Source organism: Elaeis guineensis, chromosome 12 (assembly GCF_000442705.2).
Source record: "Elaeis guineensis isolate ETL-2024a chromosome 12, EG11, whole genome shotgun sequence".
Lineage (NCBI taxonomy): Eukaryota > Viridiplantae > Streptophyta > Magnoliopsida > Arecales > Arecaceae > Elaeis > Elaeis guineensis.
The window spans coordinates 785,471-846,418 of record NC_026004.2 but is presented as its reverse complement, the minus strand read 5'-3'; the positions used below and the strand labels follow the sequence as shown (position 1 = coordinate 846,418).

Genomic DNA, 60,948 nt, shown 5'->3' with positions numbered 1-60,948 from the left:
CAAAGATATTGATTGTTCTCGAAAAATATGCATGAATCATATTATTGAATATCATGTTCTACATTTGTGACACGGAGCTCAATTAGTAGTTACCATTATAGGGCGTGATCAAATCTTGTTTCCTTATCTGGTCCTCTATGATCACGAGAAGGATCGCCCATCCAAATAGCTAACTTACCAATTTTGGATGATCCGATAAATTAGTACCATACTTTTTGGATTACATCCAATCAGCCGTAGCCAATTCTTGTACATCTTGATTCAAACTGAGGATTAGGTCCGCCTAGGCTGGGATGAAGACCCCAGAATCAACTACAAACTTTTATTTTTGGCGGAAAAATGCCACTACATATTTCAAATCTATAAAACAACTACCAGTTTGGCCATGAAAAGATCTTAGCCGTACGTGTTGCGGGGGTGGTAAAATTCTTAAAGGCCTTAAGGTTTTTAATTTTTATTTTATTTTTTAATTTTTACCGAAAAAACAAAGAAAAGATGCCATGAGAACCGCGTGACCCTAACCCGGGAAGTCAATCTTTTAATAAGGGATCAGAAATCATAAAGCAGCAAAGAATCTGAGAAAGGTAGGCCATCAGAGATCATACGAACGGTTGTGATTGAATAGCAGTCAAGACATGTTCCCAAATCCGAATCTTAAAAGCCCCGTTATGATAAGCGACAAGCGTTCATAAATAGCCCTCGTCAGTGTGTTATTAACCTCTGCGGCCTGTAAAGAAATACGTCAGATTCCCTCCTTGGTTTCCAAGGCGCTTGCCGCACTCCCTCCCCTCTCCTCGCGCCCCTTCCCGCCAGCCGCGTCGCGAGATCCAGACCGAAGTTCTCTCTATCGTAAGAACCCTAATTCCTTTCATCTTCTGTATCTTTACTCGCCAAATTTCTGTACTTTTTTCGAGAATGTTTCTTTTTCGTAGTTTAGTTTTTCTTTTTCTCCCTTTCCAATTATTCTTGGTCGACGTCGATGGTTTCTTTCCATTTCGATTTTGTCATTCTTTTTCGTTCCATGGTTCGTCCAACTATAGATTTTACCGAAACTTCTTCATGCTTTTCTCCATTAGATGAAGAGCACTTGTTCCGGGTTATTGATTTGCCTGACGCGGTCTTTTCCCGTCTTTGTTTCTTTCTAGGGATTTTAGTGGCTAAAGGAGGGTTTGGGAAGCAAAACTCCGGTTGCATACGAGATTTCCGACAACCAGGGTCCTTTGTCTTGTTAATAGCTGTAGTTTGATTACGGTGACGGCCCTGGGACTTGTGTAATCCACGCTTTTGTTGGAATATAGTTTGTTGCAGTTCAAGATCAGTGCTTTTTCCTTACAATCTATCGTCATGGAGTTAAAAGCAGTCTCGTCTTAGGTCCTTGATATGCGGGCTTTAGATTATTCTCTCTCTCTTTTTTCCCCCTCAAAGTAGTCACCTGACATTCTGAATTTAGGGTTCACTGCTTTCTCTCTGCATATTTTAGTTCTGGTCATGGTTGATATTAATTTGGCTGACTGGGAGTAGGGTGTAGATTTTCATGTTGCATGTCTTGGATGTATTTCTGAACCAGTATGAACGAACTCTGATGAGGGTAATCCATGGTTGGAAAGTGGAGTGCATGCCTTTTTTATCGGATTCTTAAGTTTCTTGTTGGAGTAATCGTTGTTAACGTTTTGAATGAATTAGCAATAAAAAACATTGTATAGTTATTAAGGTAGAAAAGATGAATAGCATACATATGGGGATGCATAGCAAACTCCTATGTATCAGAAATCGTAAGCAATTTACAGGCCTAAGGCATAAATGCTATGTTTACTGAATAGCTTTCAAAGGAAAACCATCAGTTTGTTCCTGATTTAAGTTAGAGTTGACTTTTATTTATGACCATGTAGTTTTATTTATAGTAGGCTTGTTTTGTCGTACACATCGAATGCTTATTCTTTTCTTTTGTTTCCCCTGGTTTCCTTTTATGAATTGGGTAGGGTCTAGCATGGACACTACTGAGAAAATAACCTTCTTCTCTTTCAGTTACTATCAAGCCATATAATTCTGCAGTTACTTGGTCAAAATACATTGAATCTATGCTTTGTGGCGCTTTACAAGTGAGAACAGATGGCTACTGCTACCCGATCAGGACGATTCAATAAAGATGAAGGCACTAACAACTCAAAAATTAGGAGTGCTGGGTTGATAGCGAAATATATGAAAGGTTCCACTGCTTCTGGTTCAACAGCAAATGGCAGCTCAAAAAGCAGAACTAGTAAAATCAGTGCAAAAGATATCGAAAGTCCAACCACCTCAGACATCAAAGCAATTGATTCATCTAATTTGAGAAGGTCTACCAGGGAAACACCTACGAAAAAAATGAATGCATCAACTTCTGGCTTGCAAAAATCTGGAAGGCCTGAAAATGGACCTCCATCTTCTTCAGATAAGAGGAAGCCAGAAGGAACTGAGAAGAAAAGGCCACAAAGCCCTTTGAGAAGGTCAGAGAGAATTGAGAAGTATAATGCTTCAAGCTCCTCTGGTTCAAAAATTTCCAACAAAAGTTCAAGCCCTATGCCGGTGAAGAAGAAAGTGAATAATGAAGAAAAATTAGTGGAATCAGGCACTGAAGAAGAAAGCAAGGACAAGAAGCTGGATCTTAAGAGTGATGGATCATCAAAAAAGAGAAAGAGATTGGATGCACGCAGTTACAGGGCATTACTTAAGCCACAGGCAAAGAGACCTAAAAGTTCAGGTACTACTTAAGCAGTTAAACTAAGATACTGTGTAGTAATGTCTCTTCATTCAATTTTGCAACAAAACATTGTCATGTAGAAATCTCTTGGATGTGGCAATTTATGTTTCCTCACTGTTTTGTTCTATTAAAAAAAAAAAGAAGTAGCTTATCTTCTATCGGTGCTTGTTCTGGCATTGTTCTTGATTTCACTTGCAAATGCATGCATTCTAATTCTTCTGTTGCCGAAATTGGACATTTAGATGCCACCACAATGCACCAGGAAGATGATGCCTCACTAGGAGATAAAATTGATTCTGGGGCTAGTGATTCGATGGAGCATGGTGAAAGAAAGGGAGATGAGCTTAGTTTGAAATATTCCAGTGAAAAATTTGAAGAAGCTGTGGAGGGATCTAGTGCAGACTTAAAAGGTCTTGCTGAGTTGACCTTGGGAGTTGAGGGAGAAGGAAAGGCACCTACTAGCATGAAACATGACATTATTGAAACTAATGAGCCTAGAACTGTAGATATTTGGCCGCAAGCAAAGTGCAGCAGCATTCTGTTACAATCTTCTCCAGTTGGAAGTGCTGCCACGGATAATAGCAGTGGCTATGTTCAAAGAGAGAATGTTGGTGGAGCTGACAGAATTAACACATGTGGATTTGATAAGGAGGATCTGGGAACTGCAGAAACGATAGAGTCTGCCTCTGAAGATAAGTCCCTTGCTGGTAATCTTTGTTTAGAAAGCGGGGCCATTTCAGTAGGACCATCAACTAAACAAATCCTTATTCTGGAAACTTCTACAGCAGATGCAATGGCCTCATCTCCTTCTGTGACTAAAAAGAAAAATTTGGAGAAATGCATAGTGTTCTCTAAATTTAAAAGGTATGCCTTCATTTTTCTCCCTTCTCCCATCATCTCCTTATTCTCCAAGATAATACTTGTTTTATTTGGTTGCTCTCTTGATTTTCTATATTCATTAATGGTGCCGAATATCTGAAAAGCTATCTTATGAAGACAAATATTTACTGGAAAACTTGTTCCTTGAGGGTGTGTGACCAACTTGGAATTGAACCATTAAGTTCTAACCTGCCAACTGTTGGGTCGGTATGTCTGTGAGTACACATTTTTGTTGGAAAATGACCCAGCAAGTCGTGTGAAGAAAGAATGGTGATGTGTGGCCATTGTAACCAGTTTTTGAATGCTCTTGCTCTTGTTGTTCTTTCTCTTGCTATAACAAGTTGCATTTATTCTTCCATAAGACAAGAATCTCTGACTCTTTGACAAACTACGAGTTTTTTAAATACCTTTTCAAAGAATGGGAGAGCCGGTTCCTCTATGTGAACTCAGAGAAGGATTGAAAAGAAATTAATGTGCTATCTTTTGAAGGGAGTGAATAAATATTAACTGATTCTAGCTTTCTATTCTTTTGTAGTGACATTTATGGTGAATAGAATAAGCCCCTAGACTGTTGGCTTGTTTCTTTTGTTGGAGTTGGAGAAATTGTCTCTCTTATGCTTTGCCGAATTTAAACTGTACCTTTTTTGTTTCAAGAACAACCTTTTTGACTGCAGCAATCAATGATTTCATCAATGTTTTGCTGTGACATAAGTTCAATTTATTTACATCTGACTATTCCGAAACAAACTTGTCTAATCTTGCTGATGGTGCGCTTTTCCTGTCAGACATTATCAATTCTTGCTGACTTGTTGTCATTAGTTTTTCTTAATTGGATGACAAATGCTTCTCAGATTTTTTTCCCCCTGAAAAGAAATTATAGAATGTATCATATGAAGGATGATTGGGAATGAATTGCTTAAGCATAGTGCCGTCATCTAAAACTCTAGTTTGGTTTTTACACATAGTGGTATGTTTCTTTCCATCAAGTAGCTAGTTGGCTAAACGTGACTTAAGTTGCTATCCAAACAATTTAGCGAATGCTTGGGCAAAATTAATTTCCATAACATGTTCCTATGATAATCCTCTAATTCTATGAATGCATAAACTTAGTAAGTTAGTATACAAGATTTATGCCAAATAATATATAATCTTAAAATGATGTCTAATTTACTTATTTCTAACCTGTACCTTTTTTCTTATTTTTAAATAAGTATTGTATGTTTTCACTTTTAATAATCTTTTAACATTTTCTGCAAGCTTCAAGATGGTACAAATACTCTAAAATGGTACTTAATTTGTCTTCTTGACATGTTCTAATTCTATTTAAACTTCTGATTTCTTTTAATTTTTTATGTCATTTTCTTTTTGGTGAAACTTGTAAATGAACTGAACTTTCTGAAACTTCCAAATTTGAAACTCATTTGGCCTGGCCAAAACCATGCTGATATATTATTCAGGTGTTCATGAGGGCTTGTCATCATGCTTCATTAATCGGTAAAATATATTGATGAGCCAAATGATTTTGTTTCTCTAAGATCTTTGTATAGGTCTTTTAACTTTTGATTTTGATGGATGAATTCGTGCATAATTATGAGATCAGAATTCTCATGATGTATATGTCGGCATTTTGGCAGGGTGCAAGACTCCAAAGATCAGGAATTATGTCCATGCGAACACACAACAGAACATGAGGTGTGTTGCTTTTTCTCCAATAGGTGCTTGTAATCCTTTTAGCATAATGTTTTCATTTTGGTTAAATCTTTTACTAGTGTTTCGATGACATAGGTAGTTAGCTTGCATGTTAAGCAAACTAATTTTTAACAACAACCATCCTTTCTTCTAGTCTTCATGCTATAATATGCATTGCAAGTATATACTAAATTGTGGGACAATATGTAGATTCTTGTGGTCATAATCTGCTATACTGTTTACATCATCGCACTGTTTTTATTCCATGACTTCATGTATAGCTCCCCCCCTTTTCTTGTTTATTGTTAGTAGTTTGTCTTCTTTGATCCGGTTCTTCAATCTTGGAAGTTGGTAATGTGTTGCTGCTGTATAATGTGTGCCACCTTGTTCATTTGCCTTCACTTGTTCTTCTACTTCCTTTCATTTCATCTTAGAAAATTGTAATAGTTGTTCCAGTCAGCAAAGTCATCTCTAACCTTTACATCTATTGCTTTTGACTTAACATCTTAGACTCTCAGCTACTGTAGCCTTAATACCATTTTGTTTTGTCGGCTGAAATATGTATGATATGCTTATTTTTTACTTCTTTCTGCAGGAAGTCTTTGAGACTGTTGTTTTGTCAGAAAATCCACAAAAAGATGAGAATATTTTTGGGTGCTCCCAAGAGGTCGAAGCTAAAAGAAGTTCTGTTCCAGAAACTAGAGAACAGTTTTCTGATTCTGCAATGTACTTTATACCTCATATCTTTGTTTCCACTTAATTTTCATGGTTATGTAGCTTTGCTGAATGTCTGGCACCACAGGCATTGTGTACTTTAGAATTTATCCTAACATTTTTTTTTTTCAATTTTCTAAGGCAAAACTGCTTCATAACATCAGCTGATACAAGATATGTCACTGTACCTATGGATGGGGTAACTAAATTTTTGTTTGACCAGATACTACTTTCATCTAATTTTCTTATTACAGTATATATACATATATATATATATGTGTGTGTGTGTGTGTGTGTGAGATATTTTAGAGCATGCTATCTGAAAATTCATGTTGCCTTTTTTCTTTAATTATGTGCATTAGGATAGGGCAAGACTTGAATTCAGTGACTGCATGGGTGTTCCAAATGAACAGCTTAGGTCAACTTACTGGAAGGAGTCCACAACGGAAAGTGGTGCAAGTGCATGTGTTATCTGCAAGCATCCTGGACTGCTTTTGTGAGTGACCTTAGTTTGCTATTAGTTTTTGGTTTTGATGTCATCATTCATGTTAGGTCTTGGCTAAAAAGCATAGATGCATAAATTTTGAGACTCATAAATATGTGGTCTTTGCGATCTTATCTGGGCTCTGTTTGATATAATATATATGTATATTTTAACATGTAAAGTTCCATTCCAAAGAGATGTAATCTTATTTCTTAATAAATTATTAAATGCAAGAAATGAACTTCATATTCTGATTGATGAGTACTTTGGTGTCTTGCTCACCTAAAAAATAAATTGATTTTGTGATGTTAATGTATTAGTGTTGTATCTGTTATATTAAATTATTTAATCTTCTGATCATTTTTACTGAATTCACAAAATATAATCTTGAATTTGTTGTTTCCTTTCGAGAACTATAGCTTTTTTGCCATTCTCTTGGCAGTTGGCAGAGCTGTTTGCGTGGCATAAATGTTTGACTATAACTGCAAAGTGTTACATGTTGATCGTAGACTGTTGAGGATCAACTGTTATCGGTGCAGCTGAACCAATCACAGGGAGGGAAATAAAGAGTACAATCCTTGATAGTAATCAAGATTTTTCTTTTTTTTTCTCTAAAAAAATTCCATACCTTATATAATCCTGTCAAGAAAAATGAGGGAAGGCAGAATATGACACTAGATTATGACATGTGTGATGCACATGATCACAGATATACTTATGATTTTGGAGAGTTAACATTATGAAAGAACTCTATAGAGAGCTGATAGAGTTGTTGGAGGGTTGGGAAACATGAAGCATGCACTTGGGAAATGGAAACATGTGATGCTGATAATAGATGCGCCTCTTATGCACAAACTCAGTAGTTCACATTAGAATAGATGTAAGTTGTAAGAAGGATTTGGAAAGACATGGTGTCAGTGGATGTTCTTGTCAAGGTTTTAAATAGTAGTACCAATCCCAATTGGAACAATACAATATCTGTATGGTGTTGATACCAATGATGCATACCAAAATTGACAGCATCAAAGGATAAAAACTATCAGCACTGATCAGTGTGGTTGGTATGGTAATGTAGGTGTGCACCAGTATGGCCAGCATGTACCAACCAGATGGTTTTGGTATGTCGGCACCCATATCGCTGACAACTTTGCATTGGAAAGGTACCATACATACAGTATGGAGTGTTCCAAGGTTTTCGAGTCCATGAGTTAACGGAAAAAAATGTTAGGTTTCGTGAAGTCAACCCTAAATGATTGAGATAATGATTGATGGTTATGATTTAGATTTATGGTTAGTGACCATATAGGTTCTATAAGTCCCTTTCTGTATTGTTTGCTTTATTACTGTTGATTCATTTTTTGAACTCCTATATTACATGCTAGTTTAACTTCATATTGCCTGAAAAACGAAGAATACTTGGATGCCAACTGTTGGTGTTAAAGATAATTCCTATGATTCCTCTCTGTGCATGTGTGCTTGTGTGTTTTCCTTTGTTTTTTATGTACTAAGAAATTGTAAATTATCTTTGCAATCTTTAGATGTTGTGATGGGAAAGACTGCAAAAGAAGCTACCATCTTTCCTGTCTGGATCCTCCTCTGCAAAGTATTCCTCCTGGCCTTTGGCTTTGTATACCTTGCATTAAAAAAAGGATAGTGTTTGGGGTATACTCGGTATCTAAGGGGATGGAATCTGTTTGGGATGTTAAAGAAGGTGAGAATCATTCGCACTCATATTTTACAGACTTGCAAATTGCTTTTCTGTTGAATGAGTTGATACTAATATTGCCATGGGTGCTATGGTTTTAGGAATGCAGAATGACAAGGTTTATTTTGTCAAATATGAAGGTCTTTCCCATGTCCATAACTGTTGGATTCCAGAAAGCAAGATGCTTCTTGAAGTTCCTGCACTTGTGTCTAAATTTAATAGGAGATATCAGAAAGAGAAGGTTGCCTATGCAAAGTTAATACATCGTCATGGATTGTCTTGCCACTCCATTTTCTTATGAGACTTCGCAAACTACAAGCTTCATATCTTTTGCTCATTATCTATCTTGGTTATTGTTTTCCAGATCATAAGGTGGAAGCAAGAATGGACTGAGCCACATCGGTTGTTGCAGAAAAGGTTGCTGATGTCCCAGAATCTGGCTGATGAGTTCTTTCATGGGCTAGGAAATAATGTTTCATATTGTTATCATGAGTGGTTCGTGAAATGGAAGGGTCTTGGTTATGAGCATGCTACATGGGAGCTTGAAAACTCACCATTTTTATGCTCATCTGATGGGAGGATGCTTATAAAAGATTATGAGACTCGCCGTGAGGAGGCAAAAAAAACATCTGATCCTTCAAGAACTGAAAAGGTAGGTTTGATTTGGATTGATTTTTCCTCAACAAAAGCTTACTCTAATTGTTCACTGTTTATTGATTATGAGCGACATAAAGCTCAAATGCAATTTCTTTATGTTGTGTTGTTTTCTTGACATTTCTATTTGAGCATTTATTCTTGGATGCTTATTTGTTAGAATTCATAAGCTGAGTTGCTGACTTCTGATGATCACTGGATTGGTAGCCGAATTGTTACTTGAAGCAGCAATTCAGGTATTTTAGGATTAATGGAAAGCTCTAACCCCAAGATTAATGCAAAGCTCTAGCCTTAAGATTGACATGCAATTCAGGTATTTTAGGGCCTCATCCAGCTGCTACAAGTATGAATGGAACATAACATAATGGAGCACCAAAAGCATTGATAGGTTCAGATTTAGTCTAGCAAAGATGTTTCTTGCTGTCCAAGATTGTAAGAGCGATTTTAGTAGTGTTATTCAGATTTGAAAGTGTTACAAACATTTAGTACTGTTATCTCCTGGATAATGGCCTCTCCCTCCACTCCTGCCCACAACTCTCTGCTGTGTGACATCTGACCTACTATCCTATCTCAGGTTTTTTCTTTTTTTTGGCCCCTCTCTGATACCTTTTGTGAGGGGAACCAACCGGCAGACTTGCTGACTTCCAATGAGTTATGGAGAATCAGGATTTCGGTGGAGAGGGTGCCAGAGCAGACCTTACCCTAGTCTTTATCTTCTTTTCTAGCTTCTGGTTGCTCAGGTTTTTCTATCTAGATTTTCAGACCTACTGCCCTTGTCTCTACCTGAAAAAAAAAAGGACTTTAGGAGTCTTCTCAGGATTCCAATCTCTCTCTCTCTCTCTCTCTCTCTCTCTCATTTGGGTTCTTACTTGGAAATATTGGATGCACTGGAGTTTTAGGTTGACTAGTTCTTTTTCGGAGAAACTTATGTTGAAAGAGTCTAGGGTCAATGGGCAAGCTAAGAGTCCTCTTCGGAGAAGTAGGCATTGTTTCTTTGGTCTTTTTAATTAGGGGGTTGATGTTGAGGCACTTTGAATCTTGCATTCTTCAAAGGAAGTGATCCAAGGTTTGGTTGGTCTTCCCTCTTCTTTCTCTTATTTCCTCCATTTCTTCTCTTTGCTGGTTCTACTCCTTTTTTCTGCACTTTTACTTTTTTATCTACTTTTCTTATTCTTCTCTACTGTCAAAATATTGAGCTTAATTTGATTGTATTTGAATAGATCTTTGGTTGGTTGTTCTTCCGGCATCTTGTATTTTCTCCTTTCGTTTCTTCTTATTGTGCTTTATTTTCCACTGTTACATATTTGAACGTAATCTGATTTATGTATGGAATTTTCTTAATCTGTTTGTGCAACTTTGATCTCTCAAGTCTAGTGGAAACCAGTAGCAAGCAATTTTTTGTTATCTTTAATAATTAGTTAGTAGTCTATTTAGATTTGCACATAAAACATTCATTTCTGAGAACTGTTTTTATTACCTGAATTTTGACTCTTGAGTTAAAATTCAGGTAATGATGAATTGCTAGCTAGCAATTCATTACCTGAAACTGTTTTGCACTTAAAATATTCATTTTTGAGAACTTTGTTCATTACCTGAATTTTGACTTTGTGTCAACTTTGAACCTATTCTGTTATACCGAAAACATTTAGAATCCCTCTAGCAGAACTCTTCTCTAACCTCTAATCCTAAAGGCTTTTTAATGTCTCTTTTATTTCTTGCAGTCTCTAGTGTACGTAAGTGCATTCCAGATCTGAAAAAAGTGGACCTTTGGGATACTGATTTGAGCTTAACATCCTGGGATTTCCTTACCCTTTTGGTTCACCATTGCATGCATAAAGAACCCTCCTGTCATCCTTGCATCAAAATGATACTTTTAGGTTGTGGTCTTGTTGAGACCATATATGTGGCATGTGACTAAGGTGTTCCACTTTATATACAGTGTGTACCACATGCTCAAAAGCATGTTCTGACCAATATTAGAAGAAACGAATGTTTAAAAACACAGTATATAGAGGGCAAAGTTATGTAGTTCTATGTTGATACTTGATAGTGTCTTTGAGTCTTATTAGAGAAATTAAATCATGAAATGAAGAGGACAGTTACACTCTATGGTTATATGAACACAAGACAATTGTCAAGTACCAGCATTATAACCTTTTCTCGGTTATCCATACTCGCAAAATTTTATGTGCGATGTGGTTATCAAATTAGCTACTAATATCTTTTCTTTACTCTAATTTATAAAAAAGTGTGGTTCAATATGCTTTAGTTGACACCTGCAAATTTCATTGATGGAATGCTGAGCCTTTGCAATGCTGGGCCTTCACTTTGGGAAGATCCATTGTCTTTTGGTGCACCAGCTAAGAAACAGACTTTGAGCATTCACTGTTGGGATACCAACACCACACCCCCTTTTGTTTTTTTGTGGATCTACAGTCCTGATGCAGTTTGTGGAGGTCTGATCAGGTAAAACAAAGAAGATGGGCGGTGCTCCTTTTCGTTTATGAGTTTTGATTCAGGGTATTACTTTGCCCCATAGTGGAATCATTAGAAAGATTGTCTAAGAAAGGGTTGTTCTGCAAAAGGTAAAAGGTCTGTTTGATGTTCTCAGAGTAAGATATGTATGACTGTTGGTTAGGATTGGTTGCATCTTTCTATTATTTTAATTATTTTTTTCCAGCTCTAAGCATCTTTTTCAACAATATATGTTTGTGCATCTATCAACAAGATTTGATTTTTTTTTTTTTGGAAATCTCTCTCTCTCTCTCTTCTTTTTTTTTTTTTTGAAGTTTCCAAGCTGGTGGCCACCTTTGTTCTTGATTTGTAGGATTATTTTCCTGCAGGGATCTCTTGAAGCATCAATCCATTCCTATGGTTTTTAAAACCTATGGTACTTTCAGCCTATGCATTGAGACAGGCTCTTAAGTTGAAAATATTGAGATATCTTTCTTTTGGGTGAAGGCCTTTTTTTCTTTTTCTTCTCTCTTCCTTGATTATAGCAATTCGTAAAACAGATTAGATCTGATCCTTTTTTTTGATTTTCTCACATTCTAGAAATTCTCATTAAAGCTCCAAGAAAGTTGATTCTCTCTGTCGCATGCTAATTTTTGTAATTCCACAATTCCATATATCCCTATAATTGCATCCTTTCACCTAGATTCCGAATACGCCTTTTCTTCAAACTTCAAATTGCCAGCTACCCAGAGATAGGCCTCCGACTCCGAGTGTGTGTTTGTCAAGCTTTTCAGTACAAATGGTGTTATTTCGATCTTTTTCATTCAAAATATGTTTACATATGTTTTACTGGGTTGACATGAATGAGCCTTCTTCACTTTGAGTCGTTACACAGCCGACCTCATATTGGATGAGAAAAGGCCTGCATGATGGTCTTTGAAATATAGATTTGACCGTAAACCCTGTTAATAAAAGTTGATCTTTTTCAACTGGTAAAAATTGTATTTCTAGCTCAGTCTAGAGTCAATGAGTTGATTAGGTATTTATTCATCTGGAATGCCCTGGTCTTATTAAAACATGAATTTTCATGCCAGGCAAGATCATCAGGTTGGAGATTAATGGAAAGCATTTTATTAGATTTTATTTGCTTTTGGTATCCTGATGCTTTATTTCAACCTGAAGCACTTGTGTAAATTGTTCTAATATCAGGCATATATACTTACATCATTAGATTTCTGTTGATTATGTGCTCCTAATGAAAAAATCATGCACAAATCTCCTTAGTTTCTGGAACTATGTTTCTTTCTTTTTTTAAATTGTTATGTTTCAATATTTAGATGCTTTGATAGCGTGATCGTTTTTATGTGTTTGATTTATGTAATTTTTGATAGAAAATGTTAATTAATGCTTAATATTTTATATTTTCTTTTTTATTGTTTTCTGTTAGCTAATTTCTTCTGCTTTCTTCTGATTGACTCTGGTGTATACATTTTATGCTTTTTCCTAGTAATTCCTATGTCTCACGTTAAGCTATTTTATTCTTCTCTATTGCTATTGCTTCTAGACATAATCTATCTTGAGATTCTCTTCAGTTGAAATGATATTTTATCATTAGCAAACTAATCTATGCGGTACCCAGGCTTTGCAGATAAAGAGAAAGCCTTTCCAAAAATTGTCCAAGCTGCCTGATGGGTGTCCACCTGGACTTGATAATGATCATCTAAATTCTGTTAACCGGCTTCGTGAGTTTTGGCACAAGTCTCAAAATGCTATTCTTGTTGATGATCAGGTAGGTTTGGCGAATTAACAGTCTAGCTCTTGTTTTCAATAGTAGTAGTTTTTTGTTGTAAATGGCTTGAGACATAAAGTATCTAAAGTATTATGTTGTTGAGAAGTGCTTCTCTTTGTGGGTGTTTTTTTACAAAATATACATCAATGTGTTGTATGCATGCATGTGTCATAGTTCGCTATTGGATATTTTGATTGGGAGCTGCTTAATTTGTTAAAGATTTAGTAAAAGTCCTTCTTAGTGGTAAATGCCCGCTTTATGAGATCTTTTAGGATTTCTTTCACTTCAGACATAGAAGTCTTTTTAACATCATGCAACAAAAGATATTTTGAACAATATCTTCAACAAGCAAGCATGAAATGGTCATCTGGAAGTGGCTTCAGGGATCACAATTATATACTTGCTGCGATCCCTTGACTGTATTTAAATAAGTTCTATTCTTTTTTGTTGTCCTTGGCTTTTTGCAAGTTGTTTGCAGCCTTGAGCATTACTACTGTTGCAGGTGAAAATGCCAAACATTCACATACCTTGCGCTTATGTTTTTAGCCCAAGAACTAAAGTTGGTCTCGAAAACTAAAAATTTTTGTTTGCATAAGCATCAAGTCTACTGTAAAGTTCAAATCATTGACAAAAAAAGCATACTTATCCTGTCAATTTGTGTTCATCAAGTGGATCTTACTTCTTGCTTAACTATTGTTTTGAGGCTAAGTCCCATTATTCTGAATTTTTTGGTTTTTAGATTTTCTTACGATGTCCATCTATGTTTATTGGATCTGTGCCCCTTGCTTCATTAGGACTGTCTGCTTAAATCCTCTCTGATTCTTCTGAATTCCTAGATATATCCCCTGCCAGTCCAAACATAGGGATGTTTACTATCTATGATCCTATTTGCACAGCTTATGACTGAGACTTTACTGTCTGGCCTAGGTCAATTATTTGGGGTTGACATTATGAATCCTTGTTCACCAATCTTCTGCTTCCTTATCTAGTATTATTCTATCTCACAACTTTTTATCCCCTCTCTGAGACAAATATCCATGTACCTCTACTTTTCCATAAAAATCTACATTAAATGTTGCAGCTGTTGATTCGATTTTTTACCTGGTGCAATTCTAATGCTGCTTGGTGTTCATTCCTCATCTTTGCCTTCCTTGTTTATATGCTGTTATTCAATATCAGATTTAAATATTTGAGGCTCATTTGTTCTTAAATATGCTTCATGTTGATTGCTTAATCTTTTCTAAATGTCAATATCATCGAACACTGAGCATCATCAGAGATGCAATCCCACATAGGCTGCCTATGTTGTCTCTAGTTTAGACATAAATATTTCTTCATTCTTCGATGCAACTGAACAAGTATTAAGAAACAAAATATTTTGGAGAATTATCATTGCTGCAATGTTTTATACTTAAATATGTTTTCGTGATCCTACAATGTTCAAGTTTTTGTTGTTGCTCCCTATAACTTGCATGGTCTAGTGCTGTAGTTTTATGAATATCTGCTTGTTTATATGCTAGATAGTTCTATTTCACCTTACTGGTTTGCTTCTATGTTTGCAGGAGCGAGTTGTTAAATCCATATTATTTATAATAGCCTCACTATCTCATGCATCTCGGCCTTTTCTCGTCATCTCAACAATCACATCTCTTTCCTTATGGGAAACTAAATTCAATCGCTTAGCACCATCTATTAATGTTATTGTCTACAATGGAAGCAAAGATGTTCGTAAGATTATTCGAACATTAGAATTTTATGAAGAAGGTGGTTGCATAATGTTTCAAGTTCTTCTATCACATCCTGATGCTATTATTGAGGTATCGTCTTTTTTAGTTCCTTTTTCATACATAATTGCAGGCAATTTGGTGCTTTAATGTACAAGTTACTGCTCTATTAGTATGTTTAATTTGCTTTTTATATGCTTCCAGATTTTTCATAAAGCTCTGCTGTTGCACTTGTAGGGTTCTTGGATGTAGTGGTCTTGACCTCTTTTGTTTCTGTTCTATTGGTATCCAGGACTTTGGAAATGTAGATTGCATCGGCTGGGAAGCAATTGTAGTTGATGAGTGTCAAAACTCTAGGGTATCCAAATACTTTGAACAACTTAAGAATCTTTCCACTGATTTCAGGCTTCTCCTTTTAAGTGCACCATTGAAGGTATGAAGTTGCACGTATGTGGGTCTTTGTGGTTGGGGCAGGGGGGCTGTGTCTAGGATTCTATTCTTTTAATTCAATCATGCATTGTTGATTATTGGAATTTTTCAGGATAGCCTTGCTGAATACCTCAATCTGCTCTCATTCCTTGATTCAGGAGGAAAAGAGAATTGTATCAGTAATTTGAAGTTTGATCATAACGATCATGCTGGTACACTTGCCATATTGAAAGAGAGATTAGCACGTTATCTTGCATATGAACGCAAACCGGACTCCTCAAAGTTTATAGAGTACTGGGTTCCTGTTTGGTTTTCAAATGTGCAGCTTGAACAATATTGTGCCACATTAATTTCAAGCTCCATTGCTCTTCGTTCATGTTCGAAAATTGATCATGTTGGAGCTCTTCGTGACATTCTTATATCTACTCGGAAGGTTGACTCCAACACTTTATACTCATAGTATAAACAAAATATCTGATAAAAAATAGTCAGCACTTGGAAGCATGTGAGACCATTTATAATGCTAAACTGCTCACATTTACAGATGCCTAACCATAGATATTGCTGATAGTTTCTCTGAACTTCTCATTATTTTCTGTTTTGTGGCAGTGCTGTGACCATCCTTACCTAGTTGACAAGTTGTTGCAAAATTCACTAACCAAAGACCTTCCAGTGGTTGATATTTTGGATGTTGGAGTAAATGCAAGCGGAAAACTACTGCTACTTGATAAGATTCTCAAAGAGATGAAAAATCGAGGTTTAAGAGTGCTGATACTTTTTCAGGTGTGCAGTTTGAGTTCTTTTTAAACAGGGTAGCTGTCCTGGAGCTTGTGCTGCTTTGCATGCTTTCAGTTTGGTCAAAAGCTCTGCAGATTATTGTTTAGAATAAAATTTATCTTATAATTTTTTAAATCACTCTTCTCATGTAGTTGTATTACCGCATTATTCCTTACCTGTCAGGGAAAGCCATGCTGTACTATGTTAATCTGGTGGCATTTGATGAGGAGAGGGAAAGTCTAACTGATTTGTTACTACATTTTGTGGCATGTGCATCATTACCCTTGTCCTACAATTTATGATTCAAATCATACAATTTAATTCACTAAAAAAGGATATCAATTGCCATTTTATTTTCAATCCTGGTCATCACGTAGCATTAAAAAAATAATGCTTTTTATGTATTCATGATGTTGGTGGTAAATTGACTGTTCAGGGCATGTTGGCCTGCAGGTTGCAAAACAGAGTTTTTAATAAAATGTCCAAGACACTGCTTGTGATTGCAATTTATATTCAGATTCTATTGTTCAAATTTAACTTAAGATGTCAACATGAACTTCTTCTTGAAAAAGATTGGTAAGAAGACAATTCTGAAGTAGTATTTTCAATGCATTGTCATAATTAGTTTTTCCAGTGTTCTACTGACTTATATTCTACATGAGATGGATCCTCCATTAGTTGTTTTCCTTTTGTGCATACATCTATATCTTTCAAAAGTTACCGTGGATCTTCCAAAGATGTTTCAAAGGTGTCTATCAGTGGGAAGGGATGTTTCTGTCAACATATATTTTCAAAATCTTACCTTTATCTGTTGTATATCTTATCTTAGGTCTTTCATTGTGAATATCGACTTTTCCGATATTTATTTGCATTCTTCATGGTGCAATATCTGCAAATTGTTTTACATGTGCTTCTTGTATCTGAGATTGTCCACCACTTCATCCTTAATTGTTGTGCCCATTAGCTGCCAAATCCGCTCATTCCAAATCTCATCATTCACAGTTTTATGACACATCCTTCTGAAACCTGAATATTCTCATCTTTGGAAACCTGTCTTATTTGAGCAAACTGTATTTATTGTCTAACATCATGATTTAGCATGCTGCATTTTATTTCCCTGAGTTAGTACAATAGAATTGCATAATGAAAGGCTTTTATTTATTGTGTTGGCCTATATGATGAACCATCAAGTCTGGTTAGTATGCTGCATAATGTTGTCAACATTATGGTGTGGATTCAACAGAACGTTTTTGAACTCATGGGACATGTTTGACTAGTTCTACACAAAGCATTTTTAGCTGGAGTTAGTCCCTGCCTCCTTTGACATGAATTTGAGTCTTATCAATTGGTATATAGAGTCTGAATCAATTGCAATGATCAGAAATCAGATAAAATTTGCAAGCCTTTTTTTGGTGATTTATTATGTTTTTTCCATCACAACTAGGACCTTTAGCTGTTTCGGATATTGTTGGCTTTGTCCTTGAGGCACATCACCAAATTTTTTCTTATTCTTGTTAGGCATTTGTGTTCTCATTTACCTCTTTTAAATGTGACAGTCTATCAGTGGGACTGGAAGGAATTCGATTGGTGATATCTTGGATGATTTTCTTCATCAGAGATTTGGTGCTGATTCATATGAACGTGTGGAGAGTGGATTGATTATGTCCAAAAAATTGGCTGCTTTGAATATGTTTAACGATAAGGCTAAAGGAAGATTTGTGTTTTTAATTGAAAATCGTGCTTGTCTCCCAAGTATCAGACTTTCATCAGTTGATGCTATTATTATTTATAACAGTGATTGGAATCCATTGAATGACCTAAGATCTCTTCAGAGAATAAGCCTTGAATCAAAGTTTGGACGGGTAATGGTGTTTCGTCTATATTCATCTTATACGGTGGAGGAAAAACTTTTGATATTCGCAAAGCAAGATATGATTCTTGAGAGCAATATACAGGGCATAAGCACTAGTGTTAGCCATTCACTTCTCAGTTGGGGTGCCACATATCTCTTCAGTAAACTTGATGAATTTCACCAGCAGGAGAACCTAAACAATTGTTCTGAAAATTCCACTGACAATTTACTCTTGGATAATGTAGTGCTGGAGTTGTTAACAAAATGGCACGGCAAGGCGGAAGCTTGTAATCCTAGCAACTGCTCAGTTTTGATAAAAGCACCGCAGAGTGGAGCATCTTATTCGAGGAACATTACGTTGGTTGGTGAGAAGGATGGTATCTCCTCATTGGATAAAGATCCACCCAGCTTCTGGTCAATTTTATTGGATGGAAGGTATCCTCGATGGCGATATATATCTGAGTCATTTCAGGGGAGCTGCAGAAAATTTCAGCATCTTGATAGTTCTCTAATGATACCAGATGAAGTAAATGATGAGGTGAAGAAAAAGCATCGAAAAGTAGTAGTTAGCAACACTGTTATTTCTTTGCAAAGCTGCCTTCAAGAAAAAGGAAAAGAAGCAGCTGAGGGCAAGGGTTCTATGCTGCCTGAAAACTTGACTCAATGTGGCTCCAATCATCCATCCCTTATTTCTCCATGGAAAGAAGCACTTGCTCCGAGCATAACAATGAAGGAATCAGGTATTCCTGAGAGATCATGATATTGAATTCCGCAATTTTGCTTCTTTTCGGTCAGATTTTTGGAATTTTTAGTTTCTTTTAGTTATTGTCAGGCTGAATGCTGTTTCAGTTGCAGAATTGTCTGGAGATCGAAGTAATATTTTGAGACAACACACGGTCACTTCACCACATGTTACAAGTCAAGCAATCCATAATCAGAACGAATCTCTCTTATCAGTTGATACTTCAGGAGTACATAAATCTCCTAGTGTTGAATCTGAAGGGAGCGAAACATTGAGGAATGTGCAGAGGAGCCTTCATGTCCAGTTGAAGCCAGAGTTGTCAATACTATGCAAAATTTTGAGCCTTTCAGTATGCATCTTATGATTTACATCATTTTCATTTGCTTTGTCTACTTTGAATTTGTATAGTTAAATTTGTTTCTTTTGACCCAATGAAATTCTGGTAGAATTAAGAGTACATATTGAAGATACACAAGCAAAAAGCTGCAGATGCTGCATTTCCATTTAGAGGATGGTTTTGATTCTAATGGGATACATGATCTTCCACTTAATGGTTATAGAATGTCAAATGTATCATTCAATTATTTCTTTGTAACCTAACCAACATAAATTATTAAAAGTTGTTGCATCCAATTTTATTCTTTACTTAGAGTTGTTCGGGGTTTGTAATGCTGATTTCAGTTATGTCAGTCTTGTTTGCTTTTCTATGCAAATCGATGTGGCATATTTTTTAGATCAGAGATATAGGTGCTCGAACATGAAAGCATATATGGTTTGTCATATATTTTTTAGATCTTTGGTTGCTTTCTTGCATCCTGATATGCAAATGTTTTGCGTTCTATACACTGAAGCTCACGCCATGCATATGTGCCCAGTTTTCTATGTGAGTGTTATTACAATTGTAGAATTTGCATTGTTTGTTGCATCCACTATTTTTTGTTTAAGATTTTGGATTGGGCTTTGAATTAATTGCCAAACTAGTGATAAAAAATTCTCCATGAAAAGCTTCTATTGTATTTACCTACCAGCAGTTTTTTTTTTTAAGGATGATGGTTTAATGGTTGAGTTCGGCATTGGACTTTTCCAAAGTTTTGTTCTGTATATTCGAATTCCCCTTTTGTTTCTATAGTATTAGCGGACAACCACCAAGCCTCATCCCATCTATTCGGGGTCAGCTTTATGGATCGACATTTACCAAGTATTCCTATTAATGGCTATGTTAGTAGCTTATATGTTATTTTTAGCTTTTCTATATCCTTCCTCGCAATCTTTGTCCATTATTTGTAGGTATTTCCTGCTTCTATATCCTTAAACACAAAATATATCACCCTCCTTACTGGAGCCCCCAAATCAACACTGTACATGCCCTTACCATCTTAATTAATTCTTCATCACTTTATATCTAATTTGTGCAACTCCTATAGCTCGTCTACATACTAATTTCTAAGTCCAACCTTCCTGGTTCTGCGACATATCTATATTAACATTCTCATTTCTGCTACCTTCAACTTATTTTCTTGGACCCTGCATATTGCCCAACATTCTAACCCACAGAACATTGTAGGCCTTATTGTTGTTCTATATAATTCTCCTTAAAGTCACTAGGATATGTGTTGATGACATAATCTACCTAGAAGCACCTTTTTCAACATCAAACAACCAGCTCTAATTTTATTACAAATATCTTCATTGTTCTCTTTATTATTTTGAATAAAATGTCCTAGAAAACAAACTCTTTGGGTCTCTTGGTCCATATCTTTGTTTGTTCTTTCACTAAAATTTAGTCTTATGCCAATAGATACATCTGAATTGATGTTTGAGCTACTTACACATGCCCCTTGGATGAGGTGTTTATCCAAATAGTTGTTCCATATCTGAAGGTTTAACTAATGATCAGATTACTGAAACAAGACTATATATCCACTACTGGATTGGCTATGCATTAGTAGTGAACTTGTTATTAGCATTTAAATATTGGGCAAAATTTGTTCCTCTTAATTGGATGGCTTCTTATTGTTGTAGATGTGCGTTTGTTGCCTTGACTCTTCTAATGAAGTATGGTTGATTAATGGTTTTTATGTGCAATTATTTAATAACTGGCTTATTGTTATATCACGATTCATGGCATAAGTGCTTGTATTTAACTGCTGGATTCCTCACCTATGACCATACAGTCTAGCAGTCTACAACATTCACGCACTACTTGAAGTTGTAATGAATCACACATTGTGAGTTTCTTACATGTGAAGGGAAAGTTAGAACGAATCATTGTAAAGAATTCCACCAGTTTACTGAGAACTTGTAAACAGGACTACCAACAAATGTCAAGTGTTTCCAGTTTCATTCTCTTGCAGAGAATTGGATACTCGATCATTTAAAAAGCATGTTGATACTGCAGATGGCCGTTGAAATGGAAATTGGAGGGCTAAAGTTGGGAAGAAAACAACAAACCTCCACCTAATTTTCAGCTATCACTTATCGCTTATTCTCAGATAATTTTTACAAGATAATACTAGAACACATACATACAAGATTGCCCTCGCAATAAATCTTATGATGTTGATTCTATAGCTGAATTGAGATCAAAGTGATCAAAGGATCTTTGCAGTGGCGAGTATGGTTGTGAGGGTGCGGAAAATGCTTAGAATGGCTTAGCAGTGCATGCACTGCTGGGCATTGACAAATTAGTTTGTTCTGTGTTATAGGCTATTGTGCAAGTAAAGAAGGGAAGATCAAAGCACACATTCACGGTATTATGTGCATGACAAATGCCAAAAACTAGCATTTTATAGGTAACCAGGAGTGATCAGGCAGGGGCACAAAAGAGTGGACAGGTGAGAGGTTTTCGTATTTGCTAGAACAAAACTTCCCTCAATATTATGGGGTAACATCATTATCTACAGAATGGAAGAGGGTCCAAAATCAAATAACAAGAATGATGTTTTATCGGGCCATAATGGAATCATTATCAAGTAAGATGAACATCATCTTGATAGCCCATGATGTACCTCACTTCAAAGATGACTTGGCTAAACACTAAAACTGAGCAGGCAGGATAGATTTTGAAGATGGTGCCACAATGATCACGGCACCATGAGGGTGATGAACATTGGTGGAAGAATGTGGAAGGCTGGAGGTTGTGTATAAGAGAGTGTCTTGAAGGAAGATATTCCTCAAAGCCATTTTATAGAGAGCACAAATACAAGAAGAAAGATGTCCCTTATGTGATCAGATTGAGAGTTCAATTTTAGGACTCATAATCAGTGTGCCAGGTGGCGTTTTAAGACTCATAATCAGTGTGCCAGGTGGCGTTAATCAATGGTACTAGTGGGGAGTTGATCAAATGCAGGGATGCAGAACCAATGATTGTAGTATACATAGGCAGTACCTAGAAGCATTCATCTATTAGAATTTTGTAACATAATATTTATTGCATAGTAGCATCTCAAAATATATGATGTAAAATGCACAACTTTGTACATTTTATCTATCTGGTGGATGATTATTTCATCTATTCCGTGACCGGCACAAAGGGAGATACATGTCACACCATGATTTCATATCAGAAGAGAGATTTCATGATGTATAGATGATTTCTTTTATCAAGATTTCTGTCTTAATTTGTCATATGCATAATTTTTTTTCCCCTCTTGTTATTTGATTTTGCAAAAAAAGGTCAAATCTGCTAATGCCTAATGGTTATGGTACAAGTATTTAATGCATATCACAGTTGGATGAGTGTGCAGATCCCTTGATTTTTCATGGTTGCACATACAGGATGATGTCAAGCGCACAGCTGAAATGTTTCTTGGGTATATTATCAATAATCATCATGTTAATCGGGAACCAGAAACCTTATTGCAAGCCTTCAAGATATCCCTGGTAAATATAACCTTCATTATTTTGAATGATTTGTTGAAGCATCAATTTTTTTGAATTTTTTTTTTTGCAATGTCTTGCTGTTTATCTGTTTCCCAATTCTTCGGTTTCAAATGTTCCCTTGCGCTTCAAGTAATTACTTGATGTGTTATGTGTTATTTATAGTGAAAAAATGTAATTCCTTTTCTAGGATATATAGTAAGAATCAGTGTCTGTTGAACCATCTTGAATTGACCAAATTTAGGGCATATCGAATTGTACCAGCGGCAAAAGGGATGGTTCTGGCCTTCGGTTCAAGAAACCAGCTAGGGAAGGGGAAAGAGAGAAGCAAAGAGAGGAAAAGAGAGAGGGAGGGAAAGAGGGGGAGAGAGATGCTGTAGAGGGAGAAGGGGGGGAGGGGGCTCACAAGCCCTTCTCTTTTCTGCTCGGGCCGTTGGGAGGGGCCCCTGTTTCGTTCGAAATAGGGGCTCATAGTGAAGATAGAGAGGGAGGGAGGGATGCTGGAGAGGGAGGCCTGAGCAGAGGAGGAGAGAAGGGCTTCCGAGCCCCCTTTCCCCGTCTTCTAGCATCTCTCTCTTTCCCTCCCTCATTCTCCTTCTCCCTCTTTCCTCGCTCTCTGTTTTCCTTCATTGGTACATGCCAGAACTGCACGGTATTGTCCCACTGGCCTGCCGGCACAGGTACCAGTTCTAGTACTATGGACCTTGGTATGAATACATTTGAATATTAGAAACATGTGAAGGTTTTGGAAGGAAGGCCAAGTTTCTTATAACATATATACACAAGAAGGTTATGTGCATGTATTAGGATTATTGATAGAGAACGGCTCTTAAACTATGACAAAAACAACTGCTATCCTGTATCTGTGAAATTGTAATAGGTTCTACCTTATTATATTAAATGGAGCAATCTTATTTAGTTTTCTGAAGGAGAATTTGTAAGACTTAGGAATTCAGGTGAGAGCTGCCTTTGGTTCCTAATGCCTATCTAGTGCCAAGGCTGGTTGCTATCCAGCAAAGTCCAGGTATGGAATCAGGTTTTAGGTGCATAATTTCCACACTGTTTACGGGGCTAGGAATGCGATTCCTTTTTCCAGTGATAACATAATGTTGGAGAAGGAAATGAGCACATATTTTATTCACTAAAATATCATGATTTAACTTGTATCACACATTTTCTTTTTAAATCTATGCTTTTGCCTTTTCACTCTAATTGTCACTCAGCGCTTATACTGAATTTCTATGAAATTTTAGAATGAATGTAATTTCAACATTGACTAAATCCGTTGGATGATAACTTGTGTGCACAAATCCAGGATATTTCATAAATTGGTTTTAAGATAATTTTACATGTCACTGTAGCAATAAAGCTTTTCGGACCTTTTCTACGTAAAGGGTCTTGGGATTTGCTACCTTGAAACCTGCCTTGTTTTTGTTAGTGATATTTTCCAACTAATGTTTTATGTCTTATATAACTTTCAGTGTTGGCATGCTGCTTCTTTCTTGAAACACAAGGTGGATCACCAAGAATCGCTTGCACTTGCAAAAAAATATTTGAATTATCAGTGCAATGAGGAGCTGGCCGAATCTGTTTATTATAAACTGCGAAAAGTAAACAAAAAGTTTTCTTGTCGAACAGGTACTTTGAGGAATGACAGTGAGCCAAATTCCGCAGAGGATAATTCACCGCAATCAGGAAAAGATGTTGCTGGAGAACTTGTGCATGAGATGACTCCAAATGTAGATGTGTGTCATCATCATGAAATGGATGGAGAGGAACTCAGAGATAAACCTGATTGTCTTAGGTTCACTGAACAGCAAATATTGGTGGAACAGGAGCAGGAGCAGGAAAAGGTCCTTGTGACTCCTCCAATGCTTCAGCATCATATTGAGTCAGTAAAAGATGAACTCCTGAAAAGCCGAGTTGATTTGATTCATAAAATTTGTTCAAGAAGGGCAGAAGAGCTAATTCTGAAGCAGCAACAAGAAATTTCAAATTTCAACATACACAAGGAAGAAGGGAAAATGAAATTGAAGAAAGCTCATGATTTGGATTTGGAGCTCATCCACACCATACATATGGATTCCACAGTAAGAAATGACAAGATAAGATTGCTAAATCAAGAGTTCTCAAAAAAAATGGCTGCATTTGAGGAACACATGAAATGTCAGCATGCTAACCTTGAAGTTATGCAGTTAAATGCAAGGAATAAGGAGGAGCAGATAAAGGATAACTGGATGGAAGAAGCTAAAGCTTGTAAACTAGCTGAGTCTTTTGACAGCATTCCTTTGTCAGATTCTGGATTCAGGGTGGAAGAGTTCAGAGACATCAGTGAGCAAACTGGAGCCTGTGATGGTTCGGGAAACACAATGCCTCGATCTGGACCGTCTTCAGATCCTCCATTCGTTGATGCGACAACAACAGATCCTATGGAATCTATTTATTTGAATGCTAAATATTCAGAAAAATCTGCAACAAATCATACTAGTGGGGCAGTCGAAGTTTCAATAGAATCTGGGACCCTATCTTCTCAGTCCAATAACAGGAATGGAATGGAATGTCTTAAACCAACTAACATATCTCCGGAAATTCCGGCAAGTGTTTCACCTGGAGAGACAGGTAGCATGCCTACTGGTGCCAGAGACCCAGTTCTGTGGTCCAATATCATGAATTCAGTGGGTAGCAGGCCTAATGCAATTCCTGTTGTCTCCGGAGAAACGACAGCTGTTGACAATGAGCAAATTGGTGGTGCAGATAATTCTGATGGTGCATGCTTGATATCTTCCCCTCTGCAAAGCATTATTGAGTATCCTTCCTTTGTCAGTGCTTCAACAAGCTCTGGCTGTGAAAACAGTGTCTCATCGAATGAGGTATGGCCATCAAAAAATCACATGATACATTTTGAGAGCATAAAATTACAGGAATTATCTACAGATTCATGGGATAGTCGATGGACTGCCTTGGAACTGCACTAGGGAATGAGCTTTCTAGAGACGTAACTCCTTTTTGCAAATTTGATCTGTTCAAGCTATTCTAAAAGGCAATTCTATAAATTTAATAAATGTCTTCTTTCTATTAAAAATCTTGACCCATATTTTTAAAATTCCTTAAAACTTGCTGGCACTGGAGCTTGTAAACATAGGACATAGGATTCCCAGTGTAGGGAGAAAGGGGGTATTTGGTCTTCTTTTCTTTCAATCCATCTTGCAGGCGGCATAATATAAAAAAGGACTGATGTTGCTTATGTCTTAAGGTTGTGTTTGGTTCCAGAATAAGAAAAGAGGAGTGTTCCTATTGGAACAGTTATTCTTTGTCTTGGTTAACTGAAGCTCTTCTATTCATGGATGGATAGATCTTGGACAGGGTACTTTTTGCTAATTTTGGAAAAAGGGCAGGAATAGAAGTGGGAATATTTTTATTCCAAACTCTCCTTGGAGTTGTTATTCCAGGAATAAGCTGTTTGACTAGAACAACTATCCTTTATTCCCTTTTCTCAAACCTGTTTGGAAGGAATATGCCCTATTCCAAGCCTTATTTGTGAGCCAAATGCAGTCCAAGTGATCCCTCTGGTCACACTTTGAAGCATTAAAATAAGGTTTATGATCTCTTAATGTCAACCCTTGAGTAAACTGCATGCAAATGGGAAATATACAAAAATATTTATCATTAAAAGAAAAAAAAAAAATCCAGTGATTCAAAATGGCTAAAATTAAACCTGGAGCTCATCTTGGTAATCTGCTGCCCCCCTGTGCATCCAATAACCATGGGCATAACCATTAAGGATTGTCCTAATATTTTGAGTTGATTCATAAATTTTCATTCACTTATCCTATTCATCACATGTCCAGCGATAATTTGATTTTTGATAATTGGTCCCTTCACTACTTCTTGATCTTGAGTTTTCTCTCTTGTTTAGGGCACATAGTGAATATCTTCAATTTGGTCAATCATTCGCATCTGTCTGTTATCGCCTTTTATGATGGATCTTCGTCAAAAGTTTCATCCTCCTCGTCAAAAAACTTAGCTTCTTTATTTGGCTCCATCTTGATGTTGTACATCGGTCGTATGCTAAGATATTCATTAATTCTCATGCGGTTAACTATGTAGCATGTTTTGCTTATTCAGCACACGGACCACAATTTTCTCCATGCTGTGTTCCACCATGTTGCTGTTGTTTGAAGGCTATGCTTGTAGCTTATCATGCTGGTGAACCTATTGATCGATAGGTCTCTAGTAGATGGACTTCCATTCCATTTATGAGGCCATGCATCAACTATCAAGCAGCACCTCTTTGTATTGTTGTCTAGGCTTGTGCTTTATTGCCAAACAAAGGTGGTATTAGAATTGTTTCGACTACATTGATTTCTTAAAGCGATAGTTATTTGTTCCTAATCGATCATATGAGCAAACAAGACACATTTTAGATTATTTGTCACAAGGTTTGCAATCTCAATACCAGACCCTATACTGATACCATATTGGTAAAATATCGATATGTCCAGTAGGTAGTTTGGTTCAACATATCGATACTCGGTGCACTCTTTGTACTGGTATGGTATGATACGTATTGGTATATACTTGTACATCATACCATTCTATCACTTAGTTTGTTTTCCATCTTTATTTCATGGTACATCGCTTAAATAAGTAGTCTTCTATTCAGGTTCGAGACTTCAGTAATACAAATGGGTGTTTTTTTCACTGGTTTAAAAGATAGCTGCAGTATATGGGCGATTAAGGGACTGAATGGTACATCTGTATCATATGTGCCTTATATGCAAATGCATGTGGTTAGCATTTTACACAAGATAGGCTGAACCAACTTAAACCAAGGCAGTTTGGACTGTAGCAGACTGAACTAGTCAATAATCGGAATGGTTCAAATTCAGCCCCTTTTTAGCCTCTTGAGGCTTTCCCCTATGCCCTTTGAGGTCCTCTTTCTCTCTCTCTCTCCCCCCCTCTTTTTCGCCCTATTCGACCATGATCGAAGCTTTGAAGCTCCCCACTTGTGTTGCTTGCCTGGTCACCAATTCCACTTGCTCATTCACTCGTCTTGCTTCCTTATTTGCTCGTCTTGCTCGCTTGGTTGCTTATGGAGCTCTTTAATGCCAACTAATGACCAGGTAAGCCCCTCTCCTCCCTTCCCCTCTCTCTCCCTTTGTTTCGATCCCTCTCGCTTCCCCACCGTCTCCCTTCTTTTCTCTCTCTTCCTCTATCTATTTCTCCCTTTCCCTATTTCACTATCCGTGACATGGTACAATTCGGACATGTACCATATCGAATTGGTCATTGGCCGATACAACCTCCGATGGTCGAACCTTGATTTTACATATTTGGAAATAAATAAAATATAACATATGTAATAATAGTAATATCTTTTATAAATAATAGTGATATAACCAATGATAACATCTAGCAATTAGTGCTTACACCTTAGCACTGGATTTGTAGTAGCAATAGTTATAGCATAATTAACATATTGACATTATTAATATATACATACCTAGCCCACTTGAAACCTACATCTAATTGAAACATTATCTTGAACATGCTTTATTCGCATGGGGTTGTATAAGAGTGGCGATATATGTAGTCATGGTTTGCCATGTCGGTGCATACCACCACATACCAAAAGTTCCATACCATATCAATGTTGAACCGAGACTTGGTAGGGGAGCATCCTAAGTCTCGATATGCCAAATTGAACCTTTAATGAGCATACCGACACTATACCAGCATGGTATCGATGCAGGATCTGGTACTGAGATGGCAAACCTTATATGTAGTTCCTCACAATACTAGAAGGGTCATGTGTGTGGCGTTGCAATGATAAATAGATTGTGTATGCAGCCACAAAATGCTAATCTAACAATGTGATTGTGAAGCACTAAGCATAAGCTATGTGATGTGGTATATTCAACTCAACTAAGCCTTAATCCCAAACCAGTTGGGGTCATATGCATACACGGCCATAGATAACCTAATGCACCTCCTTTTTAGATAGAGGTTTTCAGTTTTCACTAGGTAAGTCTTTGGATTTACAGCCACAAATGAGTTGGGCAGAGGTGTTGATGTATCGCATAGGGGTGGCAATTGGGTCGGGTTGGGTCAAACGTGGGTCGGGTTAGAAAATCTAAAGTCTGAAGCCAACTTGTTTATTAAACAGATTAGATTTTGAAACATGAACCTGCCTTATTTAATAAAAAGATAACCCGACTCGACCCATTTTGTCTGTTTATCTCGAAAAGCAATTTCGTCCCAAAAAGCGCTTTACGTATATCTTGCTGTAATTTTTCAAATCAAGACATCAAATTACATAAGGAAACTAAGAAAACCATCAAGAAATCAAATAATATCAGAGACTTTGAATTCATTCATATCAAAAAAAGAAAAGGAAAAGAAGAATAGAGAAGAGATGAACCTGATCCTTGATGTTGGTGACGGCATGCTGTCCCTCTAGTCAATGTCAGTGGGGAGGTCGTTGGTCGGGAGGATGGGCACCTCGTGGGATGCCGCTAGTACCCGACAAAGGCGCCGCATGCTGCAGAGACCAAGGTAGTTCTGCTGGAACTCAATAAGGGTGAGGTCGGAGAACTTGATGATGCCATGCACGATGGTGGGGTCCAGCCTCCTATGCCACCTTGCCCACCACAAGTTCTTGAACATCGAGAATCGGTACCACTCCCATTGTTGCCATCAAGTCCATTGCCCCCTCTGCAACCATCATTGCCTCCATCTATTCTATTCGTGCTGAAAGGATATGAAATCGAGAGAGAGAGGTGAAAGATTAGAATAAAAACTGTTAGAGATTGAGGAAAGGAACTCTGAGTCGGTCGATGGAAGGAGCAAAGGGTCTATTGGGTCGCTCAGTCAAGACAAGAAACCTCCATGGACGGATGAAGCCATGGACTACAGGAGAAACCCTAGCTCAAAGGCTTAAACGGAACTTGAAACCCTAACCAGGTGGAAGTAGGAAGGTAGAGAAAGGAGTGATTTGGAATTTAGAAGACTCTAGAAATTGGAGTCGAGTCCTGAGTTGATTGTGGACCACGTGGGCAAAGGGTGATGGTTGGCTCCGTGCATCAGTATTTGGGTTGGACCGCTAGGCGAGTGGCAGTGGTTTCAAATTTTAAACAGACTCCAACTATTCCAAGGCAGGCGGTGGGCTTTATTTTAGATGGGACAGATATTAAACGAAAAACCCGACTTGACCTTTTTAATAAACAGGTTACACGGGATAAACAGGTCAAAAGGTTAGCACCTAAATCCAACTAGAATAACAAATAGGTTAAACGGGTCGATTTGTTTATGACCTGAACCCATTTAGGCCAAAGCCAGACTTGTTTATGGTGGGTCGAATATGGGTTAAGTTGATGGGCTGGGTCACATTTTGCCAGCCCTAGTAATGCATGTTACACTATGTGCACTGTGCGTGTGTGCACCATATATTGATGTCTTGTACATCCTCTTGCTCGTGAGTGATTATAGTCTATTGTTGGACTATGTCTCATTAATAGCTTTTGTTAATGATGCAACCCCTGATAAAAGTATTGATGTACTTAAAAGTGGATGACATTATGAAAAAATAATTTTGATGTGATTTTTTAGCAATTTATTTTCACATACTTGTCAGCCAATTTTTTCATGTAATATGGATCAATTTGAAATCATTATTTTTGGTATTATGATTTTCTTTGGCTTAGCCATTGATTGTCGGTTTGGCAATGTGCTGCACACTTATTGGAGTAATGCAACTATACATGTGGTGTTTTGCTATGATTTGTGTTGGTCCCTATAGACTTGCATCATGTTACATCTCGATGATATAACCTGATATGGGCTGACATGTGCTTGAATTACACCTACACTAATAGGACCTGCCTGTGGACAATTGTTTCACATGGGGTGGTTTTGACTTATTTCCCCTTCCATTTCAAACTCCCCAAATGTCCCTTGAGTTTTCAGTTTTTTATTTTTCACTTGCTCTGATATAATTTTAGATCATCTTAGTTTGTGAGGGAATTTTTTTTAAGAGTAAATATAACATATATGTTTAGGACCTCTCTGTCAACGACATTGCATTTTTAACATGATTAAGATGATTATTTGTGCTCCCATTGTGTCAGGTTCTGATTTTAATTTTGCCTGACCAGGAACACTTTATCAATGAACATGAAGAGCCTGCAGCATGTGGTGGAGAGGAAAGGGATCGCGGTTCTTGTTCTTCCCAACAAATTGTGGTTCCTCCTCATTCAGTTGATATTGTCCATTCCCTAGTTGAACCAACCAATCGGGATGCAACCGTCTCAGAGTCACTTGATCAAGTCTCTAGTTCTTCCCAAGAAATTATGGCTCCTTCCTCACATGTAGTTGATGTTGTCTCTTCACAAGTCGAACCGACCAATCAGAGCACAACCATCTCAGCCTCCCTTCAGCTTCAGTTGCCTCTGTCGACCGACATGCCCGTAATTGAACATGGTCAAGAAAGCACGCCTCTACATATGGAAGGTGAAGAAGAGCCTACTCATCATATACATTGTACTAGCCAACAAATTGAAGTGCCATTACAACAACCGAATGTTACTGCAGCTATGCCTGTTGGGCAATCGAGACAACTGGTATCACAATTATCAGTGTCTGTTGTATATCCATCACTTTCGAATGCCAGTATGCAAGCAGAAAGGCCACATTCTGAGGATTTGAGAAGCACCAGTGTGCAACCTTTATCAGAAAGCCCTTTTCCCCAGCTTTTTCCTATGGCACCATTGTTGCCACCTCAAGGGCTCCAATCTGAACCGCTTAAAAATGAACTAACTAGGCTTCGAATGCATCAGGATTCGCTTGCCAAGTTGCATGATGATAAGGTCTTTGTCTGGACCTTGATTTTAAGTACTGCCCTGGTTGTTATCTTTTGTTATATTTTGCCCATTGTGCTCTGTTTTTTAGATATTTGTTTCTTTGTTGGACAGATAGTACGACTTAAATTAGAGTGTGATCAAGAGTTAGAGAGGGTAAGAAAGAAGTATGATGCTTTACTCAAGCATACAGAGACAGAATTTCTTCAAAATAAGGAGATGATAGAGACAGTCTATAACAAAGTGTACATGAATCAAATTTTAGCTGAGGAGTTTAGGGCCAAATTCGTTGAAAATAAGGGAGCGACTTCTGCATCTTTTCTGGGTAAGGAAAGTAAAGCACCTTGACTATTCCATTTTATTTTTTGCTTTTTATGTTTTTTGATTTATTTGACAGTGGCAAATTAATGCTGCTAGGATATAGCAGCAATCTCCTTGAATGCTCATGTTGCATGGTTCATGTACCTATTCTTATTTACATATGTTTTTAGCTGAATGCTACTTACAATGTCCCTCATATTACTTTCTACATTTTATTATCATCAAAAAAGTTTAACTATAAACATCTCATCCACCTTTGGTTTACCATAGCGTATGCATAGAGGAAATATTCCTTTTAAATACAGAAGTACATTCACATGCAAATATAGCAAGACCGGTAAAATAAGTTATGCAGAAGCTTGATTTGATGAAAATGTTCTGAATCTGGACATGTCAGGTACTGGACTAAAATTTGCCATATGGAGTACCTTCATAGTTCTTTTTAAGGAAACCTTCAGGTATAGTATATTATTAGGTTTTGTTTGAAACTATTCTGAAGATTTAGACATTTAGTAGGGCATGACCCAATTATGGTCCCAGCAATCCGATGTCCTAGATGGGTTAGACTGGGAACAGACTTAACATTTGTTTTGGCACAAAATGGCTGCCCCAGGACATTCTAAGTTATTCAGAAGCCTTTTTCTAATTCATAAATTAAGAAATTTTCTTTCCTTATTAGAGATTCAGCTCTAACCTCCTCTTTTTTTTTTGTGCACGCGCATGCGTACGTGTGCGTGTGCATGCATGCGAGCGAGTGTGTGAGCGATGTGTTACCCAAGACTTTGAGTAGCATGACAATTCTTGCACAAGCTTTGAATGTGCCAAATGTAATATGTGGACATAATTGTGGGATCCTGAAGTTCATAAGAGAATTATAATACAAATTTTTACTCTAGTTTTCTAGTTTTCTTATAAGGTCAGACTGTTTTCAGCATAAAGTTGTCTGAATGTAACAAAGGCGAAAAGATTTGCTTGAGGAGTGAAAATTCGCTTCAGTTATTTTGATGCATCTGTGTCTTTTTTCTATTTTGTTTATTTCATCTTATTAGTGTAACTCTTTATTAGGTTTGTTATTTATGCTCTTGCTCATATCTAGTTGTTAATAAGATAAATGTATTAAAGGCATTGAAAACAACTCCAGTTTGTGTCAGCTGAAGAAATTCTTTCAAGCAATAGACAAATTTCAAGTCATCATTGTAATTATAATTGAAAGTTTTCCTTGAATTGTAATGTAATGTGAAGCTGTACTCTGAAGAGATGAGGCATGTTTATCAAATTACTAAAAATTATGGTGAAATCCCATGAAGTAGCTTTGTCTATGTTGTATTTATATCATGCCTTCAGTCATTATTGCTTTTGTCAAGTTGATACGAAGACTAAGCTGGTAATATATGTTGTTGCCTTTTATCCGTGATATGATCACAAGTCGTATTGCATGATCCAGAAATAGAATGGATGAGCCCCAACAGAAAGATGATCATGATTTTGTTCCTCTGATTCCAAGCAGAACCTAATTCAGGCCTTCTTCTTCCCCTCCCATTTTAGTTCCAGGTCTATGTTCAAGTTCTTTGCAGCACTTGCATCAAGCATCCCAGCCACAGGTTGCCGACAGGCCGGTGTCAGTCTTGTCTGTGCCTGTCTCAACTCCAGCTACGCTACCTCCAGGCCCTAGCCCTACGCCAACTCCGTCTTTGCTTGCCTCTCCCAGATTTTGGGTCCCGGGATCTACTGCTTCATCGATCTCCTCTGGTCAGATGGTCCACAATATGGCTTCCATCTTTCCTGGCAATGTAGCCAGGCTTCGCTATGGTCCAACACTTCCACCCTGTGGAAACCTTCAAGCTGCAAGTGAGACTCGTGCCCCTGCTCCACATCTGCATCGCTTCAGACCTCACACATCCCTTTCAGTACAAAATTTTGGGATACCAACTAATGGGATGAGCAGTCAGCGGCAGGCTCTTGCTAATCTGGGTTCTCCATCTTCTTCCAGTGCTCAAGCTGCAGCTGTTTCCCACGTACTTTCATCAGCGGTTTCGGTTGGTGGAACCTGTCAGCCCATTAGTTCAAGTGTATTACCAGTTTGTCGTGGTGCTGCTCTTGCCCCAGTCAACTTGCCCCTGGATGCTGGGGACTTCCAGATTGGAGCTGACCGGCAAAACCTGTCACAATTAGCAGATATAAGCCCGAATTTTGATAGATGGCTCTCATCCAATATGGCTCTGACAGGTGAATTGTCTCAATCATGTATGGATGCTACGATGCCTTCTGTTTCAACAGATGTTGTCTGCGTATCAGATGATGACTGATCGATGTGGAGAAAGCATCCCAAGTGCAACTTGCCTATCCGAAAATTTTGTATCGTATATAACAGATCAGATCCCTAGATATGCAGTAAGCTGTGTCTTTCCAAGTGACACGGTGTCTTTCCAAGTGTTTAGACCAATGGGGGTCATGGTGCCTGAAGCTGCTGATATTTTAAAGAGTAATCTTGCTTTCCAGTTGTTTCAGTTGGTGGATCCTTTTTTGGATATAGAAATGCTGTTAGGAGCTTTGTATGCTAGGATGTTGGCCATCAGTGAAAGGCATCATTTGACTAAATAGGTGTTTATTTCTTGATCCTGTGTCCTGCACAGATTTCCCCACTCTTATGACCATTAATGAAACTGATTTTTCCTAAAAATGTCAAAATTTTTGCGTGAAGATGGTATCCGCAGTAGGGCAGATCATTGGTTTTACTTTCTGATGTGTAATCTGCAAGATTGGCGGGATGAGTCGAATTATTTCTGGGATTCAAATATTAGTTGGTGAGAAAATTTTCTATCTTGTTCTGCGTTCACCATCTGGAACATTTTTTCTTCTTTTGTTTTGTTTTGTTTGTTTGTTTGTTTGTTTTCAGATTTTACTAAGAAGAAAGATTATTTACGACATTAGAAAGTTTAGAGAGGAGTACAAGAATATATAGGGTCTTGATAAGCAAAACAGATCACCGGTAAAGGAAGAAACCTGTTGAAATGGAGCGCTTCGGTGACAAGGAGATGACGAGATGGACTGAGGATTAACCTGCGGATGGGGCAACAGGATCCATCGTATGCGGCTGAAGATCTCGGGAGGCCCAATCTGAGAGACATTGATAGATGCCTGACTCGAGAGGAATCAGCAGCTGGAAATCTTGACAGAGGCCTCATCTGAGAGAAATCAGTGAACCTGATACTTTACGACATATCCGTACTCGCTATTAGAGATGATGCCAATATGGATAGTCTTAACCAGATAATAGTATGTAATTATTTGAGGGGAATAATATTATATATGGATAGTGTTACCTAACAAATGATGCTCTCAAACACTGATACTTTGCGATAGATTTTATTTACTTGCGGCGTATCAGGTATGAAGAAACATCAAATTCACACTGGGTTTTGAGGCTATCTATTGGCTTACTAGAAGTTATTGTTTGTGAATCTCTTTTATGTGGCGCTTAAGATTGTCGGATAGTGGTTTTAAGCTTCCATACACCGAAGAGTGCACTCTAATCGTTCTCCTCCCGAAAGGAATGGAGCTTACTAATGTCACGACTTCCTCAGCAATAACATGTTTTGCATAATTTTCAAATCACAATCTATTCCTTGGCAATTTGGTCGACAAGTTCTCATGCTAAATCCATTTGTCCCAGAGCGGTAGATAATTTTTTGCGAGTAAGTGCTCATCACAAAAAACAAAAAAACTTTTTGCTGGTAAGTGTAAAGGCTAGCACATTTTAGTTCTAGGAGAAAGACCAACTAAAACCGGTGTCCTTTATTTTTAACTTTTTTACGTTTGAAATGAGAAAATGCCCCGAACTAGAATGAAGACCCAAAGGAGTAGCGGCTGCAGCTGAAGACTCGGTGGGCATGAGATAGCTCTCACACCGTGAGAGTTATTTTAAAAAGTAAAAAGAAGAGGAAAGAAAAAAAGGGAGTAGCCAAGCTCCAAGGGAATGAAGTAAAGAAACCAGGCTGTAAGGCCTCAAAACTTGCTGAATTGAGAGAGCATGAAGGTCGCTTCGAAGTCCTAACTTGCAGCACCGTAATAATCCAGCTTAGTTTGTGGGAGCTTTGATGGGCTGATGGGTGATGGAATCTCATAGCATATCAGTTCCAAGTTTCAACAAAATAGACTCATAAAACTTCATACAAGACGCACCTTGGTGGCCGTGACTTTCAGCAAGCGAATGACAAGGAAACGTTGGTGATTGCACGACTGGATTGTTTGCGGTCAGGTCGGAGAATTTTCCACCCAACCAACCGATTATTCTACAGCACCGCGTGGATTTGTTTCGTAAGGATGTCTGTGAGTGGGAAAGTCGAATCTTCCATTCCTTTCTTTTTCTTTTTGGGAAAAAATCTTCCACTACTCTGGTGCGGCCGTCGACATTATTTCCCTCACTTCTGTTCAGTCCCTGTTGGGTACTCGGCTTGAAAGCCCCGCGCAGTCGTCGCAGCCGAGGCAGCACGGTGCAAAAAGACGTATCTCTGCATGGATGACATTGAACTACAGGAAATTAATAATAGTTTGGTGAAAACAGAAGCAGGTGGGCGGCTAAATATCATCATAATATGGAGGCAAAAGGGGTAATGGAATATCCTCCTCAAACCATCCGAAACACGATTTCCCAAAAACGCGTCAGCTGTCGTACGTGTTTGTTGCTGTACGAGTCAACACATACTACTCTTCTGCCAGGTCTACGGTTCGTGGGTTTGGAATCCCATCATGCATCACATTGATTGGAGACTCTTATAATATATGCGACATGAAGACACTCTATAAGAATGGTGTTGCTTCGTAGTTTTATGGTGCATGAGACGCATTTGCGGTGTGATTCGGCAACATATGTTTGATGACTTTGATACGAATTCGGAGCCTAGGCATCATTGGAGATGGGCAGCAGTTTGCATAGAAACCTGGAAACAGTTTCGTGGGTCCTCTTGTCGATCATCCTGCCTGGTTGAAGGAAGCTGACTGTGGGTGTGAGAAACAATCGATCCGGCGAGAGATAGAGTCTTAGAAACCAAAAGACCTTGACCGCGCGCAGAACATGCGTGGAGAGCATGCCGAGGGGAGGCCTTTTCTTGACCCAGTCCAAATCAAACGTGTGGCCTTTGGGCTTGGAATATTATTTCCCATGGATGCACCAGGATGGCAGGCAGCATCCAAATCCTTCGGTTTTATATAGATATTGCTCCATTTTAGGTTGCTTTGGGCTTAATCAATCCATGCGTCTTCGAGCACTCCAACCGCGCGCAGGACTGCTCTAGCGCTAGCATGCAGCAGAAGGCATGGATGGAAAAGAATTATTACCATTCTCGCTTCTCTGTCTTGTTTCTTTGCTCTCTCCTATATATCTTCCTCTCAGCGTCCGACGCAGCAGCCGCACCACCCCTACCAGGGCCTTCGTCCATTCGATCCGAAGCAGCAGCACTCCTCAGATGGAAAGAAAGCCTTGAGGGACCACACGGCAACCTCACTTACGATCTGAAGACATGGACGCCACCATCCGGTGCTGCTACTTCCCGTCCTAAAGTGTCAGTTAGCCCTTGCAGTTGGGAGGGCATAATCTGCAACTCTGCTGGAAGTGTGACCGAGATACACCTTCAGGACAGGGGACTAAGAGGAACACTTGATGAATTGAGCCTCTCATCCTTTCCGAGCCTTGCTCATCTCGATCTCAGCGGCAACTTATTGGAGGGCGTACTTCAAAACCTGAGCTTCTCCTCTATCAACAACCTCATTCACCTCGACCTCAGTGACAACGACTTCTATGGCACACTGGATAACTTGAGCTCCTCTCCGGGCCTCACTTATCTTGACGTCAGTCGCAATGGGCTGCATGGGAGATTTCCTTCAAACATCAGGGAGACTCTTCCCCAGCTAACGCACCTTTATGTTTCTGGGAATCGGCTTTCAGGTACGTTGCCTCCCCTGTTCAACAACTGGACCAATCTCAATTCGCTTGGACTCGACTCCAACAATTTTTCTGGAAGCATTCCTCCCGAGATCGGCAAGCTCGCAAAACTTGAGATCTTGGACTTGTCTTATAACCAGCTGAATGGCTCGATCCCGGAAGAGATTGGAGGTCTCGTGAATCTGGTCTCACTACATTTGATGAACAATTCGTTGTCCGGAGTCATCCCTTCTTCTATTGGCAATTTGAGCGACTTGGGATATCTGTCACTCCATGGCAACTCAATCTCCAGTTCAATTCCTCAGGAAATCGGACATTTAGGAAACCTGGTTCTTGTAGATCTCGGCAGTAATTTGCTCGGTGGTATCATCCCAAAATCTATAGGTGGTTTGTTGAAGCTAAACTTTCTGCATATTGTTTTCAATAACATTCCTGGTTCCATCCCCTCTGAAATAGGAAACCTTACGAGTCTTTATTACCTTAATGCATCCCATAATTCTCTCGGTTCTATCCCCTCTGAAATAGGAAACCTTACGAGTCTTCTTTCCCTGGATGCATCCCATAATTATCTCTCTGGCAACATTCCGAGATCGTGGAGTAACCTGGGCAGTCTTTACGATTTAAGACTTGACGGGAACAGGCTCAGTGGTGGTCCAATCCCACCAGAAATTGGGAGTCTCACGAATCTTACTTTTCTAAGCCTCGACCTCAACAGAATTTCTGGTCCAATCCCCCAAGAAATGGGGAGCCTGTTAAGTGTGGGTAATCTAAGTCTGTCGAATAACTCTTTGATAGGTCCCCTTCCTTCATCGCTTGGTAACCTTTCTCGGCTAGAGGGTTTGTACCTCGATGGAAATCACATTTTTGGTCCAATACCGCCAGAAATTGGAGAGCTTCAACGTGTTTCTGTTTTAGATCTGTCGGGTAACCGATCCCCCCGTCTTTGCGCAAGCTCGTCCTCCTCAAACGTCTTCACCTCAATAGGAATAGACTTTGTGGGTCGATCCCTCCAGAGCTAGGAGAATTGAACTCCCTTGTTATTCTCCAGCTATCCATGAACAAACTTAGTGGGCTCATACCACCACAGCTGGGGAACTGCTCGGATCTTCAGACGTTGGACCTCAGTAAGAATGAATTGCGTGGGGAGATACCTGAAAGCCTTCTGAACTTACACAACTTGTCGGGCTTGAACCTCTCCCACAACAAGCTCACCGGTCATGTCAACATTACGGCTGATGTCTGGGTGCGCCTCGACACCATCGACTTATCATACAACCATCTGAACGTAACTCTTCCTTACGACGACGCATTGCCCTGCGAGGATCTCATCGGGAACATAGGTTACCCCCAATGAACCTCCGTGTAGGGCACCGACGACAACTTCTCAAGGAGTACTGCAAAGTCAAGCAGAAAGGTCGAAAGCTGTGATCTTTGTTGTGCTTCCTCTTTCGCTGATGCTTCTGCTGTCTTCTGTGGTGAATCCTTGTGGTCAAGTTTCGGAAAAATTCATGGTCTCGTGGAGGAAGGGAGACAGAGCTAACGACGAGAAGGAATGGGGCAGATCGGTTTTCGATATGGAATTATGATGGGAGGATTGTGTTCGAAGACATCGTCGAAGCAACAGAGAACTTCGATGACATATACTGCATCGGGGTGGCCGGGTGGAAATGGAAGCGTCTATGAAGCAGAGCTGCCCACAGGCCAAGTGGTAGCCGTCAAGAAATTCCACTCATCGGAGGGTGGAGAGCTGGTTGACGAGGCGAGCTCGAGGAATGAGATACGGGCTTTAACTAGAATTCGGCACCGCAACATTGTGAAGCTTTATGGGTTCTGTTTGCACGCTCGATGCAGGTTCTTGGTATATGAGTACATGGAAAGGGGAAGTCTGGGTGGCCTCCTCGCCGATGATCGAACAGCCATGGAATTCGATTGGGTGAATGCAATAAAAGGCATGGCGGATGCCTTATCTTACATGCACCATGATATTTCTCCGGCGATGGTACACAGAGACATATCGAGCAAAAACATTCTCTTCGACTCGGAGTTCAAAGCATGCGTCTCTGATTTTGGGACAGCAAGAATCTTGAAGCCGGATTCTTCAATTTGGACCGCACTCATGCGGATATGTTGCTCCAGGTAATTTGCGTCTTTAGCAACATATTTTTTCAGAAGCCAGCACAAAGAATTTACCAGCCATGCACCGCTCCTAAAAGGGTACGGTTTTATTATTATTATTATTATTATTTATTTTTAAAAAAAAAATTCTAAATACGTTGAAGCATGAATGCACTTGTAGGCATCTACTATAAAATCATTTTTTACTGCTTTTCTCAAAGTCAACTTGAGGATTTAAGAGTATCCCTACGGAAGAAATTTCAATTTTTCTCTTTTCATATCGTTTTGACTCCCCACCTGTTCCCCCACCAAGTTCAAGTACCGAGTGCACTTTTTGCGGTACATATATCTTTTTCTTCCAAAAACTAATGGAAACAGCAAGTCGCCATTTTAATATTCTGATGCATCGGACACTTTGTCAGAATGGATTTTCAATTTTAATTCTTGCTATCAAAAGAATCACACTGAACCGGAGGAAAGCCTGATATCGTTTACCGCTCATAGGATCAAGAGAGCATACAAATGGGTTTACTGAGATGCATTCGTGGTCTCAATAAAATCGATTTGGTTCTCTTATTTTATGGAAAACATGATAAGATTGCTATACATATAGCGGATACATCATGATTATTATGATTGAAAGTATGATGAATTGAAGAATGAATTATGATTTGATTTTTCTCTTTTTATTTTAGAGCTTGCTTACACAATGATGGTGACGGAGAAGTGTGACGTGTATAGCTTTGGGGTGGTGGCACTTAGAAGTGATTATGGGAGCACATCCCGAAGAACTAATCTTGTCTTTGTTCGCATGCTCAGACCTAAATACATTGCTAAAAGATGTGTTGGACCGACGTCTCCCAACCCCCATTGGCAAGGTGGAGAAGGAGATGGTTTGTGCAGTGATGCTAGCACTTGCATGTTTACATGCTGATCCAAAATCAAGGCCGACCATGGGGTGCGTATCTCAGAAATTATCAGCATGTAGGCTATCTTTTCGAGAGCTCAATGCAGTGACCTTGGGTGAGCTGATGAATCTTAAATTGTAGTGTTCCACGCATAACATGGTTGCACGAAATTAAATATATATATATATATATATATATATATATATATATATATATATATATATATATATATGGTAAGAGAAGCAAGATGCCAATCGGAAAAAGCTACATAGAAATATGCAAATTAGTTTTGTAGATCGACCGGATCAATCGTATTGTAAATTATTATTCGCTAGTGTAACAAATTGATGTCTAGACACATCAGATAGCAACATTTAACATACTAATCATCCAAACCACAATCTCATTGAAAAAAGATAGCTAGGATGTGTTATTTGGGTTCTTTGATCATGTAAAAATATTGAAGATCTACCAAATCTATAATTGATTTGAGATTAAATACATATCCATTTGGCTCATTATATACTTCCATCCTTTAAGTCTTGATATCCTTGTTATGCTAAGGATCTAAATTCATTCACAAATATCATGATTGGCTCGTGGTCGGTCCAAATAGACCCATGCTGCAATCTCCCTTAATCTACATGAGCCATGACTTGGGTTTATTCTGATATCATTTATCACAGTTCAGGATCTCATCTAAAACGATTAGCCTAATAGTAAACAAATATACCCAAGGCACGGCAGCAGCTGACCAGCAAGGGAATTATAAACTGAACATAGCAAGGAAGAGGATAGGAAGAGGATGCATCAATGTCAAACATGGCTACAGTAATTTATACATGGAAGAGAGTCTGGTGGAAACAATTTGGTGATTTTCCAATAAGCTGGCTGAAGAAAGATTAGCCCACGAGTGGAATGTAGAGATTTGTGGAGGACTGAAGGAGCCGAGGCGGCCTATTTTTTCTAAAAGACCCTTGGCTTTCTTTCTCGATTTGTGTGCCAAATAATAGACATAAACATTGGATGCCATCCTTTTCTCATACTTTTATGGATTTTTTTACGTATTCAGGAGGTCCAGAGGGCATTTATGTTGGGGGACGGGCCAATAACATTATGACAAACGGCAATCAGTGCCTGGATTTCTTAAGTGAATGAGCATCTGATGAAAAGATAAGCGGCAGCCTCAACTCAGGTACCGCACAAAGGGCATCCGGAGCTTACGAGCTCCATCTTTGCAAGAATTTTATCGTTGTGCAACTTGCTGCCGCACTTGACTTCTTCCACTTCCTTATCCATTGTTTCCTTTCTCACTGTCCCTACTGCTACCATCAAACCATGCACTTCTACTTCCATTATCGTAAAACACACACACAAAAAAAAAAAAAGGGTTAAGAAGAAAAAAGTGCTCTTAAATTTATGCAGCGACAACTGTTAATGGAAATTTGGGCTTATACGCTTTTTGGAAAGAAAGATGACTCAGAAATCTGGTGAATAACGAATAAAACAAATAATAACAAGATGTAGGGACCTTTTGCACCTTTTATCAAAAAAAGAAAAAAAAAGAAAAGAAGAAAAAAAAAATCTGATGGATTTAGGAGGGGGTAGGAAGAAATTCTATTGTAGAGTAAGAATAGAGAATAGAAAGATTTGAATTCTAAAAACTTTACTTGATTGCAAGAAAAGAATTATAAGATATATTTATAGGACTTCATGGAACCTTCTACAAACTAACTATTTTTAGAATTTTATGACAAGAAATCTTTGACTTTTGTAGAACCTTCTAGAGAATTCTTTCTACTATATTCGTAAGGCCTTCTAGAGAAATCTTTCTTCTATATTTGCAGGACCTTCTAGAGAATTCCTCCTACTATATTCATAGGGCTTTCTAGAGAAATCTTTCTTCTATATTTGTAGGATCTTCTAGAAAAATCTTTGTAGGGCCTTCTAGAGAAATCTTTCTTCCATATTTGTAGAGCCTTCTAGAAAAATCAAGTTTAAACCCCCTTTAAACTTGAACCTTCATGACTCCAAGCATGCCTCTTAGCTTTTTAAAATCTACCACCTTGAGAGGTTTTGTGAAGATATCGGCTATCTGATCTTTTGTTGGAATGTAGAGAAGTTGTATCTCTTTGTCTTTGATACAATCTCGAATGAAGTAAAATTTTATGTCGATGTACTTGCTCCGATCATGAAAGACTGGATTTTTGAAAAATGTATAGCTGATTTATTGTCAACAAAAATGCTTGTTGGCTCTTCTTGTGAAATCTTCATTTCTTGTAGAAGTCTTTGAAGCCATAATGCATGACAAACATAATTTGCTACTGCAACATACTCTGCTTCACAAGATGAAAGTGTAACTATTTGTTGTTTCTTCGAAGACTGTGAATACTATACCTCCAATATAAAAAGCAAATCCACTTGTGCTTTTTCTATTATCAATATCTCTAGTCCAATTGCTATCACAAAATCCAACTAGCTTTATTGGGTTGGTAGATGAATAAAAAATACTATAATCTTGTGTACCTTTGATATATCGAAGAATTTTTTTTGTGGCGATTAAGTGATTCATTTTTGGCTTATCCAAGTAACGACTTATAACTCCAACACTATAGGTAATATCCGGTCTTGTGCTTGTGAGATATCTTAAGTTTCCAATCAAACTTTTGTAATATGTTGGATTGACAAGATCTTCTTCTCCATCTTTGCTCAATTTGGTGTTGTATTCGATTGGGGTGTTGCTAGAATTACACTTCTTTATGTTAAATTTCTTCAAAATCTCCTTTGCATATTTGCTTTGTAAAATGAATATGCCTTTATTTGATTGGTTGACTTCAATACCTAAAAAGTAAGACATTAGGTCAAGATCCATCATCTCAAATTCTTTGATAATTGAAGTCTTGAAATCGTCAATCATTGCGAGACTATTCCCTGTGAATATCAAATCATCCACATATAGGCAGACAAATAGAACACCACCAATATTATTAATCTTATATAAAGAGAATGTTCAAGAAGGTATTTTCGAAAATTATTTTCAGCAAAATATTTTTCAATCCTTCTATTCCAGGCTCGTGGAGCTTGTTTCAATCTATAGAGAGCTCTTTTGAGTTTGTAAACTTTGTTTTCCTGTCATTTTTTGAATAAAACCCAAAGGTTATTCTATGTAGACTTCTTTATCCAAATAGCCATTTAAGAAAGCTGATTTTACATCTATTTGAAAATTTTTTCATTTCATTTGAGCCGCTAAGAAAATAAGAAGGCGCATCATCTCCATTCGAACAACTGGAGAAAAAACTTCATCATAATCAATACCATATTGTTGTTTGTAGCCTTTCACCACCAAACGAGTTTTATATTTTTCAATTTCTCCTCTTGCATTTGTCTTTGTTTTATACAACTGTTTGACTCCAATCGCTTGATGATCTTGGAAAAGATTTATGAGTTCCCAGATGTCATTCTTCTCGATTGATAAAATTTCTTCATGCATAGTATTTTTTTATTTTTCTTCTTTATTTGCATCATGGAACTCAATTGGATCACAACCTGCAAAAAGGCAAAACATACTATAATTATTAGCATCAAGGCGCCTTGTGATGTCAAGCAATTTTTGGATACTCCGATTTTTGTGTACTCTTTTACTTAAACTTTTTTGTGGAGATGGATGTCTTGAACTTTGTTGTGGAGTTGATGAAATTTTTTTTTGATGCTTTGGATCTTCTTCTTCTTCAATATATTCCTTGTTTTCTTGTATTTTGTTATTATCTTGCCAACTCCACATTTGCTTTTCATCAAAATCAACATCCCTTGAGAAGATCACTTTCTTTGTAATAGGATTATACAGCTTATAGCCGCTTAAATTTTTAGCATAGCCTAAAAGAATACACTTTTCTCCTTTATCATCAAGTTTGGTCCTTTTCTCTTCGGGCACTTTGACATAAGCAACACTTCCAAAGATGCGAAGATGATCAACCTTAGGCTTATATGAACTCCAGGCTTGTTCGGGTGTCATATTATAAAGCTTTTTTAAAAAAAATCTGTTCAACAAATAAACTACACAAGCAACTGTTTCTCTCCAAAATTCTTTAGGCATATTTTTATCTTTTAACATACGTCGAATCATATTTAAAATATTTTTATTCTTTCTTTCCGAATCTCCATTTTGTTGAGGTGAATAAGGCATAGTAACTTGATGAGAAATTTTATATTCTTTAAAAAAATTTGAAAGCTCATTAGATAAATACTCGCCGCCGCGATCCGATCTCAAAGCTTTAATTTGAAAACCACTTTGTTTCTCAACAAGAGACTTGAATTCTTTAAATTTTTGAAATACTTCACTCTTTTCTTTCAGCAGATAAATCCATGTCTTTCCAGAATAATCATCAGTGAAGGAGATATAATATTTGTTACCTTCCATAGACATTGATTTGATCGGCTCGTAAACATCTGAATGTATCAGCTCTAATGGTTTTGTTGCTCTTCTTGACCTTCCTGAAATGAAACTTCTCTTTTGTTGCTTTCCAACTATACAAGTTTCACATTTTTTCTTGGGTATTTTCAACCAAGGCATCCTTATCACCATATTTTTGCTGGACAAAAGTTTTAGTCCATCAAAGTTTAAATGTCCATATCTAAGATGCCATAGAGTAGAATCATCAAAAATTTGTGCCATCATACAGGAAGAATCATCAACATGCAAACTCAACTCAAACATTCTATTTTTTGACATAGAAATATGTACAATAAGAGTGTTATTGTTGTTTCTAAAAAGAAAGGCCCAATTCTTTCATGTGAATGTCATAGTCCTTTTCAAATAATTGACCCAAACTAAGAATGTTGCTTTTCATATCTAGAATATAATAGACATCCGAAATAAAATTTTGTGTACCATCTTTGAGCTTGATGAGGATTTTACCTTTCTCTTGAACTGGCCTTGTAGAGAAGTCACCAAAAGTCACTGAGCCTTTGAAGCTTTCATCCATCTCAAAAAATATCTCTTTCATGCCACACATATGATTGCTAGCACCTGTGTCAAGATACCAAGTATTTCTTTTGGCAACACCAGTAGTACTGTTATAGGCCAAGAGTAGGGTTGCTTCTTCTTTTTGTTCTTTTGTAAAATGAATTTTCTCATCCACATAATTAGCATCATCTTTGTACCAACAATCTTTAGCATAGTGCCCATATTTTTTACAAACAAAACAATATGGTGCTTGTTGTGCATACCTTCCTTTTCCTCTAAAATTAAGAAATCTTCTTCTACCACGACCTCGGGCTTGGAAGTCTCTTGTGTCTCCTTGACTTCTTTGTGGTTAATCTTGATGGAATCTTCCACGGCCTCGACCATGAAAACTTATTTTATTTTCTGGATTACTTTTTTCTTGTAATGTAAGATTTGTTTGAAGTACTTGCTCAATGGGCTTTTCTTCCATCCTCTTAGAAAGCTTTTGTTCATGTGCTTTTAAAGAGCCCATGAGTTGCTCTATAGTCATCTCCTCCAGTTCTTTTGATTTTTCAATGGCTACAACAATGAAGTCAAATTTTGCATCTAAAGAGCGCAAAATTTTCTCCATGACTCGAACATCAGTAATTTCTTCATCATTTTTTTTCAATTGATTGACTATAGATATCATTCTTGAAAAATAATCGAAAATTGATTCTGCAGTTATCATTTTTAAAGATTCAAATTCAGATCTTAAAGATTGTAACCGAATCTTCTTTACCTTTTCTGCTCCTTTATGTGCCTTTTGTAGTAAGTCCCATGCCTCCTTTGATGTTGTGGCTCCGGCGATGATCTCAAATATACCTTTATCTACACTTTAGTAGAGTGTGTAGAGGACCTTCTTATCTTTCTTTTTTGACTCCTTATTTTATTTCTTTTGCTCTTGTGTGAGTATTGCTTCATCTTCTATCGACTTCATGTAGCCATCTTCTACAAGATCCCAAACGTCAAGAGATTCGAGCAAAGCCTTCATTTGGATACACCAATTATCATAGTTGTCTTTGTTGAGTTTGGGTATTTGGGATTGAACAAAGTTCATGGAGGCCATGGATCTTTTGTGGCTCTGATATCAAATTTGATGGACTTAGGAGGGGGTAGGAAGAAATTCTATTGTAGAGTAAGAATAGAGGATAGAAAGATTTGAATTCTAAAAACTTTATTTGATTGCAAGAAAAGAATTACAAGACATATTTATAGGACTTCATGGAACCTTCTACATACTAATTATTTTTAGAATTTCATGACAAAAAATCTTTGACTTTTGTAGAGCCTTCTAGAGAATTCCTCCTACTATATTCGTAGGGCCTTCTAGAGAAATATTTCTTCTATATTTGCAGGACCTTCTAGCGAATTCCTCCTACTATATTCGTAGGGCTTTCTAGAGAAATCTTTCTTCAATATTTGTAGGATCTTCTAGAGAAATCTTTGTAGGATCTTCTAGAGAAATCTTTTTTTTATATTTGTAGAGCCTTCTAAAATAATCAAGTTTAATTCTAACAAAATCAAATAAGCAACTTTTTTTGGGAGAAAAATCAGAAACATGCTTCTGTATGTGTATATGCCACGCCACGTTTGCTTTAAATGAAATGCTATGCATACATAAAACTAAGGACAATGGCAATTGAAGAAAGAAAAGTTTAGAAGAACGTAGTATAATACCAAGAGATAAGTCCTTGATCGAATCACATTTTCCCTGCTAGAACACTGCAGGGTCCTTACATCCAAATATCAAAACAAGAGACAAATGAGATAAGAGCTAACGAGCAGCAGCAGAGAAGCATCCCTTCACAAGCGATCCTAACAAATAGGAAGGGGAGCACCATTCCAATCCTTCAAGCACTCCAGCAGAGGGTCGATCACCTTGCCCTCGCAGATAGCATTGAACACCTTGTTGAACTCCTCACCAGGCGACCGGACTTTCTCGCCTGTAAGGAACCCTGCGTCCAGTTCATCCCTCACAAACCTGTACAGAGGATAAGACCTGCACTCCTTGATCCTGTTCGCAATGGCTGAGTTCCCATTCTCAAAAGCGACCCTCGCACCCTCCACTTCTTTTGGCAAGAGAGTCTTCAACTCCTCTTCGAAAACAGAGATCTTCTGGAAGATGGAAGAGCTGGGATCCTTCTCCTTCTCCCCGTTGTTGAGGGCGTGCTCGACAAGGACCTGCCTTAGCTTCTGCATCAAAGGGTAGGTAAAGCTGCAAGGATCATCGATGTAGGCGAAGACGTACTCTCGATCAATGACCTTGATCAGGTCCTTCTCGCAGAACCTCGAGGGGTGAAGCTCCCCATTAGCTCCGATGGTCAGTACTCTCTTGGCCACTTGGGTCACCGTGTTCTTGACGGTGTTCTTCAGATTCTCCTCCAAATGCCTCAAATCGATGGCTTGGCAGAGCGCGACCAGGTAGGTGGAAGACATGAGCTTCAGGATCTCTACAGCCTCCGCCGTCTTCCTTGCCGAGATCAATCCCAAGGAGTTGACGTCTTGGTTGTGCTGCTCGGCGCTTTGGACGTGGTTGGTGACGGGGTTCCCGAGGAACTGGAGCTCCGAGCAGTAGGCAGCCATGGCGATCTCAGCACCTTTGAATCCATAGTCCAAGCTGGGGTTCCGTCCGCCAGAGAGATTGGAAGGCAGCCCGTTGTTGTAGAAGTCATTCACGAGCTCGGAGAACTGCGCGAACATGAGCTTCCCGATGGCGGCGATGGCCAGCCTGGTGTTGTCCATGGAAACGCCTACGGGCGTGCCCTGGAAGTTGCCGCCGTGGAGAGCCTTGCTCCTGGAGACATCGATCAGTGGGTTGTCGTTCACCGAATTGATCTCCCGCTCGACCGACTTGGTGGACATCCTGATCACCTCGATCTGAGGGCCCAGCCACTGGGGGGAGGTGCGGAGGGCGTAGCGGTCTTGCTTGGGCTTCTGGAGGGGGTCGAGCTCGTGGAGCTTCTTGGCCATCTTCATGTAGGAGCTGCCCTCCAGTATGTATTCCATGAGGGCCGCAGCCTCGATCTGGCCGGGGTGGTGCTTCAATTTGTGAGTGAGGTGGTCGGTGAACTCGGGCTTCCCCTGCATGACTTCGCAAAAGATCGCCGACAGAACTTCCGAGAGGACGGCGAGGATGTTGGTCTCGAACAGGACCATGGAGGCCAGGCCGGACCCGACGGCGGTGCCATTAACGATCGCGAGGCCCTCCTTGGGCTGCAGTTCGAAGAATCCGCTGGGGATCCCGGCAAGCTGGAAGGCTTCCGAAGCATCGACGGTGGTGCCGTCGGGGGTGGTGGCCTTGGAATTTGGGCGACCGGTGAGGAGGCCGGCGATGTAGGACAGCGGGACGAGATCACCGGAGGCCGATATGCTGCCCCTGAGCGGCAGGCATGGGGTGATGCGGCCGTTGAGGAGGTTGGTCATAGCTTCCAGGATCTCGAACCGGATGCCCGAGTAGCCTTGAAGCAGGGTGTTGATCCTCACCAGCATGGCTGCCCTCGACGCCGAAACTGGCAATGTGTGTCCTGATTCCGCACCTCCGCCAAAAATTCCGGCATTGAGGAATCTGCACCATTTAAGAGATTTTTATTACGAGTTAGTCATGCACCGATGAAAAATATATATAGCTACAGTTCTGCATGCTTGATATATATATATAGATATTATAAGATACTCATGCAGCTACATATGCATTCTTCCCCCTTTCTTTTTGCTTTCATTTTATTTTTTTCTTTCTTTCAATCCCAAGTGATGTATGAAACAGAGCATCATAAGTTTCAGAGCAACGGATCGATGTCGGTGATGACTTCATGCAGAGGACTTCAATGATGATGCATAGCATGGGATATTATTGTCTGGAGAGGAAAAGCGTAAGAAAGCTTGCCTATAGGGAAGGACGAAATTTGAAGGATAGTATAGCCCACACAACGCAAAGTCGAAACGCATCTAATATTCGGAGTAGCCCGATATTTCTACTATTTATTTTCTTCGATCGGAGATGATTTCTACGACTTCTAAAAGACAATATTGACCGCGTATCTTGCCACTATAAATAGGCCCGTCTCTATCACAATTGACCATACCATGTTGCAGTAAAACCTTTTCTTAAGAATTAACGCCTAAAAGGTTGATATGCCCGCTAGCTTGGTGATCCAAATCTGATGCTTCTTTGGTTTCTTCGTGAAAGTTTGCTGCAATATTATCGTCCGCCCATTTCCTCACTTTTAGGTAACGTATGCTACTGGCTTATCAACCAGGCTTGCTATGCGAGATGCCTTTTAAACTCCGTTGGGGGAGATCCTTTGTCTGTCGTCCACGTATCCCTAAAACCAATCTTTCTTCGCCTGCTCGCTTGCGTTAATTTCGTCACTTTTGGCCCACAACAAAAGTCATATTCTTCTGTAATCCAATCCATGATGTATAAGCATGGTGAAACATCACGATAATTTATTGGAGATATGCAAAAATAAATAGGCAGCTTGCAAGAACATGGAAGGGACTGATCACTAAAGAATTTTAAAAGAAAAAAAAAATGGTAAGTCAGATTTATTCAATCAACCTACGGTAAGTCAGGTTTATTAAATCATTAATGTATTATAAATAAATTCATGAAAATTAGAAAATAAAATATGCAAAAAAAAAAAAAAAAAAAAAAAAAAAATCAGCTGGAAGTCTTCCTGTCCGCAAAAGCCTGCCAAGTAGGTATTCCGGTGCCAAAGCACCTGTCGCAAGTTAGGTGGGGTGGGTAGGAGACAATACTGGCCGATATCCTCACCCCACCTCTAGCCTTTATGTATCAGGTCATATTTACCTTTGTATACACTGATAACAACAACAACAATAATTAGAGAGAAGCAATCTCCTCCCACCTACCAAGGTAAAGTAGTCTTACCATCACAAGACCAAACCAAAATCCACGGAAGATAAGGAGATCTAACCACCTTGAAAGTCACGTGTAATGAAACCCACAGGCCCCATGCAATCATTTAAAGCTCACTGGCGCACCAGACCCTGTTGGGGCTTCCACCAATCCCCTCCCTCTTGGTATAATTTTTTTTTTTTTTTTAAAAAAGGGTAAGACGGGTGACTTGGACTGCAAAACAGTGATGTCGAGGCTAGATGATCATCAATATTATTCCTAACAGATTTTAAATTATTTCTTTTTTAATGTTTTTGAGGTATGAAAGAGACCAAAATTTCTCTAACTATACGTGGTTGGAAACGAGAGAGAGAGAGAGAGAGAGAGAGAGAGAGAGAGAGAGAGGGAGACCTGATGAGCTCCTTCTGCAGGGCGCCTCCTTGCTTGGTCCTCCTATGAGAGGTTGCGCCAAAGCCGGTGGTGACCCCATAGCTATCGGTGCCCTTGTTCATGCTGTCCATCACCCACTGGCTGCTGGCCTTCACGCCGTCCCTGGTGGCTTCCGAGAGCTCGACCGTCACGGGCGACTCGCTCGTCGCCACGGCTGCCACTTGCGATATCTTCAGCGTGGCGCCCTCCAGCCTCACCAGAGGCTTCCTGTACTCCTCCACCATGTGCTTGACCTCATCGAGGTGGCTCCCGGTCAAGGCCTCGGCGGCCTTGGCCCAATGCAAAGGATCCGGTAGACAGAAGCTCTTAGCACCGCCGTTCTCCATGACGCAACCAAGACAAATTAACAACAACAATAACAACAAACAACAACTTGGTAGCTTGGCTACCGCACGAGAGAATACACAAGTTTTTTGGATTGGTTTTGAGGGGGGAAAAAAAAAAAGAGAAAAATTTGAGAAACTCTAGTTTCGATGGAGGAGAGAAGGAGAAACTAAAAGAAAAAAAGGCCGATTAACGTGGAACAGTGTATTAGTGCGGAGCTAGAGAGGATGTTTCGAGCTCCTGAGTCTTGGTTGGTGATTTGGGTGGCTTAAATAGAAGGGCTCGGAGTTGGGTGGTTGGGAGATCAGAGAGAGAGGAGGGGTTGTTGAGGAGGGATCGGGGCCATCGACGAAGGGTCTTGGAATTGGACGGCTGATTTGACCGACACGGAGGTTGAGCGTGGTGGGTGGGCATGCAGAGCCAACCCCGCAGGCTCTTACTCGTCAAAGGAGACGGGGGTTGGTGGGAAGGGATATGTAAGCACGCTGTCACCTTCGTCGCTGCTCCACCTGGAGTTATTCGCTTAAATTTTTATTAGTAACGCTCTCTTTCTCGCTTTTTCCCCTAAAATAATGAAAACATGAAACTATTTTTACTAAAGTATATCTCCCCCCTCTCCTTGCCATGAAAAAAAATTGTAAAACTTTTGGCGTTAGAGATAGTTAAAATTGACAAAACCCGAATAACCCAATCCAACCCAACCTGATCTTATTTGTATTGGATTCTTCAAATAAAAAGTTTTTTAGTTGGGATATGGGTCAAAGTTTTAATTCTATTTGGTTTATGATGGGGTAGATTTCTATACAGATCAAAATAATTTGGATTCCATGGAACCATGATTTTGGATAAGATTTTTTTTGAGTGTCTATCTTTTCTCCAGACGAGTTGTTTGAATCATTTTGAGAATTAACCAACAAAAATTACAAATATTAAATTTGATAGGTCAGTGCAACTCTATTAGAGATTGAGCTTTATAAAATAAATTAGATTATGGTCAAAAGATGACCCAAAATGATATACGAATGGTATGGCTGATCTATTGCCACACTACATGGCAATAAAGAATCCAGCATTCAATGGCGACCCTCATGCATTGAGACATTTCATTGTTTGTGTATAATTTGTTGCTCTATTATAATATAGACTATTATAATACAGAACTAGCATATTATAAGCTCTTAATCAAAAGAAGCCTATTATAAATCATAATATTGGCTTTGATGGATGCTTAACATGAGTCAAACAAAGTTGAGGGCTATGGTGTGGACTGATGTCACTACATGTGTACGATCACATGGAGCAAAAGCTTCTCATATATATTTGACTATCTTAAAATGTATTTAATTGGTAAATATCAAATTAATTTATTACATAAAATCTCATTTTATTTCACAGGTTGAGATCAGGATATTTCAAAAAAGATGCAAGAATTATGTTAACCATTCAAAATATCAACCCAAATATCAATATCAATATCAATATATATATGTGTGTGCGCGCGCGCGCGCCTGTATGTATGTATTAAAATATTAAAAAGTTCTCCAACCTGCCTATTTTCAAGTGAGATAAGCCAATTTTCATATAACAAGAAGTAAAAGCGATGCAAAATAACAGATGTCTTTCTTCTTTTTTTTTTTTGATGGATTAACTAAAGATCTCTATCCTATTCAGTAGGAGACAAGTGAATTTCTTCAGTTATCATCAAAACTTAAAATACACAATTATTTGGAAATCATGGGTGTGTAATTAAGGATCTTTATGTCTAGATGAATATTCAGGTTAGAAAAAGATAATCTAATCAAGCCGAGCTGTTCTTCAAACTGTACTAAGAATGCAGTTGTTATGTCCACCAAAAATTCTAGAACTCCCATGGCCACATGACTCATTTAATTAGAGAGTCCATACGCAAAGGAAAGTTCCGTGAGCTAAAAAAATTATATCTTTTTTTACGATTGGCCTGTCCATATATAAGCTCAACAATGTGGCAATTTAAGGAAATTCCTTTTAATAAAACATTCATATCCTTATCAGAAATGGAAAAGAAAGCACAAAAATATATCCATCTCATTTGCCGGTACACAAGCCGTATTTAGGATTTTTTTTTTTTTTTTTTTTCTGGAAATGAACCATTTTTCTGCTGCTGTTGTCGCGGTTGGAAGTCGCCGATGGAGTCTCTGGATAACAAATAACTCGCTTCACCGCTTGAAGTAAAACACCCAGATCCCGTACATGTTAAAAGCCTTGCTTGCAGGTGGTTGAGTACGAGTCTCTCTCCATATATGGTTGGTTGGGAATTCGAATTCGGAGCAAGACTACAGCCCGCCGGGAAGAGGTTCTGTATATATCTAAACTCAGTGTGGTGTGCATCGGTTATGATGAAATAGTAGGGGGTCACCTCTCTCTCTCTCTCTCTCTCTCTCTTAAAAAAGAAAAAAAAAATAGTTCGAAAAAAGAAAAAAATAATAATTATCTTTGACAAGGGAGTGGATGGACCAGACAACTGCATCGATCACGTCAGCCCGGTGAATGAATTCCTGCCACAGCCACACGTATTCACGGTGGTTTGGTATCGATCCAAAGGGCTGGCGCTTGACGCGGACCGGCTAGTATTTGGATTTCATACACCATCCTCCCACTGACCCTGTCCCATGTGTACACATTGGACTGCGAGAGCTTCCTACGGCTACGGTTCGACAACGACCGCCCCGGGCCCGACGGGACCCGATGTTGCCTTTCTGGACGTGGGGACCGATAGCACCAGAGTTTGGTCACGGGCGCGTTTGCATGAACCATGCGCGAGGGTTGTTGGTATATTATTAAATTATTATTATCTTAGTGGAAAACCAAACAACGCAGTCCGTGTGAGTTGCGTGGCGCTCCCAGCGTTCCTCACGCATATGATGGCACTTCGATTTTTTTTTTTTTGGCCTTTAGTTCTTGTTTCTTTATCGGACTTTTTATATATAACTGCTAACATATATTTTTTAAAGCGTAACCAGCAAGCGTCACGTACGAAGGAAAATATCTGGTTCAAATGGGTTCGCTGGTATATGCCGGTGAAAGATAGAAATCACATAGGGTATCCTTTAAATTTGATCCAATTTTAAAATATCTCTAATATTGCTCTTAATCATTTAAAGCTTATTTTGACATCGAAGACCATGCTTCCAGTAGTTGCAAAACGAAAAAAAATTAACGGCTTTTTCTCAAACAAACATTTTTGAGCCATTTGATGACCAGCATCCATCGTTCCATCAAGCCTGTTGAGCTCCTCTAATTTCTTCCTTCTTAATTATTTTTTATTATTTAACTTTCTTACCCAAATAACAATTAATTAACTCTCTGATAACATCAAAAATAACTATAATTCATTAGTTAGGCACATTAGAATCCGTTTTTGTCAATTATTTTTATTATACTTGTTGGGGGATACCCACCGACCGACTAACGGCCCGACCGACCGACTAACGGCCCGACCGACCGACTGACCGACCGACCGACCGACCGACCGGCCGACCGACCGGCTGACCGACCGACCGGCCGACCGACCGACTGGCTGACTGACCGACCGACTCCGACGGACGACTCCGACGGACGACTCCGACGGACGACTCCGACTGGCCGACAGACCGACCGATCGTAGGTCGGGGCGACCGACTGACGGATGCCATCACCGGCTAATTATCGGCTCACGACCGACTGAGGATGCGTCGGGCGCACCTTTCCCCGACCGACTAAACCCGGAGGTCCGGTGGCCAACTTACGGAAGGCTCGCCGACCAATGGAGGGGCCCGACACCACTCAGCTGGCTACCGACTTTGGGTCGGTCGGCTCCTCCAACCGCCGTACAGCCGCCAGACCTTGTCAGCTCTGACACGGACATGCGGCACGGCTACCTAGGGTCATTGTCCCGCCGAGGGCATTGTCAACCCTGGTGATTTGACAGCCGCACGGCGACATGACATTTTCACGGCGACTCTGACAGTCCACAGTGAGTTGACAGTTTCTCACTTGTCCGCGCCATTAATGACGGCGCCATACCGTGCTCCACTATATAAACCGGGGAAGGCAACAGTGCAAGGGATCGATCCGCTCCGTCCCTCCCAAAAACGCAGGCTCGCTCCTCTCTCTCTCTCTCTCTCTCTCAGAGCTCTCTGTCTATATTTCACTGTTGCCCAGTCACCTCTCTGACTTGACCGTCGGAGGGTCCCCGCCGGAGCCACCTCCGGTCAGTGCGGACTTCATTTTGCAGGTGCACGCTTCCCGGCGATCGGACGACGAGGCGATTGGCCGCAACAGATTGGCGTGCCAGGTAGGGGACAGCATGACGAAGACAAGAGCTCAACGATCACTGGGTCGGCGAGGCGCTCTTCCCGTCGGGAAGAGGCCTCCCCGCCCCCATCGGCGGCGGAGCCTAGCTCTCCGCGCCCTGCAGTGACCGCGGAGGTCCAGATTGCGGCCATCGTACGGCAGATGACCATACTGACCGACGCAGTCAAAAGCCTCCAGCAGCAACCGGCGGCCCGACCTATGCCTTCCAGGAGCAGCCACCGACGACCGCGCCGATCCCTGTCGCCTCCATGCGAGCGCCCCCAACAGCGCTCCCACGGAGAAGAGGAGGGACGACCATGGCGCGACGACCGACGGTCCCAGCGGCCCTCTCCTTCCTTGCTGGAACGGGCAAGGAAAGAGAAGCGGCCGCGCACACCGTCGGCCTCACTCTCAGAATCTTCCGAAGACTCCACTCCTGGGGTCTCCCAGCATCGACGAGCGGACGACTACGAGCGACGGTTTGAGGAAATCGACCGCCGACTCGCCCAGTTGCAGATGGACGGTCAGAAGTCTTCGAACGACGTCGACTTCCAGACCGCCCAACCTCTCTCCCGACTGATCCTCGACGAGCCGATTTCCAATCGGTTCAAAATGTCGAACGTGGAGCCATACGACGGCTCCACCGACCCAGTCGACCACCTCGAGAGCTATAAAGCTCTCATGACGATCCATGGGGCAACCGACGCTCTTTTTTGCATCGGCTTCCCCGCCACACTCCGCAAGGCTGCCAGGGCCTGGTACTCCGGCCTCCGATCGAAAAGTATCCATTCCTTCGGACAGCTCGAGCACTCGTTCGTGGCCCATTTCAGCACCAGCCGAAAGCCGCCGCGAACGTCGGACAGCCTTTTCTCCCTCAAGCAGGGGGAAAACGAGACGCTCCGACACTTCGTGGCGCGATTCAACGCGGCCACGCTCGAGGTCCGGGACCTCAACGAGGACATGGCTGTCTCAGCCATGAAGCGGGGCCTGAGGGCGTCCCGATTCACCTATTCTCTGGACAAGACCTTCCCCCGGACTTATGTTGAGCTACTGGAGCACGCATACAAGTATATGCGCGCGGACGAAGGAGCGTCCGACCGACGCTTGGCCGAGCCCAGAGGCCCGAAAGAGAAGCGGAGGAAAGGTTGGGAGCCCGCCGAATCCAGCAGGCCCCCGACCGATAGTCGGGTCTCGTCACCCCGACGGATCCAAAAATCGCCCCGGCAACAGACTTCGAGGCCGATGCACCCCAGGTATGACTCCTACACTCCTCTCTCCGCTCCCCGTGCGCAGATCCTGATGGAGATCGAGGGAGAGGAATACCTGCGACGGCCTCCGCCTTTGAAGGCAAAAGGCCTCGACCGATGAAAGTACTGCCGGTTCCATCGGAGCCACGGCCACGACACCGAGCGGTGCATCCAGTTGAAGGATGAGTTTGAAGCTCTCATCCGCCGGGGGTACCTCGGCAAATTTCGGAAGGGTCCGCCGACCCAACCAGTTGCCGATCGACGCCCCCAACCGACTGAAGAGGCGACGACCAACCAGCCGACGACCGGAGTTATCAACATGATCTCCAAGCGGCTGGGCTCGGGGACATCTGCAGGAGGGGAGCCAACGAAAAAGCCGCGCCCGGACGACGTAATCACTTTCACGGAAGACGACGTTCGGGGCATCCAAACTCCCTACGACGATGCTGTTGTTGTGTCGGCGACAATAGCGAATTATGATGTAAAACGAATTTTTGTTGATAATGGAAGTTCGACAAATATTTTGTTTTACTCGACCTTCTCCCGAATGCGACTGTCAACTGACCGACTCAAGAGGGTCTCCATGCCCTTGATCGGCTTTGCCGGAGACGCCGTCACGACAGAAGGAGAAATCACCCTGCCCGTGACGGTCGGCACCGAACCACGGCAAAGCACGGTCTCCCTCACTTTTGCGGTCGTCCAAGTTCCTTCGGCTTACAACGCCATACTTGGACGACCCGGATTGAACGTCCTTAAGGCGATCGTCTCGACGTACCATCTCCTTGTTCGGTTTCCGACCAAAAACAGAATCGGGGAGATGCGCGGAGATCAGCAGCTCGCCCGACGATGCTTCCAAATCTCCGCTCAAAGCGACGAGTCGAGGGGATCTCTGACAATCGACAAGCTGGATCAACGGGAGGAGGAAGAACGAGGTTTGCCGGCCGAGCAGCTTGAGGCGATCCCGTTAGGAGAAAATCCCGACAGGAAAGTTTGGGTCGGGACTCAATTGCCCGACACCGAACGATGCCGACTGACGGAGCTGCTGATGGCCAATGCCGACATATTTGCTTGGTCGGCAGCAGATATGTCGGGCATCCCTCCAGAAATAATAACTCACCGACTCAACATCGACCCGACGATGAGGCCGGTGAGGCAGAAGAAAAGGTCCTTCGCCCCCGAGAGGCAGAGGGCCATCGACGAAGAAGTGGACAAGCTACTCGAAGCAGGCTTCATCCGAGAGTCCACGTATCCCGATTGGCTCGCCAATGTTGTCATGGTCAAAAAAGCCAACGGAAAGTGGAGGATCTGCATCGACTACACCGACCTCAACAGAGCCTGCCCAAAAGATAGCTTCCCACTTTCGAAGATCGACCAGCTGGTGGATGCGACGTCCGGATTTCGACTGCTCAGCTTCATGGACGCCTTCGCCGGGTACAACCAGATCCGGATGGCGCCTGAAGATGAGGAGCACACCGCGTTCGTGACTCCCAAGGGCCTCTACTGTTATCGGGTGATGCCCTTCGGATTGAAGAACACCGGCGCCACCTACCAGCGACTCGTCAATAAGGTCTTCAAAGACCAGATCGGGCGCAACATGGAAGTGTACGTGGACGACATGCTGGTGAAAAAGTACTTGGCTTCCCCGCCGCTGCTCGTGAAGCCGCAGGTCGGGGAGACCTTGTATCTCTACTTGGCCACATCCTCCGAGACGATCAGTTCGGTGCTCGTTCGGGAAAACGAGTGCCGAACTCATCAGCCCATCTATTACACCAGCAAAGTGCTCCACGGCGCCGAAGCGAGGTACTCGGAGACGGAAAAGATGATTTTCGCCCTGACCGTCTCTGTACAACGACTTCGACCATACTTCCAGGCCCATGCCATAGTGGTGCTCTCCAACCAGCCCCTGAGGGCAATTTTGCACCGACCGGACACGTCCGGACGACTGGCCAAGTGGGCGATGAAGCTCAGCGAGTTTGACATTCGGTACCGACCGAGGCCTGTCCTGAAGGCTCAGGTCTTGGCCGACTTCATCGCCGAGTGCCCGACAACCGACCAAGGGTCGGGAGCTGAAGACCCAGGACGAGGTGCGGTCCCTGAGCCAGACCCGATCTCCACCTGGGTACTCCACATCGACGGAGCCTCGAACGCTCAGGGAAGCGGGGCCGGGCTTCTGCTCACGAATTCGGATGGGGTGGTCACCGAATACGCCCTCCGATTCGACTTCAAGGCCTCCAACAATCAAGCCGAATACGAGGCACTCCTCGCTGGCTTGAGGATGGCGAAGGAGCTGGGCATCGACAGCCTCCAGGCATTCTCCGACTCTCAGCTGATCGTGGGGCAGGTCAAAGGCGAGTTCGAGGTGCGAGATCCGACCATGATCAAGTACCTTCAGAAAGTGAGGGACCTCGTGGCGCGACTCGAGTATTTCAAAATTTCCCACATCCCTAGGTCGGAGAACGCCCGTGCCGACGCACTCTCCAAATTGGCAACGTCGGCCTACGACTCTTTGGGTCGGACGTTCGTGGAGAACCTCCAGCAGCCGAGCATCGATCGGGTCGAAGAAGTACAGCAGCTAACGTCCGAACCAAGTTGGATGGACCCGATCGTCCGGTACCTGACCGACGGGATCAGTCCTGAAGGTCCCACGGAGGCCAAGCGACTCCGATGGTCGGCCTCGCAATATGTCGTCATGGGCGGCCGACTCTACAAAAGGTCGTTCTCCCTTCCCCTGCTTAGGTGTTTGGGACCGACCGACGCCGACTACGCTCTCCGAGAGGTTCACGAAGGAATTTGCGGGAACCACTTGGGGGGCAAGTCCCTAGCCTTCAAGGTCCTGCGACAAGGCTACTACTGGCCCACCATGAAGAAGGATGCGACCGAGTTGGTTCGGAGGTGCGAGCCGTGTCAAAAGTACGCGAACATCCAACACCAACCGGCCAGCCAAATCGCTCCCATTGTCGCTCCATGGCCCTTCGCCCAGTGGGGAGTCGACATTCTCGGTCCATTCCCACCAGCGTCGGGCCAGAGGAAGTTCATCGTTGTCGCCATCGACTACTTCACAAAGTTGGTCGAGGCCGAGCCCTTGGCGCAGATCACCGAGCGGAAGATGGAGGACTTTATCCAAAAATCCATCATCTTCAGGTTCGGATTGCCGCACACCATCATCACCGACAACGGACGGTAATTCGACAACCAGGACTTCAGAGACTTCTGCGCCAGGTTCCACATTAGGCACCGACTGACTTCAGTCGGGCACCCACAGTCCAATGGCGAGGTCGAGGTGACCAACCGAACCTTGCTCCACGGACTCAAGACTCGACTGAATGAAGCCAAAGGTCTCTGGGTCGACGAGCTGGGCTCCGTTCTGTGGGCTTACCGAACGACCCCCCGCGTCCCGACCGGAGAGTCGCCGTTCAGCTTGGCCTACGGGACAGAGGCTATGATCCCGCTCGAGATTGGCCTGCCATCTTCAAGGGTCGAGCGGTATCAAGAGCCGGACAACTCCGAGAGTCGGAGGGCCGACCTGGACCTCCTCCCCGAGCTACGAGACGAGGCTCAAATCCGAATGGCTTCATACCGACAGAGGGTCGCCCGGTATTACAACGCCAAGGTCAGACCAAAGCTCTTCAGGCCTGGTGACTTGGTCTTGAGGAAGGCGGAGGTCTCGAAACCCTTGGATCAGGGGAAGTTGGCTCCAAACTGGGAAGGGCCCTACAAGGTTGCAGACACCTTCGGGCCTAGAGCCTATCGGCTGGAGACCCTTGAGGGGAAGCCCATTCCCCGGACTTGGAACGCCGACAACCTGAAGCTGTATTGCCAGTGAATTTTGTAATTCAGTAGTCGGAATACAAATTCAGGTTAAAATCTCGGAGTCTTAACTCTTCGACTAATGATCGACGCTCAGCCCCAACGTATCGACGTGGACCTAGCATCCACCTAAAACCGACGACCTCATCATCGGTAACGCATCGGACTCTTGCGAGGATCGACGCATCTACAAGAACGGGAGTTGGCACTCCTTCGACAATCAACGATAAATCGGACCCTTACCAGGACCGATGTATCCATATCAACGGGAGTTGCACTCCTTCGACTTTCGGCAACACATCCGCCCTTGACAAAGGCC

General features: G+C 40.7%; 2 protein-coding genes and 1 pseudogene across 5 annotated transcripts; 2 read left to right on the top strand and 1 right to left on the bottom strand.

Moving 5' to 3' along the window:
* Positions 1-711: 711 nt before the first annotated feature.
* On the top strand, positions 712-34,364 carry LOC105055676 (uncharacterized). Of its 4 annotated transcripts, none has more exons than XM_073246837.1 (22): positions 712-849; positions 2,026-2,737; positions 2,980-3,601; positions 5,251-5,308; positions 5,901-6,031; positions 6,161-6,218; positions 6,433-6,515; positions 8,042-8,214; positions 8,310-8,449; positions 8,573-8,860; positions 12,956-13,105; positions 14,668-14,922; positions 15,122-15,262; positions 15,371-15,691; positions 15,868-16,041; positions 17,592-18,627; positions 18,737-18,978; positions 22,407-22,511; positions 23,990-25,378; positions 30,662-31,372; positions 31,478-31,688; positions 33,230-34,364. In XM_073246837.1, the coding sequence occupies exons 2-22, from the start codon at positions 2,110-2,112 to the stop codon at positions 33,988-33,990; spliced, it is 7,677 nt and encodes a 2,558-aa protein (XP_073102938.1). In that variant the 5' UTR covers positions 712-849; positions 2,026-2,109; the 3' UTR covers positions 33,991-34,364. The 4 variants fall into 4 exon arrangements, with proteins under 4 accessions (XP_073102938.1, XP_073102937.1, XP_010935895.1 ...); XM_073246836.1 differs by having other exon boundaries at positions 6,382-6,515; positions 12,965-13,105; XM_010937593.3 differs by having other exon boundaries at positions 6,382-6,515; positions 18,743-18,978.
* Positions 34,365-36,383: 2,019 nt separating this feature from the next.
* LOC105055814 (uncharacterized) lies at positions 36,384-40,792 on the top strand (annotated as a pseudogene).
* A 6,479-nt stretch (positions 40,793-47,271) lies between these two features.
* On the bottom strand, positions 47,272-51,511 carry LOC105055673 (phenylalanine ammonia-lyase 2). The gene is made up of 2 exons (XM_010937592.4): positions 50,902-51,511; positions 47,272-49,197 (listed from the first exon to the last, which is right to left on the bottom strand). The coding sequence occupies exons 1-2, from the start codon at positions 51,264-51,266 to the stop codon at positions 47,448-47,450; spliced, it is 2,115 nt and encodes a 704-aa protein (XP_010935894.2). The 5' UTR covers positions 51,267-51,511; the 3' UTR covers positions 47,272-47,447.
* Between the last annotated feature and the right edge of the window lie 9,437 nt (positions 51,512-60,948).

Coding starts and splice junctions, on each gene's coding strand:
- LOC105055676 (XM_010937594.4), top strand. CDS start 2,110: ATGGCTACTGCTACCCGATCAGGACGATTCAATAAAGATGAAGGCACT. Junction 18,979..22,406: donor GCAAAATTTTGAGCCTTTCA/GTATGCATCTTA, acceptor TTGCACATACAG/GATGATGTCAAGCGCACAGC. Junction 31,373..31,477: donor CCAAGTTGCATGATGATAAG/GTCTTTGTCTGG, acceptor TTTGTTGGACAG/ATAGTACGACTTAAATTAGA.
- LOC105055673 (XM_010937592.4), bottom strand. CDS start 51,266: ATGGAGAACGGCGGTGCTAAGAGCTTCTGTCTACCGGATCCTTTGCAT. Junction 49,198..50,901: donor CTGCAGAAGGAGCTCATCAG/GTCTCCCTCTCT, acceptor TAAATGGTGCAG/ATTCCTCAATGCCGGAATTT.